The sequence below is a fragment of the Centrocercus urophasianus genome, unplaced genomic scaffold, assembly GCF_019232065.1.
Source record: "Centrocercus urophasianus isolate 14NV4802_14NV808 unplaced genomic scaffold, USGS_Curo_1.0 seq_19, whole genome shotgun sequence".
In the NCBI taxonomy this organism is placed as follows: Eukaryota; Metazoa; Chordata; class Aves; order Galliformes; family Phasianidae; genus Centrocercus; species Centrocercus urophasianus.
In genome coordinates this window covers 14,358,015-14,428,191 of record NW_024884744.1, presented here as the reverse complement: position 1 = coordinate 14,428,191, position 70,177 = coordinate 14,358,015, and the positions used below count along the sequence as shown (strand labels likewise).

At 39.4% G+C, this 70,177-nt stretch overlaps 3 protein-coding genes across 6 annotated transcripts; 1 reads left to right on the top strand and 2 right to left on the bottom strand.

The window, feature by feature from the left end:
• The first annotated feature begins 14,174 nt into the window (after positions 1 to 14,174).
• Positions 14,175 to 50,686, top strand: AGFG1 (ArfGAP with FG repeats 1). Of its 3 annotated transcripts, none has more exons than XM_042821170.1 (13): positions 14,175 to 14,372; positions 22,375 to 22,468; positions 33,077 to 33,192; positions 33,725 to 33,887; positions 34,899 to 35,055; positions 38,871 to 38,990; positions 40,612 to 40,821; positions 42,951 to 43,134; positions 43,804 to 43,883; positions 44,141 to 44,233; positions 47,874 to 48,029; positions 49,420 to 49,511; positions 49,881 to 50,686. In XM_042821170.1, the coding sequence occupies exons 1-13, from the start codon at positions 14,206 to 14,208 to the stop codon at positions 49,938 to 49,940; spliced, it is 1,692 nt and encodes a 563-aa protein (XP_042677104.1). In that variant the 5' UTR covers positions 14,175 to 14,205; the 3' UTR covers positions 49,941 to 50,686. The 3 variants fall into 3 exon arrangements, with proteins under 3 accessions (XP_042677104.1, XP_042677103.1, XP_042677105.1); XM_042821169.1 differs by having other exon boundaries at positions 47,871 to 48,029; XM_042821171.1 differs by lacking the exon at positions 40,612 to 40,821 and having other exon boundaries at positions 47,871 to 48,029.
• Positions 50,687 to 52,381: 1,695 nt separating this feature from the next.
• Positions 52,382 to 62,392, bottom strand: LOC122161611 (thiamine transporter 2-like). Of its 2 annotated transcripts, none has more exons than XM_042821172.1 (5): positions 61,113 to 62,392; positions 57,207 to 58,023; positions 55,409 to 55,601; positions 54,797 to 54,938; positions 52,382 to 54,221 (listed from the first exon to the last, which is right to left on the bottom strand). In XM_042821172.1, exons 1-5 carry the CDS (start codon positions 61,260 to 61,262, stop codon positions 53,940 to 53,942), a joined length of 1,584 nt encoding a protein of 527 aa, XP_042677106.1. In that variant the 5' UTR covers positions 61,263 to 62,392; the 3' UTR covers positions 52,382 to 53,939. The 2 variants fall into 2 exon arrangements, with proteins under 2 accessions (XP_042677106.1, XP_042677107.1); XM_042821173.1 differs by having other exon boundaries at positions 52,382 to 54,046; positions 61,113 to 62,386.
• Positions 62,393 to 63,414: 1,022 nt separating this feature from the next.
• LOC122161612 (thiamine transporter 2-like) lies at positions 63,415 to 69,947 on the bottom strand. Its single transcript, XM_042821174.1, has 6 exons — positions 69,932 to 69,947; positions 69,618 to 69,800; positions 68,513 to 69,329; positions 66,854 to 67,046; positions 65,589 to 65,730; positions 63,415 to 64,367 (listed from the first exon to the last, which is right to left on the bottom strand). Exons 2-6 carry the CDS (start codon positions 69,765 to 69,767, stop codon positions 64,188 to 64,190), a joined length of 1,482 nt encoding a protein of 493 aa, XP_042677108.1. The 5' UTR covers positions 69,768 to 69,800; positions 69,932 to 69,947; the 3' UTR covers positions 63,415 to 64,187.
• Between the last annotated feature and the right edge of the window lie 230 nt (positions 69,948 to 70,177).

Below are 70,177 nucleotides of genomic sequence, written 5' to 3'. Positions count from 1 at the left end.
GTCCTTGACCTGGTGAAAACAGAATGTGATGTCAATGGTATTGACGCTGGTGGTGATCCAATTCAAGAGGAAAGTAAATGGCAGTTAGAGATTTTACTGCTTGGATGCAGCTTTTTTTTGTTTTTTTTTTTTTTCTTGCTGTACACATTGGTTTCTATTATTGGAATGCTCTCTGCAAGGCAGTATTCTTAATTTTAAAATCTGTAAAGAGGAAAATAAGGATTATGAGGACTTGTGCTGAAAGAAATGAGAACATTGCTGGTTGATCTGTTTTTCTTTTATGCTCCAGGACCTTCATTTTTCTCCACTCATTCATTTGTCTGAAGCTGTCATGTGACTGAGGTATTGGATTCATGAAATCTGTGTATGTTTTATCTGTAGCTGTCTTAAAGGCTTTCAATTACTCGAGTTCTGCTTGGGTACCTCTGTAATGTACCTGTAAAATAGGAACTCTGTGTATCAGAGGATGGCACATGGAGAGGCAGCCACACAATCCTTGTGTATCTTGGAATTGTTTCCTCTAAACTTCAGTGAGATTATATTGCAAATTGGGACTGAGCCCTCAAAGGAGAAAGGGAAGACGCTGAATGCAGGACAGTAGTTAAAGGAAGAAGTGTTTCTACCTTACCCCATTGTAAGCACTGGTTTTATTTTGCATTTATGTGAAGGATGTGTTGCAGTGAATGGCCCCAGCCTGAGACTGGCTGCTGAGCAGGTCTGTGGCGCAGTGCAGGTGGTGTTTCCTACTGCACTGGGAGTGAGAATGAGATCTTGCTTTGTTCTACTTTACTGAAACAGATTAATGAGTATTTTCAAGAGAGAAAGCTAAAAACAAACTAAAAACACCCAACTGATTGCTATTAATGCACATCTCATGTTTGTTATGACATGTATAAAACACTTCTGTGGCTAGACAGCAACAAAAATTTTTGGCTGGATGTTGGCATAGTAAACCAAATGGGTGAAAGCTTGAATATAAAAGGAGAGCAGAAACATCCATCAAACATGAAAAATGCATAGAATTATTTTTGTTAAGTTAAAAATTCCATCTAGGTAATCTATTGTCACTTACATAAGCATAGCCAATAAGGTCACTATATTTCAGGGGAATAATAGCTGACTCTGAAATAACTTCTGCTATTTTTAGTTTTCAGATTAGGTATTTCTTTTACCTTTACCTATTTTAAAAGGACAATTGTGATTTTTATTTATTTATTTATTGTACATTCTAATTTCTAAGTTAGATCTACCTACTATTTGAAATAGCTGTATTTTAAGAGAGAGAAAAAGAGCAGTGTGTTGGCAGTTTACTTTAAAAGAAAATTCAACATCTGCTTACTGTGGTCTCACAGTTTGGAATATGGGAATAAATCCTAGGAGAAGTGGATTACTGATTAGTATGCTGGAAGGAAACTGCTTAATGTAAGGGAAATCAATGTACTGTGTAGTATACATACGGAATGGTCTGTGCTCAAAGGGAAAAATACTTTGGGGACATGGAAAAAGGATTTTTTTGTTCTTTTAATAAAGGGGTGAGTGGAAAATAAGGAGTTTTGTAGGTAAAGGTGCCCTATTTTCGAGGTTCTCATGGTCAGAAATGCATTTGTGGTATCTTTGCTTTACTTTCTAGCACCTCAGCATGCATTGCAAACTCAGTGATGTTAAACAATTGGTTAGATTTACAGAATTAAATATCTTCAAAAATAAGCAGGGAAACCTGCAGCTTTTCTTCTGCTAGAGGCTGCGGTATTACCTGGTGGTTTTCTGGTCTGCTTTGTAAGTACTTTGTAAGCTGCTTGCATTGGTTCTGCCCCGGGTATTGAGTACAAGTGCATTTACATGGCCCAGTGATTGTTCCTTCCTCACAGAAGGCAGCATATATCAAGCAGCACATCAGTAACTGACTGATGGAAAAGAATCAGTTCATTCTTGCAACCCACTGAACAACTCATTTTACAGATAGCTGTTGGGATTATATTCATAAACAGCAGTGGAAAAGGGTATGTTCTCTGGCATTCATGGAATTTTGTAATAGGCTGACATGATCTCAACTGTCAGCCAGCCTCCATTCCATCTTCCTGTGTGCTACATTCAATCTGATGCAGATATTTGTTCCTGTAAGTGCATTTGTCCTCCTTTTAACTTGTCCAAACCATACTTGTCATAATCGTAAGTATTAACTGAAAGTAAACCAGAACACAGAAGTTGTTCTGCACTAATTTAAAATAGCCATGTGTGTACAAACAGCTACATCCTGACAAGAGTACAGTTCTGTCTTCTAACCCCTTGCTTTTTCTGTTTTCTTTAATTTCCTTCTTTGTAGTGATGAGTATGAGCAAATATGCTTAGACAGATGTAAGTAGAATTAACAAAACAAAAACAAAAAAACAAAAAAAGCTATTCATTAATCCACTAAATGCATGATCAGTTTTACTATTGAAATTGATCTAGACTTAGTTTTCCCAGAAATATTAAATAAGCACAATGTGTAAGTAATATTATTAGTCTACTCCTCTCCTCTTGTCGCTGGAGGAGTTCAAGAAGCATTTAGTTGTACTGAGGAACATGGTTTGGTGGGAAATATTGGTGATAGGTGGATGGTTGGATGATCTTAGAGGTCTTTTCCAACCTTGGTGATGCTATGATTCCATCACCTAGATCCACTGTTTTTTTCCAGAATATGTTGTAAAATTGCCTTTCTTTTAAGAAAATTAAGGGCAGTCTTACTGTGTTGGTCCCAGCTAAGCAAAAAGGAGAAAAAACATCTTAGGGTGCCTTCGTGAGCTGTTTCTGTTTCTGTCCCCAGTAGGTGTGTGTGCTGCTGTTCCAAGCTGTTCGGTCACGTAACTGAACACTGTGTATCTCCTTGCTTTCAGCTGCAGCTTCCTCTGGTTGCAATTACCTGAAGTTTTCCTATTATTTTCTGGAGACAAAAAAAAAGTCCAGAAATAATTGCTTGCATTTAAATTGTTGCTGTAACTTAAGGGCAGGACATTAAAATACGATCACTTTACAGGTATCTCCCTGTTAATTTGGGGTTTGAAGTTGTCAGTTAAAAATTTACACCAAGCTCTCTTACTTCTTGCAATAAATCACATACTTAGATAAGCTGCTCTGGCATTCTGATGCTATAAAAAGCCATAAAGAAATAAAAACATCAAAAGATGTGTTCTCATTCTTCCTTGGGAGGGAGGATGATGCAGTGCTGAGATGTTAGAGGAGCCCTACTTTTTCCTGTCCTTAACTTTAATAAGTTTTGTGGTAAACATTAAATAGCTCAGAACTGTTTGGTTGCTCATCTAAGGTACACTTGGCTTTGAAGTTTAACGTTAAGAGATGTCTTTATTGTAGAGAAACAAGCGTGCAAGGACACTTTGCTTTTTATCTTTTCGAAATGATCCCACTGATCTAATGGCACCAGTTCAGTGTGTTTACCATTTTGGCTTGCCTAAGAAATGGTTGGTAAGCTAGGAAAATGAAACGGTCACCAGTTGGTCAGCCAGCATGCAGCTGCTATGGTGGACAGGTGCAGACTGGGGACCCAGCAAACCTGTGTGACAGAATCAGAGCACTGAGGGCAGTCGGTGGTTCTTAAATCATGGGGAGGCAGCAGCGCAGCTCAGCGTAGTGCACATAAAAACTGGGGTGCTTTGGGGCCTTTTGGTGCTTTTGAAACATTATAATCCCTTTCTACGTCAATGTAGGAAATGTAAGGTTTCTACCATTCCGTGGCAATTATACTTTTGACTGTGCTTTTTTTTTTTTTAATCACTGAACTAATATTTTCATGCTCAGGTGTGGTGTCTGACTGTACAGGTATGGGATGACTGTGAGGGGCCTCTCAGGTCGTCAAGGTAATCCATCGCCATCATAGCTAAGTTTAATGATCCTTTCTCTAAACAGATGGTGCTCCAGACTGAAAGTAGTTTAGCCTTTTGCTCCCACTGTTTCTTCTGGAAATAACTGCAGAACCTGACTGTTCTGAGATGGAAATTAAAAGTGGAGCCTTTCCTCAGCAAGTGCTCACTTGTTCTCAGACTTTATATACTTTATATAGGCAATAAAAATTAATCACATCAATCTCTTTCTGTAGCCTCCAGCTTAGGTGGAGGGGGAAAAAACCCCACTGGCAACTTTTCCACTTTGTACAGAGAGGAAATGCTTCTGACCAGTGTGGGAGGTCCGTGTGTAAAGGCTCTACCTTCGGCAGTGTTCAAAGCTTTCTGCTCTGTCTTGCTTGCCTGCTTTCAGAGAGCAATGCCACCATTCACATGGTATCAATTAAGCTGTGCCATCACACTGAGGTAGCAGCTTTGTAAAGCAGAGGATATTGCCTGGCCGATCAAATAACTAAGTCTAGCTATGTGAAAATCGTTATGTGTTCTTCAAGGCTGAAGGAAGCGCAGTGGTAGAGAATCACTCTCCTATATTAAATCTAAAACTACAGTGGGGGAAAAAAAAATAATAATAAAAAAGATTACACAAGGGTCTGCTGCGGAGTCGGAGGCAGTGCTGCTTCATTAAGAAAGTGCTCATATGACTGAAGAAGTGTCGCAGAACACATCAAGATTGACTGGGGAAAGTGTGCCCACCACCAGGGGGCGATAACTTGTCTAACAGTCCTGGTTCGGTCTGGGAAAGCAATTACGTTATTTTAATGATAAATTTGAAAAAAGAACGAGGAGGTACGGCTTTATCCCCGAAGTTACTGCGAACAAATATCGATGTTTAGGATTACCAAGTAACAAAGTAATTTTGTAGAAATAATCCCAATGTCAGAGAACATTTGAGGAAACGACTGGAGAAAATGACAATTTCAATTCTAATTGATAATTATTCTAACGATAATTATTCTCTTAAATTTCAATAGTGGAACTGTGAATGTGTTTACAAAATGAATTTTTAGTTCCACCAGAAATAAAACTGTTGCCTGATGCAAAACTGCATCTGAAGGTTGCTCATTCCATTACGCAGACCTCCTGCATCAAGTAACAACTGTGACAATGAGCTCAGTACAACCACTTGGATAATCTGATCATCCTTTCATCACTAGGGGGCTAACGGCCTTAGATTTGAGTGATTTAAGTATAATTTTCCATTCATTATATCAGTGTACAGTTTTGTCTTTATGTTTCCTTTGCAGTGGAAATATTTCTTAAATATTTAATTCCTACACCAAATGTCATGTCATTGCAGCATGTTTTCGGTCAGGCAGGCATATCTGTGCTCCTTACAAAGGCAGAAAGCACTCGGTGTGGTGGAGCAGAGCTGAGGCTGTGGACGGTGCTCCGAAGGTTCGTCAACAGTTGGTTTGTAATGAGGATGAAGAGAATTAAACCCTTTGGCAGGTGGGTTTGGACAGCAGTCGGTGAGGAAAGGCTGGGAGTGCAAAACATGACTTTACTCTGACAAATGATGCGTCAGTTCATATGTTTCTCCTGCTGTAAAAACTGAAACTTCCCAGTAATTACCAAAGAACCATTCTCTGGTAATCATTGTTAAATCTTTTTGGTGTAGGTTTTTGTTTTGGTTTGTTTGTTTGTTTTTGTTTGCTGGCTTGGATGTTTCTTATTTTATTTTTAATAATTTTGTTTTATTTTAAATGGTAACCGAATGAGCAAGCAGGGGGCTGGGCGCTGCAGGCTGGGCTCCCTGCAGGCCAGCAGGCCCTGCTGCACACACACCTGCTCTATCTTCTGCCTGCATCTGTGCTCACCGCAGCGAGGCCGTTATCTGCCTGCACACACCTCCATGCAGGGTGGGAAAATGTAAGCCGTAGGGTGGTTGTGGCATCAGAGCAGTGTTGTAAACTGGTCCAGAATACGTTGAATATGAAAAACGGGAAAGCTGGCTCTTAAGTGGTAAAGTACAGAGGTCTGAAACAACCCTATGCGTGGAGGACTGGGTTGTAAACGGAGACTTGTATATTCATAACGCGGATCTTGGTAGTTCAGGAATGTTAGTGTAAACTTAGGGAGCTCTGGGGAATTATACCAACAGTGTCAGAACTCCTAACAATTACAAGAGGCTTGATTAAAAGTCGTAATATTTAAGAAATACTGTACTGGCAAATAGCTTCTGAAATACTTTTCTTTCCATATCTATGAGGATTTATTAACAGCCAGGTTCCTTTTTCCTGCTTATTTTCTTCATCCACGGTACCATGGGGAACTTGCTTAGTTTCTTTCTTTTGTTTAAAAATCTCTTGTTTGCTGTAAGCAAACAGTAAGCCAGGGGCTGGCTCAGAATGGATGTTATCCCAAAATTCTCAGTCACTGTGCAGCTTCAGAGTATTTATTCATTCTTTTCCATTAAATATCTTGCCCACAAACTGAACTGAAAAACCAGACTGAAGCAAGGTTTTGTTCTGAACACTCTCTCTTTTCCAGTTCCCAAAACAAATTAGGTAGAACGTTATGCTTTTTTAAAAAAATCATTAATTTATTTAAGCAGATAAGCATTAAATTTTAAATTATTTTTGTTATGCCATGAAAAAAAGCTTCCTTTTCATGTCAGGTCATTTAAGTCACATGCTGATGGGCATTTTTTCTTTTCCTTCTTGTCCGGTTTTTCTTATTGGCAAATACCTTCAAAATCTGCTTTCTTAATTTAAACTTGCATACATTGTTTCAAAGAGACGTGCCAGTCATTGCCTCTCAACTGGAGAATATATTCTTGAAATACATGTTATTTAAGCTGCTTGCACATCCAGCTATGACTTGCAGTATTGAATAGAGTCAGTTCAAGGAGAAGAACTGAAGGTGCTTTTGTGCTGTACAGCAGAATGTACAGGAGGCCCAAATGTCAGGGGATTTACTTTTCATGTTAAATCAATCATTCTAAACAGCAATTTGAGGGTTTGCCCTTTTACTTTGAAACTAAATAACATAGAATCTGCTAAAATATGGTTCGTCTTAGCAGTATTGCTCCCATATATGGGTTGAGATTAGGTCTCTTCTGAAAAAACTCTCCCTTAAGAGGCTGCTTGCAGCTACCAAGGATTATCTGTATCTATTCACTCCAACTGCACTAACCTTTACTACATTCTCCAGGGGATTTTTATTTGCTGTGCATCTTGTTGGTGTACTTCTAACTTGTTAATGCTGACAGTTGCAAAGCCTTTTTCTCTTGTCCTCCTTGAATTATAGAACTGCAGTTTGGATGTGATGAATTCTCAGGGATTCATGGAAAAAATCTTGATAGTATCTCGGTTTTAACAATCACAGTAATAAAAAAAAAATTACACCAAATTTTGAAGCACCAGGGTTTCTTTTATCAGTCCACTTTTAAAGCTTTTTTTCATAATCTAGCTGATGGAAGGACTGAATTTTCCCGTGTTTGTGTTATGTGCCTGACATTCTTTTAGTGTCTACTGAATGTCTGACATCTGAAAGCTCCATTTCCCAAGTTTCCCTGTTTCAAGTCCATCATCATTACTTTGCACTGAGATAATATTGTTCTTTTTTGCCTTACTTCAACTCTAAATGGATGCTTATGTGACTTTTAGTCTTTTGCTTATTTACATGGATTGTTTCACTGCAGTGTACAAGGCGCCTTATTCATCAGGCCAAATAAACACATTGCTACATTGGAGTCACGTATTTACCAGCCCTGTGCTTCAGACAAAGAGAATGCATGGGAGGTATTTCGTGCCTTGTCTTGGCATTTTAGACTCAGATCACTTTTTCCTTCATTTTTGACCTTTTTGACTTTCTTTATGTGTTCCAGTTAACTTATCCTTCTGCTTTTTTGTGGCATCACAGGCCTACAGTTCTATGGTAACACAAGACCTGGAGAATTACTAAACATTGCCTCTGTTTTCTGCGTGTCGATCCCAGTTGTTCACACTGCTTCAGCACCAAAGGAGGTCTACTCACAAAAGTAAAACCTGTTCTACGAATCAGTGTTCAATTGATATTTTTTGAAAGAACTAAAATTCTAGCAAAGTCTGCAGCAGAACATGGGAATTTGGTAAAGTATATGCAAGTGAGAGAAAACTGGTTGAAAATATTACTTCTCTCTGTTCTAAGTTTGCATGTCTCCCAGTGAAGATGCTTGTCAAATTTCTTCTAATTCTCTTTACCAAATCTAAGGTACTAATTTAGACTTGGTAAAAATATAAATAAATGCAAAATACAAAATAAAAACAAACGAGACAGCACTAACTGATAGTCGTTTCCACAGATTAGAGTGACTAATCAATAATTCAGATTCATTAGTGGAAAGAACAAAGGCCTCTCCGCTCCCATGGGGGTTTCACAGAAAACAGGCAGAAAATGCTCATCGTCAAGTGGAAAAAGTACTGAGGAACAGAACTTGAAAATACACTGGGCTTTAAATACAAACCTCATTCATAGCTCACAAAACAAGGTATGTCATATAAAGATTAATGTGACAATTCAGTTGTTGCTGTTCAAAGAGCCGGGAGAGCATTCCCTGGCTTACTAGTTTGGATGGCTGAATAATACAGGAATTGTTGGTTTAAACAGAACCTAAACATATCTCTTTCCTCTCCAATTTTGAACCAAGCGTTAATTTGTCTTTCCATCTCCAAGTCGTCTTTCAGCTCTTTCTTTCCCAGTTCCTTTATTTGCTTCATCCCAGCTTTATAGATATCACTTCTCTTCTTCTACCCACAGGCCCTAGGCTGCCTCGTGTATTGCATGTGCTCCCATGGGCAGGCCCAGTAAGTGGTTACTATGATATGGCTTATTATTACTTTTCCACTGTTTACAGGATCACATCTGCATATCATCCTCTTTCAATCTGAAGGGCCCCACCACTCCTCTGGGATGTTTCTCTGAAAGGCCACGTGACACGAATGTTTTCCAGCTGCACCTATGGTGCAGTTTATCAAGCATCACTCAACTACAGGAACTTAGGGAAAAATGGAAAATAAAAACAAGCCAAATCAAAATCAGTAGTAAAAACATTGACTACACCTTAAAAATAAGGAAAATTGACTGTAAGGATGAACTTAAAAACAAAATCCAATCACCTCATGTACGAGATGTTCCTATGACAGATGACTTGCCTTCACTGCAACTGTGTACAGACAGGAGTGTTCTTTCCACTGCCTAGTCTGTGATTACAAACTGGAATATGATCTTGTGCACTTCAGGCACGACGGAAATTCAAGAACTGTGTCAGACAAAGGGGTAAGGTTGAAATATTGATAACCTTTCAACATCTCTGACCAAGACAGGAAGCACAAAGAGAATCAGGACTCCTGAGCTATTCATGTTGCTCATTACATTTAAAAAATAAAGAAGTTCTTGAACTTTGGAATGGGTCACTTTGCTGAAATGGCCCTGGCCTGGATTTCACAATGAAGTGGGACAATCCTGCACTCAAAAATCTCCCACATCATAACAGTTCTTCACTGAATGATCTCTTACATCTTAAGACAAATTCAAAAGGGCTCCTAGCAAGTGCCACTCAGGAGGGCACAGCGTTCAATTAACCACTGTTAACAAATGTTAAATAAAACAACAGCTACTAATTCTTCTGAACAAACCTCTAGACAGCTAAAATTAGTAACAGAATTTTTTTCTTTTTTATCCTGTTGATGGATATACAATTTTTGTGGCTTTATGAGAACAAAACCAAAGTTGAGGATGAAGAAAACACAAGGAAAGCACTTTTATGACAGAAACGAAAATCAGTTAAATTGAAGTAGTGAATAGTGAAGAGGAGATAGGTGTACAAGGTAGCAGTGCTATGTGGGAGTCCACCTGAGAAATCTCAGGCCTTCCCATCACTAAACTTCAGTTAGATTCAACTGAACTGCGTGGAAATAGATTTAACTCAAGCAAAGGTTCAATATATATTCAAATACTCCGTTCAAACAACTTAGAAAAATAATTTAGAAAAATTAATGGCTGTAAGAAGCTCATCTAAACAACCATTTACAGCACAGCGTTCATTCTTAGTAATGATCACCAAGAAAGAAGACAAATGCAAAGAGACTTAAGGCTTTTTTCTATCTTTGATGTCAATCTTTCGCATTAACTTTAGAAAGACATTATATTTTTACAGTCCTCTTTTTCAAACTCATTGGGTTTGTTCAGATTAGGAGAAAAAAATATTTTACTTTGCAACTAGAAGAGTATGTGACTTGCTATTAACTCCTGATACCTGAGCCTACACAGCTTTGATCTGTCTCACTTGGACACTGTAAAGCTTTTTGGTTAATACATACATTAATGCATGAAGCAATAAATTGGGGAAGGAGCAGATTAAACAATAATTCTTTTTGATAACATATATATATATACATATATATATACAGTCTGTATACTTCCCACTTTTTTGCTAGCTCTTGTTTTTGTGCCTCTTGCCCCATGCCTTCAAACTCCTCCAAGTCATGCTGAGAGCCAGCACATCTGCTTTGAATCTCAGACTTCCATTCCTGTGGTGGCTTAGAATAACTCCCCAGCCAATATTCCTCTAAAGGATTTAGGTGTGTCATACTACCAGAACAGAACGCTCCAAAAAACTACAAACAATTGACGTGCATTACAAAAAAGCAACAACCTGATGTGGCTGAACCTTTCTTTTTATTGTGAGGCCTGTTTCCCATGAACAGCTGTTATGTGTAAATAGCTGCTGGGCTATCAATCTTTTACCTTTCCTACTGTGTTAGTGCCATAGCAGTGGATAAAAAATGTTGAAGGGAAATGACATTTCAAAGAAACACAATTATGTAATTCAATCATATTTGTTTGACCATTTCCCACAGGTAAATTTTCTTGATTTAAGTAACTGTCAACAATCTATAGTGATTTGTCTGAATGTTACAGTGACTCTGTTTTGATCTTTTGCTAAAATGTATCTATTCATCAACAAAAAGATGCTGCTAAATAAAACCACACAAACTTATGCTCAGTTGACTGAATTTTTAACAGAGCAAATCAGTGAATATTCCTGTCAGATAAACTTGCTGTGATCTTTCTTAGCATTATTCAGAAAACTCTTTGTGTACAAATCTTGCAGTGGCAGTTTACCACAGATGCAATATACCTAATCCCAGGATTAATTTTGTATACCCATCAGTAGTGAAGCAAGATGGATTTAATAGCCCATTAGTCTTTCAGCATGATAATTTCCACATCACTTAGCCTGCTGGGTTAATTGCTTTAAAATGGATATTATTGACCTCAATCCCAGTGACAAACAGGATGTCTTATTCATCTCCCAGATGTACATTCTTAGACACTTGTTTCTTTTGGTCCTGACAATAAGCGCCCTAGATTATACACTCATAAATTATAATTTATACCCTATTAGCCCATATTTAAGGGATTACTGAAGCAGTGTCTTTCAGAAATCATTAGGCTAACTTTTAAGTTTGGGTGCTGTCTTTTTTTTTTTTTTTTTTTTTTTTTTTTTTCCCCCTTTAATATAAACAGAAACGGTTTGAGTATAAGAAGCCGTTGTTTCACCTTTTGTTAATAAATTAATGTTGACGCTGAATGCTGCAGCAGGTGCAGCAGGGATTAAGGACTTTCAGAAAACAGCTGGTCAGTATATTTCAAACCACAAAAGCAAAAGTACAATCATTAGGAGGAGAGAATGAAGAACAAATTTGAACAGAGAATTAGGAATGAAAATTAAGGTTCTAGGACTAAGAAGCAGAAAAATATGTCAGGTAACAGAAAATCGAATAGTAAAGCTGAACAGTAAATTACTTTTTTATTATTATTTGTGTGTATTATTTCTGCTCTTAGTAATTGAGAGAAAAAATACAATCCTTCTGCTTTGAGGAAAGTAGCCCTAGCTGTGACCAGTCAAACATAGCAAGGGAAGAAAAGCACAAGTTACTTATTGCTTCTGGGGAAATGGAACAGGTGGAAAGCTGATGTAGCTAGTTTCCTGGTCTAACTTCGCTTTATAAGACATACATTAGAGAGACTCAATACTTTTTAAAAAGTGATTTCTAACGAAACTCAATGTTTAAAATGTCATTTAGCTACTAACATAAGGCCATCTTGGTGCTGGTCACAAATAACATCTTAACAGTTTCTTCTTGAAACAAATTAGAGCTTGCTCTTGTCTCTAGTATGATACAAAACTCATAAGACGCTTCTTATTTAACTTTGTGATTGACTTAAATAGTAGTGGCATGTTTCCTGTGAGTTCCATTCTACACGTCAGTGGAAATGAAAGCATCAGTGACAATGGTATCATTTTTATTACCAACTGTTCCTATATGATATTCATGACACAAGCAAGCAGAGCTAGACATTTTCACCTCAGTTACAAAGCACCTCTGACTCTATCAGTGGTTTATGGGCTGGCTCTCACTGAAATGAAACTGAACTTGTATGCAGCAGCTTCCTGCTACCGCAGATCTTTTAGCCAATCACTGCCCTCTTTCCAAAGTACTTTCCAAGAAAAAGACCTTGATTTCTGACCTTTAAACTTTTTATTTTTCTTCTGAATTTAGGTCATTTGCTTTAGGCCACTGAAGCCACTGAAAAAATGTCCAGTGTTTCAAAGCATGCTTCAATGGAGGCAACAAAATGAAAACTTCTGAATAACAAGAATATCAGCATTTCAGAGAGAGGGTTGAAATTAGACAAGTGAGAATTTGGTCCTTCCAAGACTGGATATATTCCATATTTACTTCTAAGAATGCCATTTATACACTTGTGTCTATATAGTGATTTTTTAGTTTGTTTTTCGCTATAAGAGGCTCCTGCCATCTGCATTAGGAATATTTCAGATCAGTGCATTACACCCTGGATATAAGAGCTTTAGACTGGTTGATCAGGTCATGTAAACGAGCAATTCCTGAGGTACCGGAGGAATGCCAAACTACTGATACTGAACACCTGGATTATTATTATTATTATTTTAACTAAAACACAACAAACCAAGCCTAACCAACCAACCAGCCAAACAAAACTATGAGGAAAAGTCAAAGTATGAGGAAAATAGAGCAAATCAGATCTTGCTCAGTGATAACAAATACCGATGTCAGATGTCCAAGATCTGACCATAAATACACAGCACAGGGAACCATTAAAGCTTACAGTATTCTAATCATGCATAGCGTTGCTCGGTGTTTCTGCCAACTGAGTTACAAAACAATAAATTAGATCGATAGTTGTTTTTTTCTTTGAAAGTATTTTGCACTGAAGACATTCCTTCAGATAGATAACAACTTTGTAGCTTAGTGGCAGCTCTGAGCTCTGAGCTTAGGCCAGAGCCAAGGGTTTCTCAAGAGTGGGAGCAGTTACATGTGACTATTAGCTGTTCCTTCCCTTTCACGGGGAAAGCATCCAGTTGGAAAGAGAAATTCGCAAGGGGAAACTGTGTATGCCTGATGCCAGCAACAAAGAAGTCACAGATAGATTACAATGTTCTTCCTACAATTGCCTGGTGAAAATCTCAGGCTGGATGTTGAGAAAAAAATTCTTGTTAGAAGAAGGGGAGAGGCAATGGTCACCATCCCTGCAGGTGTTGAAGGACTGTGGCGATGTGGCACTGAGGGACGTGGTCAGCATGCCCGTAACGGTCGCGCCTTACTACAGAGTGGGCGAGGGGGGAGAGGGCGGTGCAGAGCGCCGGAGCCAAACCCTTCGTTTTATTGAGGTTTTCCTACCGGGGTTCTCCACAGAACCGCCCCCTCCCCTCTCCCGCCACGAAGCCCTGCTGGGTCACGCCGGGTAACGCAGTCCCGCCAGCGGTGCCAATCCACCCCCCCGGTCGGGGTCAGAGGCGGGATGGAGTGCGTCCTCCCAGCCGACAGGGGGCGCTGCGGCCGTCGAGTACGCTCGGCCCCGCCGCTCCGTCGCCGCCATCTCCTTGCCTGATCTCATAAAGGTGTCGCGCAGGTTCCGCCTGGATTCGTCGTCATTCAGCCGCCCCGGGCCCGGCGCCGCCGCCGGCCTCTTCCGCGCCGCTGCCCTCGGCCAGGCGCCGCCCGGCCCCTCCTTTCTCCACCCCCTCTCCCCCCCTCCTTCCTCCTTCTCTCGCGGTGCCGCCAGCCGGCGTGAGTGACCGCCGCGCTCCCGCCCCGGTTCAGCGGCGGGCGCCGGTTGCCCTCCCCGCCCCTTCCTCCTCTTCCTTCCCCCGCCCCCCACCCCTCCCCGCTCCGGGCTCCTCTCCCGCCGGCCGGCCGGGCCCCGGAGCGCCGCCGCCGTTGGGGTGTGAGCGGGGCCCGGCGCCGTGCCGGGCCGTCCCCTCGCCGGCGGGGCCATGGCCGCGAGCGCCAAGCGGAAGCAGGAGGAGAAGCACCTGAAGCTGCTGCGGGAGATGAGCAGCCTCCCGCCCAACCGCAAGTGCTTCGACTGCGACCAGCGCGGCCCCACCTACACCGACATGACGGTGGGCAGCTTCGTGTGCACCTCCTGCTCCGGCATCCTGTGAGTGCGGGGGGCTTTCTGGGCGGTCCCTCGGCCGGCGCCGGCCCGGCCGTCGCGGGCTGACCTCCGGCCCGGCTCGGCCTGGCCGCGGCTCCGGGGCGGCGGTGACGCGGGCCGAGTGCTCGGCGCGACGTCTCTCCCGGGGCGGCCCTTCGTGCGCCGGGCCGCGTCGGACGGCAGCCGGCGCGGGGCTGCCCGGGGGAGGCGGCCGGGAGGCTCTCTGGGAGCCGCTTGCTGAAAGTCCGCCCCGCGGGCAGCGGCTCGGTGGTTCGTGGCGGCTGCGCGTGGCCTTGGCTTTATCCCTGCTGGCGAGGAGGTGTTCTCCTGCGTGCAGGGAGCGTAAGCGTTTTGCTCCGGTATTGGGGGCGGGGGAGCAGCGGCAGAACGAAGCCCTGAGCGCGCCTGAAGATGTAGGGAAGTGCTGGGAGAACGCTTCTGGGACCAGAGGAGACGCGTGGCCCAGCGGCTCGCTTTCGTGACGCGAGAGATGTGGGCAGACGATCCTGTTGTGAACGTGTGTTTTTGGCGTTGAAAAATCGTGCTTCAGTGTTAGGTCACCAGTTTGGCCTTTCGCAGATGCTTGCCGTTAGTTTAAGACGACTCTATGCTGTAGCTTGGAGGATAATCTCCAGCCTTAGCAGGTTTAATAGGATTGATGAGAAAAAGTTGACTTTTCTTTTAATCTTTCATTACTTTGTGTGAACTTTATATGTAATTCTGACGAAGGAATTGGTTCTGATGAAGGAGATGATTGCATTTTTTCCTGTTCCTCATTCCTGCATGGTCCTCCTCCTCCCTTTCCCACCCTTCCTCCTCCTTGGAGTGTGTATGAAATTAAACTGGCGGAGATCAGTCAGTTCTGAATTTCAGTTTGTGTCATCAGGATGTCAGTCACATACACATAAGTTGGAGAAAAAGCCTACTGACTTCAATGTTATTGTTTGCTTAGTTAAGTCTCTTTGCTTGTTTGTGTTTCTGTGGCATTGAGCAGGATCAAAGAATTGGCCTATGTGGTATGTCAGAGGATACCTATTTTTGTTTGTAAGGTTTTGAGTTTGTGAAACATATGTAGGAACCTGAATGAAATCCTGTCCTTGACTAAGAAGGACTGAGTACCCCTTGTAGGTCCTTCAAGCACTCTGTGTTCTAGAACAAAGTTGCTAATTACAATAAGACTCAAAACAAAGCAAACGTGTTAAGTTCTGTGCTGGATTCACATGGAACAAACTGCGTTTTATACCACACAGCTAGTTAGGCTTTTTTCCCCCCTGCTTTGTGTAGACTTTTTGCATATAGAAAATACATTCAGGTTGGGAAGCTGAAGAGAGTCTCTTGCTTTTGACTTACACATGGCACTTAATCAGCCAGCCCTGGCTATTGTTTGCTATGCTAGCAAACTGTTATTTGTGCTGGCATGTGAAACTATTTTAAGCTACTGCACAGAGCTTATTTAATGGTTGCACATGTTCTTACTGGTTAAACTGTCAGCACGACAAAAGTGCTCAATGAGAATATTCTTTATTTTCCAGGCTTCTTAGTTTTAAGAAACGTATCACAAGTGCTGCTGAGATATTTTGTGTGGCTTTGGGAGGATTTGTTCATTCTATCTATTGGTTGTGATGTGTGGTCCACTAATGTCCATAGTCCAATTTACAGTAACATGAAGGATATGCAATGAAACAGCAAGCGAGCAAGGGACAGCTGTCACTTGCTGTTAAATTAGCTATCACTTGGTTGCTACTGTGCTTGAAGAAAGTAAGGCTTTTTCTGAAAGATGCTTATCAATTGGCATTTTATTAGAATATTATTATTCCAAATGTACAGTGTTTCTGTTAAAGAATGATTTTAGTTCTTATAGCTAGTAACATTGATGCTTAAAGAGAGTACAAATGACTGTTAAGAGGACTTTTTCTACTGAAATAAAATTGTGTTCCTTTCATATTGACGTGGAAACACTTTCATGAATTGCGTATGCAGATCATACATCCTTTCTGTTAACACCTTACAACGAGGCAGTGGGATATTTTTCTTGGTAATGAGACAGCATGGAGATAGAGAAGTCCTGCCTCACCACTAGAAACTGGTTTTTTTTGTTTGTTTGTTCTTAAACATTTCTGTTGGAACAGACCTTCAGACAACTTGTTTATTTCCAAATGTTTTTCAATGGAGAGTTCCACAGTGCAGAGGAATGACTTGGGAAGAAACCACGTAATGGCAAATGAGCGTAAAAGTCTTGCTGCTTCTGTAGTTCTTAATGGCTGCTTGCGTTCTGCCTCATAGTACTTGCTTTACTGTAAGGCTGTAATGTTATTATTACTTGGTCTTGCCTATATGCTATGTGAATGACTTTCATTGCTTCCTGTTTTAATTAACTTTTTTTTCCAGTCTGTTACAGGAAGTATTCTTGGAGTAAGTAGACTGTTTTTTTTCAAGGGCAAAATGCCCAGTGCAAGATTAAAAGACTGATAGTTAACGAGTCTCCTTCAGAAAGGTTACTCAGTTAATTCTAATGTGTGGTTGCTAACATCAGTATCAACTTCAACAGGTGTGTTGTTCTAGATACAGTTCTAAACTTCAGAAGTCTGATATCTGAATAGGGTTTTTTGGAAGTTTTCTGAGGTGTTTATTCAGTCTGTTCAAACCCAAAGCCTTCGTGTGGGATTTGTCATTAATTTCTAGTGGTTTATACTAATGCTTCTGTGTACAGAAAGATATCAACGCTATTTGTTACCAGACCTAGTTTTAAGAAAGCCATGACTGTAAAGTGCTTCCAAGAGAGTCTGATTAGCTTGTTCGAGTGCTGCTGAACATGGCAAAGAACTAATGAGTTTAAGAAGGTCTGCTTCTGACTTAAATGTTGAAGGTGAATCACAGCAAGTTAGTTGCTCATAATATAGTGGGGGTCTTTTTCCATAATATGCAGGACTTAAGTTTTCCCAGCAGATTGAGTTTACCAGAGTAAAGTCCGAGCTGTACGAAATGGAGGATGCAGGAGAAAGTTCATGCGCAGTAATTTGGGTAGTGGCTTGGGATAGTGTTGAAATACCTCTGCTTGTCCCCTTGTTTAATCGCTCTTTCTATGGAAGGAAAGCTGCATAGAATCATGGAAGCTGTGCCCAATCCTGCTTTTTGGTGTTGGAAAAGAATGCAAGATGTGTAGAAATATACACATCACATCACTGTGTTTGGTAGTGATGTCTAGTGTTTTTGGACGCCATAGTGTATTCTGCTGATAGTGACATCCTCTCTTTGTCTTGATCATGTGCTGTTTTGACTTGTTTCTCAGCTGTCTCTTGTCTGTCTTTGCTTTCAAGCAGCTCTCCTGCTCAGCTTTCTCCTAGTTATCAAAAATTAAGGTGTTTGTAAATTCTTGAATAAAAGATTACCTGTTTGACTATGAGTCCACTTCCAGTTCTGTACTCTTGATGTACCCTTGCCTGGTGGATAGCTTTTCTAAAAATCTGCTGATGATCATCTGGACTCCTCTTCTACCCTTCCCCTCCCTGGCACCACTCTTTCTCCCCCCTCCAACCTCCTGGGGAACTTTCTTATTCAGATGCTGGAACTCCTGGCTTGCAGGAAGGAGCGAGTAAGAATATTTAGAACATATTGTTACTGTGGGGAATGAAAAAGCTGTTTTATCCAATTTCTTACAGTTATTGGATGATGTGGCCTTCTGTTGGCTGGTTATAATATCCCTATTTGAAATGTTAAAACTTTCTGGCTGAGGGACTTCTGTATCAGCCAGATTGGAGTGTTTAATGGCTGATACCAGTAACAGACTAAACAATAAATCTTTGTGTAATGGCTGTGGCTTGCTGTCCCTTTCTCCAGAAGAATTCTGCAGAAATTAAAATGTCTAAATGAGCAGTGCTAGAGTGAAGGTGATTCTGACTGTTGGCGTAGCTTCCCAGTTCCTTTTTTTCCTTATCATCATTGGAAAATGGCTCTGTGCTATGTATCTATACATTCATTCTTTTTTCTATGTGCTGGCTGGAAAGCTAGATAAATGTCTGTGCCATGGTAAATACTGTGCAGCTCAGGAAGGATTTTTTTTTAGTCCAAGAAAAAGGCTAAATTAACCTTGATTGTGTATGTAAGTCTTTTGCTGTTAAAAATAAAGTGAACTTGTGAGATGGTGGAAGGTCTCCAGGGAAGTCTTCAAGTACCCAGAATGGTCAATACTGCTTATATTCACTTATTGCTAATAACAATAGTGTAGAAATAACAGTGAGTATGGTGACACTAGGCTTCCAAAACTCATTTTCAGGCACATAGGAATGTAGGGTACTGTGCAAGGGCCTCGCATTTGCTTTGCCTCAGTAACTTCCCTCTTCTTTGGGGATCAGATTTTGCTGGCTTAGACCTGAGATCATGTTAGAATCTGACGTAGGGTGACATTAATGGTGTTGAATAACCATCTGCCCACCATTCCTCCCATGGAAGTGCCCCTCTATCCCAACCAACAAAGCCCACTTCTAAGCATTTATAAATAGAAACTTGTGTTCCAGCCCTGTCTGGTATTCTCTGAAATGTTGCTGTCATTTGTTGGAGAAGAGCACAGAAACGGCTGCTCTCCCAGCAATCACAAGTTCAACCTAAACTTGCTCTAAATTGTATTAGTATCAAACCTTTGGTGCTCATTGATGGTGTCTTAAATGTTGAATGTTTAAATCCCCAGACTTTGTGGTCTTGTGCTGCTGGCCTTAAAGCTTCCCTTGTTAGAGCACAAGTTCTACCAGTACTTGCTGGAGAACAACCTTGCTCTGTTTGCCGTAGTATCCAGCTGATGAACTATCACTGACAGCATGGACCAAGTCAGTGCAGGACAGTCTCAGAACTGGAGGTTCTGGTTGCAGTGCTGTTCTGCAGGAATAATCATTTCTGAGTATGAAGCTTGTATTCATGAGCAGGATGGAAGTGTGGGATGCTGTAGCTGTGGCATGCTGGCTGCATGCAGCCTGGCAGAATGGTCATCTGACTCAGTCATCCTTCCCGAGTGCCTCTGAGGAGATGGCTGCGATCTGGATTAAGCGCTGTAGTGTCATCCTGAGGAGCTTTGCAGCACAGAAAGGAGTAACTGGTACTGCTGCACCTGTATGGGTTACAAATATATGTTTGGGGTCAATTTGAGTTTAGGCATTATTATTCTGACTAAAGGATTATAATTCATTTGTCTCCTTAAATAGGAATTAAATAGGAATACTGTGATGCATTAGAACTGTGCAAAGTGCTCACCTAATATATAAAAGAAACAAAGCAAGTATTAGGTAAATTCTTGTTTTCTATGCTTGGATAAAAAATGCCTTTAATTCCTCTTAAGGGATAACTGTACTTGGCTGTCTACCATTAAGCTTCTCCTGGAGGTATCTGAATTGCTTGTGAATCACCTGTAATTCCTGTAAGCAAGGAAGGGTAATATAGCTTAGGACTTGCGAGCCAGAGCTTTAGTACTTAGTTTTCTGTTTTGACTTCTCCTTTCTAAATCCAGTTACTGGACTGTTCCAGGGAGATTCTAGTTGGTTCATGGATATAGCATGTTTGAAAGTAACTCTTACTAGTAGTAGTAAATCATATTAAAAATGTTTTTAAGATGTTTTGATTGTAAAAATCTAAGTGATTTTATCAAGAAACTGTGCACGTGTTTTGGGTTGTATTTCCATGCTGTGCAATACAGCCCCTTGAACTCTTTGGTCTAGGCTGATTTCTTTTGTGCTTCCAATATGCGAGAAGGTTTTCTTAGGCTTTCTCCCACCCCGGCCATCTTAAATGAACTTAAGAGTTACTCATATGTATGATAATGCAGCTTGATCAATAACTTTGTATTTCTGACCATTAAGGTTCAGAATGTCACGTTTTATTAGATCAGTGATTCAGTGGTGTGCTCTTCCATCATGCAAGACATCAGATGCTTCTGTGCTAGGCTCTGACCTGTAGGGATGGGGCGTATTTCCCTCCTTAACAGAAGGATATAGAAGAGATGAGTTGTCTTCTTGTACATTGCAGCCATAACTTGTAAATCCGGGCATCTGGAGCTTTATAACACAAACTTTAAAACAGGAGAGCAGTCTGCACTGGAGAGAGGTGGTGAGGTGTGTAGGAAGCCTCTAGTCAGGCTGAACACCATCTAGTACACAGTGCTTTAAATGTGCTTAGTGTGGTGCTTAACAGAACTGATGGCGCACTTATGCTCTCCTAAAAGCTGTGAGAGCCCTAATAAATCAGTGTAGAGCAGGTACATGTGTTTTCCTACTTAAATATCTCGTGCCTTCTTGCTGTGATACTGAACTGTGGAGTCTAATTTTAGATGTTCAGGTTTGAAAAAAATTTGCTTTAGGCAAATAACGTTCTGTGAAACTAATTTTCACAGGCCAGTAGGTTCATGTGTGACTTCTGTTTTTCCAGTACTTGTAAGTTCATGTATGTCTTGGCAAGGTACAATGAACTGTTTTGTTTACCCAAGTGTTTTGAACAGTGAGCGTCTTAAATCTACAGTTTTTGAAGTAATGGTTAAGCTATACATCGTGCTTAGCCTTCCTAGCAGTATCCAACTTTTCATGTGGAAATCAACTCTATTCTTTTTTTTTTTAAACACAAGAATCAGCATTGACATTTTATAGTGGATGTAGACAGCAAGGTGAATTTGCATGAAAACTTTACAGTAGGTTTTTTTGTTAGGCTTTTCAGTACTGAAAAAAAATTACTTTTTAAACTTATCTACAAAGATTAACTTTTTATTAATCAAGTGGGCAAACTAGGTCTAAACAGTGACATCATAATTAACATTCCTGGAGTAATCAGAGTTTAAACAAAACTGCTGCTCAGCTTAAATTAGTTGTCAGTGGTTTGTATTCCTAAAGGCAATCTGAACCAAACTGCCAATTAATGAATATTAAATTAAAATTTAATATTAATTAAATTAATAAATAAATAACAAATATAAGCAACAAAGCTGTGTCAGTTGATTTGTTAGCCATTTGCTGGCTAACTGTATCTACCTGTTTTACATTCCTGTAGAGCATTCCTCATCTTCTCTGGAGACAGCCTTCTTGCATGCATAGAGAGTGCAATATTTTGTGGTTATCTCGTAATTAACTTAGTGTACGTTCTTTTTAAGACAGTATCAAAAAAAAAAAATCTAGACGTGATTAAGGTAACACGGCTGTACTACCTGTTGGTGCCCCCACTGCTTGGTATATGTGGGCTGTAATGTTCTTCCTTTCATTGAACAAAACACAGTTTGATTTTAATTGCGAGTATTTGTGGGCAAAAAGCAGTACTTAGCATGTACTTAAGGAAAAAGCTTGAAGGGAAAGCATTTTCTTATACTTGCTGTGTTACTCAGCAGGATTTTTCTATGCTTGCATGTTTTGACTGAACTGGTTTTGACAGTATCAAGCTTTGGCAACAAAATTGACTTTTGGTTTCTTTTAGTCCTGCTTTGAGCCGTGTATGGATGTGAGAATGTGCCCATCTTTGTCTGAGGCAGAGCTGCTGCAGCTTTGAGCTATTCCACTATTTTGAGAGCACAATGGGAAACTTGACTTTCTTCTGTTGGTGTTACTTGTGGTGTTCAGAAGGAAGATGACAGACCTGTGGACAGAGGGGCAAAAAATAATCTAGAAAAAGGTTCTGGGAGGTTAGAGCAAGAGGAAAAAAAATCTGAGCTGGGAAATGTAGCAGGCAGAAATCTACTCCAGTTAGAGCGGGGTCAAGTGAAGGAGGATTGGGAGGGCAAGAAAATGGTGATGGAGGGACCCAAGATTAAGAGATGTAAAGGAAAAGATGAACAAGTTTGTGGAAACAGATAAAGGTTTCACAAGAGGTATAATTGTCCTCATAAGTTTGCATGTGCAACTTTGATCTCTAAAATTCAGTTATTTGACTTTGCACTCTGAATGCAGTTTTGAGATGAGTTGGCTTCAGTTTGTAATGTTAAAAGTGATTGTGTGATGACGAATTTCCTGAATACTGACAAAATGCTTCTTCATTCTTTTTTTAGACGGGGCTTGAATCCACCCCACAGAGTGAAGTCAATTTCAATGACAACTTTCACACAACAGGAAATAGAATTTCTGCAGAAACATGGAAATGAAGTAAGTATTAATTACAGAATACCAAGTGATAAGCATTTCTAATATTCAACTTTGAAATAGTAGTTAAACAAAACCTGAGGTTTTTTTAAGTAACAAGTACTCAGGAGTCTTGAAGCTAAGCTCATTTGAAGTGATACTCCTAAGGAGCTAGTTTCACTTCAGTAGCTGATGATCAGAATGTTGTGCTATTACCTAGCCTGACCAGCCTAGGTTCACATGGTCAGATCTTAAGAGACAGGTTTTCCTCCTTTTCCTTGAGGTTAGGCACTATGCATTTATTTAAACTCTGCATGCCCAGACCTTTAGGCTGACTGCAGCAGCATCTCCTGAAAGAATCAACCATGGCAAACATGAATTAATTACTCATAGATGTATTTCTGTGGGGTAGGTGCTAGGAAGCCTTACAATAGTTTCAATAGCCTTTTTCTTCAATAAAAATATAGTGGTATTTTGAAGGTCCTTGAAGGGAGGAAGGAAAAGGAGACATTATTTCCTCTAAGGATTAGATGATCTTGTATGTTTAGAGGGACTTGTGTCAGCTTTGAAGAAATGAAGTTCTAGTGTGCTGTCTTTATTTTACTTTTTTTAATAAATGAAAATGAAATCTGGTATAGATTGGATTGCATCTTATGGGGCCCTCTGTAGAATGTAAACCCTGGATTCCATTGTTGCTGTCCTCAATTTGTGGATGAGGTTTGCATTTCAATACTGTGCTGTAGCATTAAGAAGTTGGAGGCGACTTCTACTCCAAATATGGAAAGATTCTGTTTCACTTTGATAGGATCCGTATTCTGTTTCAGAAGAGTTATTGATTGTAGTCAGTGGAATATTGTACTAACGTGTTCTTGTAAAGCTCATCATTAGTTAAAATGCTGACACTCAACTTTTGTAAACTTAGCCTCGTTCATAACTGTCAGCTTTAAGAATGAAAATACAAGTAGCAATTTCTTTTCCTGTCCTAAGAAATAAGTGTTACTTGTTGAAATGACTTAGTTGTTAGTTGTTCAGTGGGTGATTGCTCTAGACAAAGCTGGAATGGGGTCTAAACTGCCTGACAGTACAACGTTTTCTCAATATCTTTGAGTAGCTTTTTGAAATTGCTGTGGTTTGTTAAAGCTGTTTAACAATGTAAATATTACAGCATGTTGTTGACTTTTTGCATAAGGAGAGCAATAAAGAACCTTTTGTGGGTCTAGGTAAAGTATATATGAGTCTCTTTCCATAAGATTCGATTGTAAAGCAATGTTAGAGTTTACATTTTCCAAGTATAAAGGAAAACATGTGAGCATATATGTATGTGTATGCACAGGTCTAAAGTATGCATCCATGTATGTATTTGTATGTGTGTATATAGTTGAGGACTGCTCCAAAAGTAATGCTGCCTGTCTTATTGTATTGGCCCACGATATCAGAGGTGGATGTTGGTGGTATGGCAGCAGAGGCTGAATCTTCCTGCCAATATTTCATTACATTTTGTTGCCATGTGGCAGATGGCAGCAGAGGGATGTCCGACAGAATGGTGTTGGACAATAGAAGTGTGTATGAAACAAAGGTGCAGAACTGAACTGCTCCGTGAGGAGGAAATGGTACCCACTGGCATTCATCAGCACTTGCTGAATGAGACCCAACAGTGGATGTGAGCACAGTGAGGTGGTGGGTGGTGTGTTTCAGCAGCGATGACAGCAGCAGTGGGGTACCTTTGCTAGTGCAGACTTCTATGAGTGTGATGTGTGGTCTCTTGTTTCTTACTGGTGAAAGTGCGTGGCTCCTGGTGGTGACTGTGCTGAAAAACAGTGTTTTGTAGCTGAGCATTTGCTCTATCAAACAGATATTGTGTAGTTTGTATCTGTTATAGGTTCCATGGAAATAAATAGGAGGCATTACTTTCAGAGCAGCTTATAACACACCTGTATTTGTTTTTATTTCAGTTTTTTTTCAAATCTGCTATGGCTAGAGAATGTGATGACTTTTTTCACTGATTTGAAACCAGAAGTTGTCCTAACACGGTTGATCAGCATAGTTCCTCCTTCTCATTATGGAACTGACTACCCTGCAATTATGATTTATTTTATTCATAATTTACTGTCAACGTAAATACACTTGAGATATCTGCAGTGACATACTGTTTCAAGAAGCGCATGTCTTTGTAGTATTCATTTCTGTCATTAACAAAACATTGTAATGATTTAACTGAGCTACCTCAGTAACTAAGATGTGCCTCTGTCGTCAAGATTGCTTGCTGAAGTGTTACTGCTTTAAGCACCATTAGAAGTTTAAAGCCTAATTAAGCATGCTTTCAGTTCCTCATGCTGTATGTTGCAGCAGTAGTTAAGTAGTAACTTTCTTGTATTAGTATTGACCTTAGGTAGTATTAGGTAGATGAAATTCATCTCACTTGACAAAAAACCCTCTTTTTGGTCTAGTTTGTTCATATACATAGACATCTGTGCTGATGCTAAGGAATTAAACTTTTTGATCTGAACTTCTTCAGACATGAAACTGTCCAGAGTTTTAGAGATCAGTAAGAAACAAAGTACAGTCACTAAATGTTTTGGATGTTGGCAGTGCTGAGCTTTTTAGTTCTGCAACTGGAAGAAAAATAAAGTTTTTATTCCAAGTTAGTGTTTTTAATGTCTGTCTTTCTATGGTGTGTAAAATACTTTTATATAGCCAGGGCCTCTGTAGTAAACTTTTCTATTTCTGGATTAATAGATCATGGTGTAGCACAGGGAATTTGTTCTCTGTTGAAAGAAAAATAGCAAGAATCACATTAAACAAACCTTCACTGAGATAAAGTCATTATTAAGGTGGTGAGTTGTTTTTGGAGGAAGTAGTTTTCCACTGTCCTTCAGGGAGTTGTTTATAAAGTCAGTGAGTCAATGTATTGTGTGAGGTTGATGTTCCCTTAAAAACAAAGGGTAAAGTTTTCTTAGTTCCTGAAATAGTAACTTTCCCCAGTTGTCACAAATTGCTGTCTTCTGTGACACACGTGGTTAAAGCTGTGCTTACTAGAAAGCTTCTCTAAAGAGACTGCATTTAGAAGAGACTATTCAGAGCAGCTTCTCTTAAAACATGAGATACTACTTCCTTCCCTGTAGATTCATTGAGAATCTTCCTAGTGAAGTTAACTTTTGGCTGAGTTTTTACTACTTTGGGTTCAAAGCCAAACCTTGCTGTACTTGGAGAGATGTGTATTTTGGTGGTGCTTATTCATCTGTAGGTAGACACCCAGACTCTGGTTTTACTAACGTTGTAGCGCACTCACTTGTATGGCAAGAATGGAGGTGTCTTCAAGCTGATATTCCTCGTGTGCCTTTTGAAGTCGTTTTGAAGGACGAAGACAATTCTGTTTGTCTGCGTAGGATTTTTTCTCCTTTTCATGAAGAGCAGTATAGAAGGTATTTTAATACCTCATGGTGGGTTTGCTAAGGAGTGTGTGGTGTGGAGACTCACTTTGTTACAAAGCATTCAAGGAGAGCTGATGCTTATTAGACCTCTGATTCAGTAAAGCAGTGTTAGTGGGAAGTGAACTTGCTGCTTGTGGTATACAGCCGTGGTACTCATCTCATTAACGTTGCAGTTGTGAATATCTGTACAGCAGCTTCCTACCACATGTGAAAAATAGTAATAGGAGGCAAAGTGTTACAGTGATATAATGATATCACTATATGTGATAGTTAATTTTTCTGTTTTTGACGTCTGCCAGATACTTTAATTTTTCTCAATAGCTTATTCTAACCTAGTAATGCTGGCAAATGACTTCGTTCTTCTATTTGGAAAAACTGTTTTGCTCTGGGATAGATGCTCACCTGAGTTACTGAGCAGAATGCTGTGCAGGTGTGCTCAGCTGCCTGAAATTAGTTTAACAGTGCTTAAGTATGCTTTCCTGTGACTCTTACTTAATGGTACCTGCTGCCCAGGTTTAGATTCTGGTAGAGCTAATTTACTTCATGGTAGCTGATATGATGCAAGTGTTTGTTTCCTGTTTCCTGCTCTGTAGATTCCAGGAGGATCTGGAACTCCAGAACTGGTAGCAGTATGGGCCTGGTTCAAAGCTAGTCTTCGGGCTGAACAAAATGCTGTCCTAGAATTTTCTTGACTGTGGAAAGTAGCTGAGAAACTAGGAGTGGAAAGAATAGTAATAAGCTGGCCCTGATGAGTCCTGACAGCATGAGCTGTGCAGTCAGGTGTCCTTGTGGTGTATCCCTGGTTCTGTTAATACGATATAGAGATGGATGAGCTGATTGCATGGGGAACAATGTCTTTGTTAGCAGGATTTGCTAGCATGGACTGTGCTGATGAAAGCAGCTGTAGCTTTTGGACCCAAACTGTCTTTGAAATCTGTGTACTGACAGTATAAAATTCCTTTAACCTACAGAGATTAATGAATAATATTGACATTAGAAATGCTGAATTACTAAACAAAGCTATAACTTGCTTACATAAGGGAACTGTTTCCAAATCTTTCTTCCTGTGGTGAGTGTTATGTTTCGGAACATAGTTCTGGTGTATAGTAATCTGCAGTTATTTGCACTGTCAGCATTACATTGGGTGCACAATGCGATATTTTGTTGGGGGGAGGGAGAGATCTAATTTTGTGTTCACCAGACTGCTGAAAGGTAATATCTCATTAGAGCTTTTTAAACAAGTCTGACACAGGTAGTCTTCCCATGCAGTGGGTTGTCTGGGTCTAAACAAGAAGTGCTTTGTTGCTGTAGGTCTAATAGTGTGTGTTTTCTACTTAAAGTATAGCTTCTCCCAGCAGAAGTATGTCTCTTACTATAATTTATCCTTGCCATGTTGCCTTTTACTGCATAGCAGGGCCTAACTGAATCTGTACGATTCCTAACTAGCATAGCTAGGCTAACAGGAATTTAAGTGTGGTGGCTCAATGTGTTGTGTAAGCAGAAGGCCTTTGTTTCTCCCATATCTGCCTTCCCACACACACAGGAGATCTATATCAGTGAAATAGTTATGACATGGTGAAATGTTTGGTGGTTGAAATACATAGCACTAAAACAGAAGTAGCTGAACTCTGAAATTCTCAGGCTTTCTGCAGAATCGAGTGGATACAGCTGTTTTCTCTGTGAGCAGTTTTTAGTACGTCTTTCCCTCCCCACCACATGAATCTGTAGTTATCCTCCCATCACCACCAAATGCAACTATCCAAACCTAGAAGCAGATAAATTGGTATGCTTTGAGCCCTGTCTGGAACTCCTAAAAGTAAGAAATAAAGTAGGAGGCTGGGTTTTAAACCAGAAGCCTTTCTGGTCAGCTTGGTTTTGCGAAATACCAGATACACAGTGAGTAGTGTCAGTTCTTTAGTCAGCTGTGCAGAAGCTGAAAACAAAGGCAGACCCTCAAACTGTAGGACTATAAAAGGTGTATAGGAAAGAAGGTGGGTAAATGCATTTATTCTAGGAAAGAGTTTATCCCTGAAATAGAAAAGTTGTTGAGTATAGACACAAAGAAACAAAACCAATGGATTGTAGAGTTCTTGGAGTTGGAAGGGACCATACTGTATATGCATTTGGCCCAGTTTTTCCTTTTTGTGATAAGTTATGTCAGCTTGCAGTTTCTGCCTTTCTACCTCCAGGGTTTTTATCTAGGTCAGGGTGAGTAGGTTGAAGCTGGTTGTGATTCTCTTTTCCTTATTGCTGCATGCTGTACTTGCTGATCTAATTCTGCACTTTCCAGTATCTAGTTGCCAAATGTCTAATGACATCCCTTACAGGTCTGGAGCTTGTTGGCAGAGAACAGATGCTGTTCTTCCCAAACCAGTTGTAAATGTCCTCACAAACTTTAAAATCCCACTAGGATAGCTATTCTGAGTCTTTGTTTCTTCTAATTATTGTCACTTAACAAGGTTTGCTCAACTTTGCTTTATCTTGCTATTTTGCAGCTCTTATGATATTCACTGTGAAGCAGTAGAGGCAAGAAAAACTTCAAGTATTCCATCTGTCAACCTTTCAACAAACTGGACTTTCACATGCTGCATGCACTTACTCATTGTGACTTCAGCATGTCTTTTTTTCTTGCTGCATTGGTGACCCAGTGGGACATGAACTAATTATACTTTTCAGGGACAGTGGACAATGATTATGGATTGTTGGATATGTTCCACTGTTTCTAGGGGATCCCATGTAACTTGAATGTTTACTCTTGGCTCTCACTTGCCAGACTCTTCTCATCTAAGAAGAGCATATTGTCTAATAGAGCTTTGGTTATCAAAAGGAGGAGTATAGCACAGCTTTTAGTGGATGTACAGAGCTTTTGAGCAGAAGCTTTAATTTGTGCTGCTGTTCTGAAAAGAACAATATTACTGTTAAATGGCTGAACCAGGGCTAGCTCAAGAAAATGAATAAGTAGAAGGATTTCAGGAAGCCTTAGCATTTCAGATCTGGTACCTCAATAGAGAAGTTGTGCAACTTTGTGATGGATTTGGTTACTTCATATACTACAGTTTGAGAAAGAAAAGAGGAGGTAATTCTGTGAGAATAGAGCTTAAGATGTATCTTGAAACTTGGGCAGTAGCATTTTCCTATTTAGTCCTTCAATGCTGATTCAGGTATGAGGTAGTTGGGTGTTTATTTAAAAAATACATGATCTTCAAGGAATTAGTTTGATATCCCAAAGCATATAAATAATTTGTTTTTTTAATATTCTCTCTTTTTTTCTTATAGTAAGTTAATATTCAAAATCTTTAACAGAACATCTAAACCCGTAAAGCATGTTTTTGAGAAGCTTTCTGTGCCCTCTGCCATCTTTTTGCACCTATTCTTTTTTTCTTTTTTCCATGTGCTGGAGGTAATGCCTGAGCACAAGTCAGCACCTGCTGTGAGTGACTGTGTGCTAATTTGTCCAGATGTCCTGAGGCAACTCAGGCCAGACGGAACACAGAACTGGAGCTGATACTGGAGTGTTCTCAAGTGAAGTTGCTGATCTGATTTTCTGCTTTTTTTTTTAATGATTAATCTTGTAGTATCTCAAGTGCTGTCAAATTCATGTAGAGATTTAAAAAACTGGTAAGTGGGGAGTGGTAGGATACCCTAGATGTAAGTGCTGAATACCCCACCACAGCTAAACTTCAAATAATGTAACATTTAATTTTAAGAAGCACACTTCCTTGAGCTTTCCTATAAGACTAATACTTAAATAGCAGTAAAATAATAAACAGTATAATCTGGTCAATAAAACTGCATTGCACCGGCTATTGTATTAGTAACTTCTTAGCTTAATATGATAGAAAGGTGACTATTTCAAATTACAGCATTAATAAGTTCTGTCTCTGACTACAATTAATGTTTCCTTGTAAGATGAAATCAAACTTGGAAATTATAACAATACTGTGCAGCTTTCCGCTTTTTTTTTTTTTTTTTTTGGTAGATAGCTGACCATGGTCTCTTACAGCTTGCTTGAAGCATAATCAATGTGTTATTGTGGATCCCTGTCAAGTCAGATGATAGTAACAAAAGTATAGCTAGAAAGAGCATACAGGTCACTAGCAAGCAAGCAAAGACAACAGGCCTTTTATTGTGCTCGCTCCCAATGGCTGCTGATGTTCAAAGCGTTGGGTGGTACTTCATACAGAAATAGACATAACTGTGTCTTTTATTAGTTTCTCATGTGATACTAAAGCTTTATAAAAAAAAAAAAAAGGCTTTCTAAAAAGACTCATTTGTATTTAAGATTTCCAGCCCATTTTATTTACTCTCTACAAATCCTTTATATAAAGAAACTAAGGTGTGTGAAAGTTCAACGGTAGTAGAAATATTAGTGAAAACTGTTGAATAAATGAGCATTGCTTGCTGAAGCATGTGAGACTAAATGTGGGTTTTTCTGCTTGGGTGCTATGTGTTGTGGTATTCCCCTCTAACACAAGTATTAGAAATACTCTTCTCCTTGCTTCTGGTGACAGAGAGCCAATAAAGGGTGCCTGCCAGGTTTAATTAGTTGTTAGAATGACTTAAGGCATATTCAGTTACTGCTTTTGTGTTAGTGCTTAGAAATTAGTTGCTCCAGGAAATGTTTTTGGAAGCTTGAAGGTTCAACGTGCAAGAAGCAACTCCCTCAAGAAGCTCACATCAAGTATTTTAAACCAGCTGTGTATTTGGACAGTGCAGTCCTCCTTGTATAGTCCTACAGTTATTTGTATACATATAACTGTTGCCTCCTCTGGCTGTGTAGCTGGTAATGACCCAAAGTTGTAAAGGATCTCTCTTTCTCCTAGAAATAGCCAGTATTGCTCAGGGGGTAGTTGAGGCAGTATTCTTCCACCCTCTGAATGCTTAGGCACTTCAGGGTGGAGATGAGGCAGAAGAGGAACTTAAAAAATGAAAGCAAACAACAACAACAAAAAACCCCGTGGTTTGAATTTGAGGTGATCTCACAGTGAGTTTCCTTGCTACTAGTGACATGGCAATTATGATAAGTTTCTTGGATCTGATTTTGGTGTAGTAGAAGAAATGGGAAGAATTCAGCAGCCTGAAATGGGTAGGGAGCAACGCCTCTTTTGCTCATTATCTTATTTTAGGCTGGATGCACGCTGCTGATCAGTGTACAGCCCTTTGTATGAGTTGCAGGATAAAGCAGGGGTTTGTCCAAAATTAGGTACAGCTCTTTCCATCTGTGCTTCTGGATGTTCCTTGAAATGTTGAAGCTGGGACTGGGGAAGGGACTAGGGGACACAGCAACTGTGCGAGTTCCAGTACACCAATTCCTGCTGTATCTTTCCAGGAACAGGATTTTTCTGCTCCTAGCAGTCAGCTGGCTGCTAGTTGGTACAGTTTTACAAATGTAAACGTGAAAATGCTACTGCTGGCCCACATCAGAGCATCATCTACAGATTTCTGAAGCTAGACCTGTAAATGTTTTCCGTTTGTGTACTTTGTCAGTGGAATTAATGCTTAGATGGACTGAAGGATTGTTGCTGTGTAAAATAGTGCTTCATGCTCCTAGCTGTTATTTTAGGGCAGGCTTTTGAGTTTAACCAAGTCTGTGGTTTGTAACCTATTCATATGAAGAAGTATTACACAGTTACCTTTGGTTTCATTTCATCTATTACCAGACGGTAAATGATGACTGTTTCTTTGCAAACTCTGAACAGTATATTAAACTTAATTCTTTGAAATATAGTTGTTAAATGAGTACTGTATAACTGATGAACTTATTTTGAAATAAAGGCTACTAATGTTATTTTTAGATGAGTATTTGAATCATTAACTTAGCTGTCCTTTGATTCTTAAATGTTTCTCATTGCTTGCCCTTATCCAGTAAACAATGGAGTATTAGATTTAATCAAGCTGAATGAAATTGAGACGTCAAATGTGAAATATGTACTTATGCTGTCTGTCTAGTCCAGATAAATCTTTGAAATGACTGATCAAATTTGATGACCAGTGTTTCCAAAGATAAGTTGCTCCAATTTGAGTGAAGTGGCTACAAAAAGTTGCACCCTCTCACCCTCACCTTCCCCCTACTCCCCGCCCCCAGCCAACCAGAGTTAGTGCCTGTATTGGGAAAGTGATGTAGTGAAAGTAGCACAGCTGATACCTTTTTTGACAGCTTTCAAGGCAGTCGGTCTGTGCAGCTCCTATACTTGTTAGAGTACATGCTTCCTCTGAAGGTCATTGGAGATGATGCTGAAGGCCTGATACTACTGCAGGGATGGAAGAGAGCAGTTGTAGGAGGCTTAGAGGGATGGCCAGAATGGTTTCAGAAATGGTGTGGGAAGAAAGGTGTGCATCGTAAGTCTTTTGACTCTGCTTCTCTGGAAGAAATCTCATCTAAAATGGCAGTGTCTGTTTCTAGGGGTTAGCTAATGTCTGGTATGCTGTTCAGATGTATGTTCAGGTTACCTATGGAGTATTTTAAGTGCTGATTTTTAACAGTACAAAAACTTCTGTGTCTTTTGGTTTCAAGAACAGTCACCTTTCCTTTTTGTCAGGAATTCAAGCGGAAACGTATTTTGCAGTTGGTTTGACTCTTTCTAACTCACAACTGCAATTAAAAAATGAGATCAAAGAAAAAGTAGTCTTTTCCCTCTTCTCTAATAGATGGCCTCTTAAAAAATATTTAATACCAAAATGATATCTAAAGTTTAGAGAAAGGTAAGACTGTTTAAAAATAAAATGAAATAAATAAAAATCTTATATCCAGACAGTATCTTAAATAGTAAAATCGGAATATTTTAAAGCTTCTGTCTGGGACTTCATGATATAACATAAACTGCTTCTACAGATTCCAAACTGTGAAGTACAAGTAATGCTGTGTAGAGAAAGAAGTGAAACAGAAGGGCTAAAGTTCATTGTAAGAAGCATTCAGATGGAGGGACAATTTTATGAAAACATATTGCAAATACTTTGCGAAAGCAATGTTTTCCAGTGAAATTGGATGTTGGGATTCTCTTGCCCTGCAGAGACAGATGGTCTTTCGATTTCGAGTATTTAGACCAGAACGTGCTGCACCAGAAGCTTGATCTGGAACAAGAACTGTGCAGCCACACGCTTTCTAATGCTTTGACTGCATTAGCAATCGTAAACTTCAATAGGTTTTGAACTAAGATATTTTCTGTTATTAACCAGTCATCTTTATTTTTAATCTTCTAAGGTGTGCAAACAGATATGGCTAGGCCTATTTGATGATAGATCATCAGCAATTCCAGACTTCAGGGATCCACAGAAAGTTAAGGAGTTTCTACAGGAAAAATATGAGAAGAAAAGATGGTAAGATAGCTTTGCAATTTACAGTGTTTGCTTGTGACAAGAAGTAAATATTGACTGTTATTCTTGAGTATGCTTTCCCTTTTGTATGTTCTTTAGACTAGATTGCACAACTCTAAGGGTAAAATGCTTTATTGAACTTTTGTTCATAGATCCTAAGGAAAGCACAAGAGGGAAAAAAAGTATTTAAAGAACTTTCTCAGTGTGTAGTTCATATTGATGACATTATCTTAAACCATTTCTATTTCAACAGCCCTGTAAGGTAGGAGTCATGCAGGCATTTCTTAAGAGATAGAAGGTGTGGGTGGTTTGTATTCCAAACAAAAGTTTAAAAATGAATGACTTGGCATTCTAGTCCATAAAAAAAATTCTGACATTTAGCTCGGGCATTTTGCGAACTACTGATGGTTTGTTGTTTGGTTAGTGGTTAGAACAGCAAAGCTGAGATCTACCAGTTTTCACGCCTGAGTCTGGTGGATGTTTGACAGAACTTTTCATGCTAAACTTGTAAAAACAATTGTTCCTTTGGATGTAGGTATGTTCCTCCAGAGCAAGCAAAGGTTGTGGCATCAGTCCATGCATCCATATCGGGGTCTTCTGCTAGTAGTACAAGCAGCACGCCTGAGGTGAAGCCCCTCAAATCTCTCTTGGGAGAAGCTGCACCTGCACTGCACTTAAACAAGGGCACACCTAGCCAGGTGAGTAACAAAAGGACAGAACTGTTCAGTAGTATATCTCTTTCTTGTTCAGTGGCATAGGAGTTTTTGCAGTAGTAGCTTTTATATTATAACCATTTAAGCTTATTTTATGTGGTTTCTTGAAGCATATAGTTGTTTACAGATCGGGTTCTAAATTTAAAGTTGTTTCTATAGGAATAAAAATGATTTTTTTCATGATTATTTTCAAAACGCAGATTTTTTTTTGAGTGACTGGCAAGTCTAATTACAGTTGTCTTTTGCTTAAATATGTCAATATGCTGAATCTAGTGCATTGTATTTCAAGTATTTTTTTTGCTTTAAGAAACAAAATGGCTGACATACATTCATTCATTTAATGGTTAAGAGCATATATGTGAGAAACATGCATGTTCATTATTACTTTCTCTGTATTCTGTGGCTGTCTTACCAAGTGTTGTTTAGAAAGCCTCTGTATGCTGTTGTATAAAGCCAAACAACACTATGTACATACTTAAAAGAAAAGATGTCTTTTGAAAAAATGTTTTTACCTTCAGGGTGCAGACAGTTCTTCAGCAGACCTTTTACAGACTCACAGTGGAAATTTGGAGCTTGGAGTCTTCCTATGATGTTCCTCAGTATTTTCCTCGCGCTGAATTCTGAAAACTTCTTCAGAATGCAGTGAATAACTATTTTCTAACTTGTAAAATAAAGTTCTATTGCTCACATTTGAACAGTGTTTACAGTTGGAAATGCATAATTTTGACACTGCAGCTTTTAAGCTGCTAATTTCTCCTTGTATGATACTTTAATCCAAAAGTCTGCTGCAGAGTTCACTTAAAAGCTGCCATAGTATTGTAAAGTAACATCTTCCTCCTACTGCAAGAGAAAGGTTTGTGCTGTATGCAGCACCTTGAACTTCAAGAATAAATGACTTAAATAAGCTTAGTCTGTCCTCTTTCTTCTGAGCATTTTGTAAAAGCCAATTTGGTAAAACATCAGTTTGGTTTTAGCTAATTTGGATGTTGTTTGTAGTCTCCTGTTGTAGGCCGGTCTCAAGGACAGCAGCAACAAGAAAAGAAACAATTTGACCTTCTCAGTGACCTTGGCTCAGATATCTTTGCTGCTCCTGCTCCTCAGTCAACTGCAACAGCAAATTTTGCTAATTTTGCACACTTTAACAGTCATACAGGTAAGTGTTCTGAGCAACATATCCCTTTTTTGCATGTATAAAATGTAGTTTTAATTTTTGATTACTCTGTATTCTACTTTTTCACAAGCTATATCTAATTTCTGTGCTTTGAGAGTGTTTTATTGATTACATTTAGATCTTTCTATATGGAAATAGAAGACACAAATACTGGTAATCCTGTTATTTTTTCTGGAGTGGGAGTTGCTGTAGCTATTTTCTATGATATGTATGATTAGAACGTTTTCTGCCTACTGACAGAACTTTAAATTCTTTGGAGGAGAAAGGATGAGTAACAGAATGTAGAAAGAAGCTGATATTAGACCTTTAATTTTCTTTTTGAAAAGTATTAGGGCAGTCATGGAAAGAAAGCAAATCAAAAGACTAAGAGAGATCAAATGCATTGGCAATATCTGTCAATTTGTTACAGGAAAAACAAAGGCACTCAGTTTAAAAATGATTTCCCCCCCATCTTCCCCATCTTGTGTTTCTTTTTGAAAACTGAATAAAACCTGTATGTGTAGTATTCTCTACTTTCAGGGAGAGTAAACAAGTCTTGAGCACGTCTTCACTGGGTGAAGTAGGCTCTTATTCTTTAAGAATGTCTTCAGTAAAATATATTGAGCCCTCAGGGTGTATTTTCAGCCAAATATCTCGAGTCATAGCAGTCTATCCTAAATAAAAAGCTGATTCTGCAGTCACTGAAGTATGTTGTTGTGAACTTGCTTTGTAATTGTGGGAAAGTACCTTTACTTGCCTGGCCTGAATGAGCTTTTCATCTAGTTTTTCTGAGAGAAAGTAATGCTGCTAAGCCAACAAGAAAAAGAGAGAATTCTCAGAAACCTAAAACTGCTAACAACTGAAAGGAAGAGTGAGTAGGGGGGCTTCAGTCATGCACCTGAAGAATTGAGCAAAGCATCCAAGACTTGCTCAAAATTAACTTTCAAAAAATGATACGTAATTAGTTGAATTCAGTAATAAAGAGCAGGAAATTCTGTTGCAGTGTGTTTTGTGAAATCCTTACCATAAGATTTCATGTGAATCACTGTTTTGAAGGTGTATTTAAGTGGGGAAAACTTATGCTGACTGGTCAATATTGTACATTTCTACTGTTGACACTTAACTCCTCTCAAATTTGCACTGAATTAATCTGTATTGATGTATACCTTGAACAGGACTTCCACATTCTAGAAGCCACATGTGTTAGGTATATTTCAGTACAGTGTTCCAAATCTAGGTAAAACTGCTGTATCTCTTCTAGTCCATTTTTGAATGGGTGAAAGAGCAGTATAAATGCTCTAGAATAAATATAGCATTAAGATTGGGTTAATTTCTTGTCAAAGTGTGTGCTGAAAAATCAAAATTCTGAGTAATGTCCAGGTGTCATGACTAATTTTCTGTTTCAGTTATTACATTGTGATCTTTCCCATGACTCCTACAGAAAGTTTTAAAATCCCAAACAGATTCAAGTAAATAATTTTCGGAACACAAAATCTGAGTAATAATGTAATTTACTGGTTTTGCAATTGAAGCATAACTAAGTGTAGCAGCTGACAGGAAAATGGTAAAGAACTGTGCTGTGATTTGTGAAGCCTAATGTGAAGCTTAAAGGTAGTACAGAAAGTGTCACTTCTGGTATGGCCCTCTTTTTCCCAAATTATTCTAATGTATGTGGCTCAGGATATGGTTTCTGACAGAGAGGAAACGTGCTGACTTTATGTGAATTTCCTGTATTTAAGTCCCATAGTTTCTGCAAAACGATGAGTTTTTGAAAAGGTGATGGTAGCCATCTCTTTATAATAACTGTTCTTTGTAGCTTCATACCGGTAAGAGTGTCAAAAAAGGATTCAACATTTTGGCCTACAAACTAATAGATTAGAGTGTTGTCTGCACAAGTGATTTTAAGTAGGTTTGGCACAGGATAACTGTCGCTAACAACAGAGGAGACTTTATTTAGAAAAAAGAACGACACAGTTACTGCTTTCTTGAGAACTGTTTTTCAATTTTGTAATTGTTTCCTTTACACTAGGATTTTTTTGAGTACTTCCTGCCTTTTATTCCATACTGGGTAGTGCAAACATCACGAAGAATCTGAACTGTGGGTGTAGCTTGTATTTTCATGTCAAATTGGAGATAGGTGTAGCCAGCAAGTTTTTTGTACTGTTTTATTGATTTATAATCACATTGGCAGTTGTGAGTCTGTGCTGACTTACAGTCTGCTCATGTTCCTGAACAGTATTGTTCTGGGTGGAGAGCTTTTGGGTGGAGTGCTTAGGATGGATGGTCAGTTTGAAAACTTAAAAACATGATTTACAAATTATTCCGGTACAGGAAATTCCAAGTCTTACCCAGTCTTTACCTTTGTGCCACTTCAGCACAGATTTAAACATTACCACATGAAATAGAGCAAGATCAACATCAGAATGTTCTGCAGGAGTCGTTAAAACTCTACTGGACCTGCTTGCAAGTTGCACTCTGTCAGTTGATCCAGTACAGTTCAGTGGTCTGTAATATAATACGTTGTAGTTCTTCAGTCTACACTCATGAGGTATTGAAGATATTTATCCATGTGGCAGGTTAAAATGAGAAATGTCCTAATTGTAGGAGTGATGCTTGCGTATTGAATCCTATTTGGTCAATTGAACGTCTGTCTGAGTAGTCATACAATTGATGCATCAATATTTAAAACATCACTTTCATTTTTGAGCACGTTGCAGTTCTTAATTTATCCCTCTTGAAGCTACTCATTTTAAGAAGAAAGAGTAGAATTCAGAGATTTCTGTTTTGTATGTGTAAGACTTTACATGGAGTTCAGGAATTAGGCTCCTAGTTCCTTTTGAGTATACTGATGTTTGAATGTTCAGCTATTTGAAATTAAACGGATATTTTTTCCTTTTATTTCCTTTTATAGTATTCTACAAAAAGGGAGGGGCAGACAGATTCTATTTGAAATTTCTTTGGATGTTATTTTGTTGTTGCAGTCCATGAATGCTATCTTACTGATGCATAGACACCATTGTTCACTACCTGCCAACCGTTGCCCAGCCAGTCCCTTAGCAGTGGCTGCCTCTCTGGCTAACTGCCCTCAGTTCTGTATGTTTTTCACATGATGCCAGATGATATGGAATATCCTTTTAGTCAGTTTAGGCCAGATGTCCTAGTTCTATCTCCTCTCAGCTCTCTCCAGGCCCCCAGTGGTGAGGAAGTACAAGAAGGTGGAAAACTGAAATGTCCTTGGTTCTGTGCAGCACTGCTCAGTAACAACTAAAACATCAGTGTTATCAATTTTGTTTTTTTCCTAAAGCCAAAACACTGCATCACACAAGCATTATGAAGAAAAACAACTATTCCCAGCTGAAGCCAGGACATAGGGTCTCAGGAAAGAAGCACATTGTATTGTAGGAATTCAAATTGGCAGTATGTTTCAAGAATGCTTTTTTATTTGCAAAGAAGTGTTCAGTTAGTCCACACATTCTGTTTTGAAAGCTAACATTTGGGTTTGAGAGGTAAACATCTTTACTTTCCGTTGTTTCTCCCTGATCAATCAAAATTGCAAACATTCTGAGTTGATCAGCTCATGCAGTTTAGTAGTAGCATCAGTGAGGAGGAGGCATAGGTCTATGAAAATAATTCATGAAAGCTTGTTCTAAAACTTTCTATTTGTAGATTGTAATGTATAACTTTTCTGGTGTGAAATCAGTTAGGAGATGGGACACGACTCTTGGTGGCTGTCATGACCATAAATTCAGTTAATACATCTGTTTTTCGTGTTTGTTTCCCATATCCATTAACATGTTTTGTTCCTTTGCAATTTACAGCGCAGAACTCTGCAAATGCAGGTTTTGCAAACTTTGATGCATTTGGACAGTCTAGTGGCTCGAGTAATTTTGGAGGTTTCCCCACAGCAAGTCAGTCTTCTTTTCAGCCCCAAAATACAGGTAGAACTCCTAGCACTTTTGATCAATACTTAATTGAAATAATCCCTTACCTTTTTGTTTGAAGATACTTATGCTGAGTTTTTCTTGCACCTGCCACCTTGAATGCAGTCAGAATGCATCTGAAGCTCTGGGGAAACTCAAAATTAATTCTTTCTGTTTGCTGTTGATTTTCTTTTTTTTTTTTCCAACACTGCTAAGAAGTCTGATCTTTATGGCACTATATGTTTGTTAGCTCTACACCTGAAATGACTGAGTAAAGAGTACTATTTTTGATCATGAACTGATTGTTTATCTTGCAAATGAAGAGCTTCAGACCGAAGAGCACATTGCAGAAATAAGTATGCCTACGTCAATGTGTAACTTGCACACATTTTAGTGTGTTTGGCTTCAGGTGTAGAGCCAGTTGCTAAGATTTATTTTTTACTTTTCTTTAGTTTGATCATGCTTTAAAACTTTTGCTTGAGCTTACACTTGCTGTTTGTCTAGATCTTTGGCTGACTGACTTTCTTTTCTTTTTTTTTCTTTTGAGTGTGGTGTCGTTTTAAACTTTTTTTCAAATTTTCTTTCTCCCTCCTTATGTTAACTTTAACCCACACACAATTTCTGGCTGTCCAGCGTTCAGAACGCTTTCATCTAGCTGCAGTTTTGGTGAATTTACTTCAGCTTTTCCTCTCCAGGCTGTGCACAGTAAGTTCCACACAGTGGAGAACTCGGCTTGCTTCATTTTATGCCATTGTAGTTTAGTATCATCATTTCTACTGTTGCATATGTTTTAACCTAACTGATTAAACTATTAGAAAGCTTTGTTGTTGTGGTATGAGTGAAATCCTCAAGCAATTGTTAAAAAAAATGTGATACTCTTAATGGAACATTTCTTTTAAGTATATGACCTGCCTGTATTGATAAAATAGTCTGGAAAGTGAAGAGATAGAAGCTCACGGTTTCATATTGAAACACATTCAACTGTGTGGACCTAAACCAGATTTTTTTCAAATTGATTTGTGTATCTCTTGGTATCTCTGTGGGAACTAGATTTAAAGGAAACTGGTTTATATACTCTCTGCCCCAAACTCTTTCTTGATTGAATGTAGTCTGAAAATATGAGAATAAAAAAACCACAATTCTCTTTAAACATTGGCATTGAATCATTCTTCTCTTGGCTTCTAGGCTACTGGGTTTTTGCCTAGAATGGTGGCTGGCATCTAAAATGATCAAATACATCATACCATTAAGTAAAATCCAGTTATAGTTATCCATTAGACACACATGACAGAAAATGAAGCTTCTCTGTTTTGAATATTAAGGATTCATACGAATATGTATTTCATTAGTGAGATATTGTTGCTGAAATTACTTTAACAGCTAATGAGCAGCACATAGTTGTGACTTAAAATTTTCTGTCCCTGAGCTACAGACTAAAAAAAACCATAGAAGTTGGTGTTTTTCTGTTATTCTGTTTTTGTTTTTTTTTTTACCTAGTGTAAACTTAAAGGAGAGGAATGAAGGGTCTCACCTGTGGGATGGGGTAGTGGGAACATGTTGCATCAGATAACCGCAGAGAATTTAGGAACACTTCAAAGCTGAAGAAAGCATCGATCATGTTTAACTTATTTTGTTACAGGTGGAAGTGCTGGATCAGTGAATGCTAACTTTGCTCACTTTGATAACTTCCCTAAATCCTCCAGTGCTGATTTTGGAGCCTTCAATGCTTCTCAGAGCAATGCAACAGTAACTGGAGCCAGTAAAGCTGCAGTGAATAAACCAGGTCTCCAGTCAGCAGACAAATATGCAGCTTTGGCTAATCTAGATAATATCTTCAGCGCAGGGCAAGGTAATAAGTTTTGTTCTTTGACATGCTTATACTGAAACTTTATACTTCCCATAAGGATGGTGTGTCTGTCAAATTAATAACTTTAAGCTATCAGTTTTTCTTCAGTGCATCCTTAATATGTATGGTATAAGAACAAGACTTTAAGGCATTGCTCCAGGATATCTTCTAAAGACTGCTGCTTGAGAACCTACTTGTTATCAAGTTGAATAACTCTAAGTTTAAATATTTAAATGATGGATCATGCAATGATACATACATACATACACACACACACGTGTGTGTATATATGTGTTTATATTCAAGGCACATTATACTGGAAAAAAAATCCTTCATATAAACATATAAAAATGTTATGTGCTAAAATCTGTGGTGAAGAGACTCAAATGAAGAAATGCAGTTTTTGCACAGGAGTGCCAGGGTAGCTTTCCTGTCTCTTTGATTTTGCTCTAATTTTTTACGAACTCATTCTTAAAAATAACTTGTGGGGTTTCCTTGTGTACTAAAGAAATGCTGTCTTAAAAGCAGATTTCCAAATGCTAGTGAAATTCAAGCTCAGTTTTATTCTGATACTGCTGAAGCACTGAAGTTGCACACATCCACAGTATCTGTGGATTTTTTTTCCATCAATGTATAGACACATCAAAGTTTCTGCTTGGTTTTAATTGAAGTTCATTGTCAGTTAACACAGCTCTGGCAAAGCTAGAGTTTAAATCATTTTTAAGCAAGGATGCAAAATTCAGCTTCATTATGTATTCAGTACCAGTCTACAGTAAGACTACATTCAGTCAAGTTGTCCTGTCTCCTTGGCTTAGCAACCTTTTTGAATGACCACAGATAAAGCATATAAAGAATAAAAGTATAAAGGTTGCAAAGAAATGTTCTCTTTTAATATCAGAACTCCACTGGACATGAAGATAAGTAAATTTAAGCTCGGCCCTTCACTAAGAGATGCTAAGGTGTCACATCCTACTTATCTTCTGAAATCTTCTCTTAAGAGTTCATTGATTCTCTTGATCTGCAGAAAGATGATACTTTATTGTTATTTCTGGTTTTGTGCCATTTGTTTTCCTTTATTGTCGTTCTTCAAGCCTGGTGGCATCTTGTGGAATACTTATGTGATGCCGTAGAATAGTCATTTGAGTCCATTGTTTCTGTAGAAGTTAGCTGAGAAACTGCAGCTTTATCACTGCTTGTAAATGTGTATCTAGGAAGTGAAAACTTAAGCTTGCTTAGTTTTAAGGAGAAAAAACTTTAGGTCCCTCCTAAAGTAACACCTCCTGTTTGTTTTTGTGGAAACAAAAACAGGTGCAAGCAGCTCAATAACACTTTGACCAGAGCAAATTCTCAGCTACCAAATGCTTTTTTTTCAACTTAGTCACCACCATGAACTATGTGTTTTAGTCGGTGATGAACAGGAGCCTGTATGCTGTGCTTGTTGGTATGGGGGGAGGGGCGAAAATCTGTGCCAGCAGGGGTGACCCACTGTTAAGTGCACCACCTACTGTTACTGTGCTCACATCCACTGTTTTGTCTCCATAAATGTTCAGTAAGTGTCCATGAATGTCAGCAGGTGCCATTTTTCCACATGGAGGAATTCAATGACACACCTTTGCTTCATATGCATGTCTGTGTCAGATGCTATTTTGTCACACTGCCCCTCTGCTGCTATCTGTTGCACAGCAACAAAATGCAATGGCATATTGGTGGGAAGGTTCAAACCCTATTGCCATACCACCAACATCTGCCTCTGACTTTGTGGGGCAACATAATAAAGCAGGAGACATTAGTTTTGGAGCAGCCCTTGTAGTTATTCTGTAATTCTTTTTTGCAAATAGTATATGAAAACATTTATTGGTCTATGATGTGGAGTTTTGTTCTGAAATGCTACTTGAAGGTGGTTTTTTTTTTTTTGCTGAGTTTATCTAGTTGAAGAAGACAGTAGTATTGAGCCCTTATTTTTTAGGGAAACTGAAGACTGCAGAGCTGCAGAATATCTGTAGAAGCATAACACTATGCCCTAGTTCATATATAATTTTTTAAGTTTGAAGTTTATACATCAGTGCTTAACATTAGTAGGCTGGAATGTAAAATCATCATCTTCATTTTAAATCTGTTTTTTCTCTTTCTAGGTGGTAGTGAGCAAGGAAGTGGCTTTAGTACAGTAGTGTCTGCATCAGCAGGTCCTGTTTTGTCAGCCCCAAATCAGTCAAGTGCGTCGTCAGACAAGTATGCAGCTTTAGCAGAATTAGACAGTGTGTTCAGCTCCACCGCAACCTCCAGTAATGCGTATACTTCCACCAGTAACGTCAGCAGGTACTTCTTATTTGATGTAATTGACTTTTTATTGGCTTCAGCAAAATGCAGAAAAGCAGCTCAGAATTGTTTCTTAAACAACTGGTTTTATTTTTATAGGTGAAGAAATGTTTGTGTTTAGAGTCAATGTTGAAAATTCTTCCTTTATTTTAGATAATAACAGTACTGTACGGTAGAGTATTACACCTCTGAGGTGGTAACACATTTATGTACAGAGTATTTGCATACCAAAAACCATAGCATCATCCCTGGCAAAAATTGCTCTTATTTTTCATACAAATAGAACTAATCACTTCTTTTTGGATCGCTGAAGTAATAAATACCAAATGCCTTTTACAGTTATTCTTGATATTAGAAGCACCCCTTACAGCTTTTGTTTTGTAACCTTATCCTGATAGCCTCTATTCAATATTCATTCTCTTGCTGTTGGTGGAGAAGACTTTTTTTTATTGCTCAGCAGTAGTTACAGTCTCTGACTCATGCACTAGTTATAGTCTCTGACTCAGGGCCTCAATTCCTGGCATTTGTATTGCAGTTCTGTATTGCAGTTAGCAAACTGTGTGTAAGCATTCCTTTTCTATTTTTTTACATTCGTTGTCGGCATGTAAAGTTGCATTTAATGGTTAAACAAGCAGTTCTGACTTTTCTGAATGTATGAATTATTTTCAGCAATGCTTTTGGAACAGTACCCGTGGCTGCTACTTCACAGACACAGCCTGCATCTTCAAGTGTGCCTGCTCCATTTGGAGGTATATAACAACTCTGCATGGTAGACTAGTACCTCACTTTCAGTTATTAATTCCATACTGTGACACTTTTGATTTTGAAGTTATTAAAGGACAACGAAGAAGTACTGTGATCTTTGCATGTGATGCATTTCAAATTGTTTTATTATCAATTACTGATTTCATGCGATTTTATTGATTAAAAATATTATAAGACTCACATTAGTGAGTCAGACTATTTCTTAAAAGACTTTATTGAATACTGTTTTTTAATCTTTCAGCAACACCTTCCACAAATCCATTCGTAGCTGCCCCTGTTGCCCCAGTGGCACCTTCAACAAATCCATTCCAGACCAATAGCCGAGGAGCAACAGGTTAGGAAAAAAATCACAGAACTCAAGATTTGAAATTTTTGCAATACCTCTTTTGAATCTTTTTTTTGTAATTGTGAATTTTTCTTAAAGATTTTTCTATTCTACTTGTTTTCAAGTCTAATGTGTTTGATGTCGAGTTGCTTTCTTTTGTTTTGCTGTTTTGTTAGATAGGTTTTTTTGGGAGGGAGGGTGGGGGAAGGGAAGAGCTGAGGGTATTAGCTTCTAGTTTCTGGCCCAGTTCTGCAACTTTGGACTCTAACCACAAAATGTCAAAGTGATCTTCATAAGATATTTAATACTACTTGTACTATATTGTAGTTTGTGTATTACCAGTTGAGTACTATCCATGACTAGTATCTTAGCTTTGAAGTTGCTTCGCAACATCTTGCCCTAAAATCTGGGATCTTGAAAACCCTGCTGCCAAGCTGGTATGCTTGATTTTCTGCACACTCTCCACTTTTCTTTATTTCCAAGCCCTGGAAGGTCTCAAATCCAAGGTCTCCAGAGTTAAAACCAGATGAAGGAAGAAATCTATGGTATTAGGAAGAAGTTCTTTAATGTGAGGGTGCTGAGAGACACTGATGTGGGTTGCACAGGAAGATGGTGGATGCCCCCTCCCTGGGGGCATTCAGTGCCAGGTTGGATAGGGCTTTGAGCAGCCTGGGTCGCTGCCTATACCAGGGGGTTTGGAGCAAGATGGTCTTAAAGGTCCCCTCCAGCCCAAACCATTCTATGAAGCTTTTGGCTGTTAGTTTTTCACACGTTCGTTTATTCTATACTCATTAATCTACACCTGTTACACCTACAGGACGTTAAATGGATAAAGTGGAGGTAAAAGAGGTGGCATATCTAAGAATGTGCCTAGATTTTGACAAATACACTACAGCAGAGAAACTGAAGCTTTGAAATAACTTCATTTTTTTTCCCCATTAACTATGTTCTGATCCAGTATCTTTCTGAATTTAATATTTTGCTGCTATTACTCATTGTTTTTGGGGTAGATTTAAAAACAAGGCACTGATATTCTGGAATACATTTCACAAAAGTCTTAAACTCGTCAGCTTTGTAACAAAATGGAAAGTCTCACTCTGCTTTAACTGAAATTTACATAAGGCATGCAGAGCCTGTATGCTGATATTCAACTGTATTTAGAATAAAACTTAATTTTGAGAAGCAGAGAAAACCATTTAAATGTGGGAGAATCAGAAATTGATTGAAATGAACACACAGATGGAAGTAGGTGAATTGATAGCCTTTTTTTCCCCTTTTGTGACAATAAATGTACAGTACTCAAAATTTACATTAATTTTCTGGAGGAGGACTCTGTAGGATCGTAATTCCATAGATAAGAAACTTACTCATTTTTAAAATAACAAAAAAAATCAGTAACAAAAATCTTCCATTAATCTACAGAGCATCAGTCATGGATTTAAGTGGATGTCATACTGTGCTAATTTTCCACTCTAAAGGCACTGTTGAACTTCAGTGCTTTTCTGTACTAATTGGACTTGCATAGACTTAAGTCTGCTGATGTGTATATATTTTAACATTGAATTGTGCTTTATCAAAGTTCTAAGTAGGCTGAATTACATTGCTCAGGCTGACTTAAAGCTGAATTGATTGTGTTCATGTCCTCTGCTAAAATGTTTTTAAGTCACTTTTGAGATACAATTCAGTTTAACTTGCTCAGCTATTTAATGAACGAAATCTTTGCTCTCTTGGATCTTATTTAAGAGCTTTGCAGCCTTTAGATGCAGCACTCTCTCAGTAGGAAGGAGATAACTTGGACTTTCCACCCAATGGCACATTATGAAAGACAACTAGATTAATCTGCTTTACATCGTCTTTTAAATATGGCAACTCTATCATTCTGCCTTCTAAACAGCCTTCCTTGACTTGCAGAGGTTCCAGCACCTTTTCAGCAGTAGTGATGTAGAATGTACTAAATAAGAACTGGTGACTATAAGTAATGATAATATCATACCCCTTTCAATATAAGATGTAAACTTGTGGCTTGTCCTTTTAAGTTGAATGTTTTCTGCATGAACTATTTATTGCAAGGGCTATCTGATCTGTAGCATTTATTTCTCATGACTTAATCTAACACAGGTCATGCTACGGTTGAATTGTTTGCTGTGTGTATGTATGTATATAAATATATATTAGTAGTCATCTAAGAATTACTGTTCAGTAGTGTGTATAAATGATTTGACATTGTCTGGTCTCTTTGTGGCTTCCATAAGGCCTCTCGGGAGCAATGCACTCTCACATATTTCCTCACGCTCATTTTGGTAGGTGGCCACATTTGGTATGAAGTTTCTTGTGGCTAGTTGTTCTTGCTTGTAAAACCTTATTGGCAGCTATCTGGTTCTCTGCGCGTAGAATTTCATTAGCCTTACATGTTTTATAATGGAGTGGGTGTGGGTATTTGGCAACTCAACAAAAGGAGAGAAGAGCACGGAAATCTATAAAGCAACTAAAACAAAACCATTATTGATATCCTCCACAGTCACACTACAATGACCATTTGAGTGACTCCTGTCGCTTGTTTTAACAGTAGTTTGATACCTTTTGTAGTATCCCAAGTTGCTGCTCAATTCGTTGTGATTTTGTTTGTTCTATCAGCTTTTCCTGATGAATAGTTTCTTTGATTTTTGCTTTATGACAATGTCAGTACATTAGTTCTGTGTGCACTTTTCCTGTAGTTTGTGTATATAATGTCTTGCCCTTGAATACTTTTGGGGTGAATTTTTGAACCAGTAATTACGCTAAATTGATCAAATATCCTGATTTTTTTTTTTTACATAGATCTTATACAAGCCCCCAAATTTAATATTTATCAGTTTGAAAGAGTAGTCTTGTCTATTGTTGAATTAGAAGAAAATACTTGATGACTCTATTTGTACCAAAAGGTTATCTCCCAAAAGACTGAATAATGGTTTTGTTACTATATTTTTGCACTTGATGTGCTCCTGTTTTTGTTGAAGGCATGTAGAATTGTATATGTGCTGTTATGTTCTTTACTTGAGATGTTTCAGCAGAGAATCAGATGAAAAGATTTGTTTTTTTTGTTTGTTTCAAGTCTTACTTCAACAGTGAGAGTGTTTGCACTAGGAACTTTGTGTGCAAAGTAATGTGCATGGTGAGAATTTCCCTTAAAGTGACACTAAAGATGGGATGGAGATATGGGATGCATGTATCCCTTGAGTATTTGTTTTTGTTTCTTTTTTTTACTTACTGTAACGCGGCTTGAAGTAGGAAGATATTGCTGTGCTTTCCTTGGTAGAGAAAAAAGAAGGGCTTGTGCTGCCTGGAAGTGCTTGCTTCTAATGCGTGCTGACTTTTTCCAGTAAAACCTCAGGGCTAAGTGTTTAGTGTAGAAAGTATGGAAAACAATCTGTTTTTCAGAAAGCCTATCTGTACTGGATCTAGCAAATGTTAAATGATTTCATTTAATTTTGAAGTGCAAAAGTAAATTTGTGGTGATCCAAGGTAACAAATCAGTGGATGCAGGGTTTAAACAGAACTTTTTTATGACCATGGAGTCATTTGGAGGCTCTTAACATGGCATTACAGTAACGTCTTACGGGAAAAGTGATTTCTTACAAATAACTCCATGTTATTTTTTGCCTGCCAGCAGCAACATTTGGTACTGCATCCATGAGCATGCCTGCAGGATTTGGAACTCCTGCCTCCTACAGTCTTCCTACTAGTTTTAGTGGCAACTTCCAGCAGCCTACATTCCCAACCCAAGCAGCTTTCCCCCAACAGACTGCTTTTGCTCAGCAGCCAAATGGTACGTCTATACACTCTCGATCACTTTCTTCCATGTTTCTGTTTTAAAGAAGTTACCTTTAATCTAAGTCAATGATAATGAGTGCATATTTATTTCTACATAAACGTTGTAGTTAAATTAGCAAGGGGTTCCCTCACACAGCACTGTGGCTCTGTAGTTAGCATTCAGGCTTGACTGTGTGCAGTGATGTAACTGAAACTTTACCATAATTGATATAAAACTAAAATATTCAGAGATGTAACAGTTCTAAATGCAAGGATTGTTTGATCTTTATTTAAGTGTGCCTGCAACATGTTGTAATATTTTCTGTAACTTGAAGAGCACAGGCAAGACAAAATCAGAGTGCTTTTTCCCAAAATCTAAATGATAAAGCAACTTTGGAAAAAGCTTGTATGTAAAAATCAGGAATTCAGTAGTTCTGTACAGTTGAAACTGAGCAAAAAACTCAGCTATAATTTTTATGCTTTTGCAAGTTTTCTCTTGTTAAAAAACTTAGCTTTTTGATGCTGATGTGTATTGTTTAAGCTTTTAAAAACCAGCTCTCTGGTGCTCTCTGCACAGTGCTCCTGAGCATTAGCATCTAAGGATGCAGTAACTAATACTGATAGTATGAGTACTTCATAAATATCATCTCAGAGTGCACTGTTAATGGCAGTGTAAATAGAAAAGCAGTAATTCACTGAAGCGAACTTATGGAGAAAACATAAGCAGATGTAATTTAGGCTTCTTGTCCACCTGAGTGAAAACCGCTGCAGGCAAGCATACGATTTACATTGCTGTTACTACACTAAGTTTTGTAGGAGGGCAGTTAATATGGATCACTTCATCTAATTTGTGTTATCTGTGTGACAGCACACTGAGGCAGATTAAGGATGCTCACGTGATAATACAGCTGAAGTGTGTAGAAGTAGCCCTCAGCTAAGGGTGCTGAGATCTTAATAGCTGTGTTCTGAAGTGGTAAACAGAAGCAAGCTGTGAGCCAAACTTGTTCAAGTTTTCATACTAAGTTTTGTTGCTTTTCAGCTGCAGTGCCCAAAGCTCTTATTGAATTTGAAAATTCTAGTCTTTGAATTTCTACATTCATGTTACTTGGCTAGAGAAGAAATTAGGAAGAGAGAGACTGTTGCATGTTTAAATTGGGAACTGATCTTGCTAATAGATGGTTTTTTAAGAGCTGAAATGAAATTGTGTATGTGAGGAGACTAAATAGATTGAGCTACTAAGTGAAAACTTACTATTTAAAATTTCTTAAAACTACTCTACTTAGGTAAGATAAAATCCTGCTGACTGGTGCAGTCCAAGCTTTCCCTTTGTTTTTTGCTGTAAGCTTTCAAACTGAAACTTAATTGAGGATTGATAACTGGTAGTAATATTTTGTTATCTTTTAAAGGTGCAGGTTTTGCTGCGTTTGGACAGGCAAAGCCTGTAGTAACTCCTTTTGGACAAGTTGCAGCTGTTGGAGTATCTAGTAACCCTTTTATGGTAAGTTGTTGCATATTAATAACTTGTGCATGTCTGAAAAGGCACAATATGTAATAATTATAGGTGCATGATTTTTTTGCTTCAAATAAGGGAAGGCAACATGAATCTCTTAAATGCAATTCTATATAACAATGCTGTGGCATTTATAAGGCTGCTCAAATCAAAATAGAAGTATCTATACACTATAGTCCTACAATAATGTATATTTAGATAAAACACACACCAAAAAGAAAAGAAAACAATAAACCAAAACCCTGCAACACAAACCAGAAATATTTCTTGATAATTTGTTCTCTGTTTCATATATCTTTGTATTTATGATTTGTGATTTAGAAAAATGTCTTATTTTATTCTTTCTGTTTCCCTCAGGCTGGTGCCCCAACAGGACAATTTCCAGCAGGAAACTCATCAACCAATCCTTTCTTATAGCCTTATAGACACTTTACCCAAAAGAACTCTTATGTGGTCACATAACATCTCTGCGCCTCTTGCACTGTTGTCTTGTTTCACTGATATTAGCTTTAAACACAAAAGAAGTCTTTAAGAAGTTAAAAAGAAAGCCTGCATTGTGTACCTTTGGGGGGGGGGAAAAGAACACAAGAAACCCAACAGGGAGTCATTCCCCTCCCCTCACACACACACAAACAAAGAAAATCAACCCCCTCCCTCCCACCTCCCCGGGTAATAATGTGCAAAACAGAGGGCTGTGGTAACATCCTTGGACCTGTGAACTGGCAGGAAAAAAGTAGCGGTATCATGTATATTAAAATTGGCTAATAAGTTATTGCAGATACCACATTCATTATGCTGCAGTACTGTACATATTTTTCTTAGAAAATAGCTATTTGTGCATATCAGTATTTGTAACTTTAACACATTGTTATGTGAAAAATGTTACTGGGAAATAGATCAGCCACTTTAAGGTGCTGTTGTATCTCTTGGAATGAATGAGCTACATCATTTTAACCATTGGTATTGGAAGTCATCAAATTAAATTGAAGGTTTGTTCATTTCTCAAAATGTTTTCCTTTCCTAAGAGCTCTTCTATTTATACATGCCTAAATCTCTAATGTTAGAGGGATACCTGTCTGCATAATAAAGCTGATCATGTTTTGCTACAGTTTGCAGGTGGAAAAAAAAAAAAATAAATATTAGAAAAAAGAAGTGTAGCTTTATTTCTGTGCAGTGACACTTATTTGGGTTAGAATGTTTGTATTGTGAATCTCATACACAAATGATCTATCAGAAATGATATGCTCGGAAGTAATTTAAGTTCAATTTTCATATCCTACAGTCTTGAATATGTCCTCATGATTTAGCCTGCTGTTCAAGTGAAGTGGCTTATCTATCAGGAATGAGTTTACATGAACTCTTATATAACTCTGATAATAGCTATATAATGAAGGACACTGAGAGCACTGAGATGAGTAGTGACTTGAAAAATGGTTAGTTGCTGAAAGACATAACTGCTGACAGCTGGTGGAGTCTTTGAACATGACTTAGTTGTGACCGCAGCAGTACGTATGACCTTGGTACCACAGATTGAGTCGTTCTCTTTTTATTAAAACTTGTGTGTATTAGTAGGACTTCCTGTGGAACACTGAGTTAACTGATTGGATTTCTTAATTTTCTGGGATGTTTTCTGCCGTCTTAGAATAGCATTTGTAGAGGAAGAAATGTCTAATCTCTGGTAGAGAAGTTGCAAGAAGAATGCCAGTGCATCAAAGTAATCAGTGGTGGAATTTGAACACTGATAACTGGGCTTATGTTCAAATGTAACACTGAAATTAAACAATTACTGTGCACTTGCTGTGAGTACCCAGACCTCAAGCTTAAAGGAGGGTTTCTGGCCAGCTTAAGAATAAAGTTCTAACTTTCAGAATAACAGGAATAAATGAGATCAAATTATTAGAGATTTTTTGAGAAAAGTAGTGTGTGAGTTGATTGAAATAAATGGGAGAATTCCTCAAGGTAAGAAACTTTTTGTAGTCATCCGCTTGAGTAGGGATGTGCTTGTCCCTTGGGGAACGGGCAGACATGATCACTGCCTGTGGAAATGCTCTTCATATGCCAGTGCTTCTGACTAGTGCTGCCTATGTGTGGGGAATGGTAATTTCCATGTTATTTTATTTTATTTTATTTTTTTAAGTTTTAGAGATCCCAAAGGACAATGGATATAAGAAGTTTATAGGTAGTATTCTTTGCTTAAAGGTCTCTTCTGGCCTGTTGATGTGTTTGATATTAAAAGACTTGGAGTCTTCCTTTTTCTTCTGACAAGGGCTGATGGATGGAGTATGGTGCATGGATTAATTCTCTTTGGGTGAATTCATTAAACAAGTTCCCAACAGTTGAGGGTTTTCATGGTGCTAGCAATGCTTCACTGCTGTTTAGCATAATAACTAGACTTCTCTATTGTTGACGTCTGTATTGGAATAATAACACATGCAGTAAAGAGTGGGCATCTGCAAGGACTTAGAAGGATTTGTGGAATGCTTAGAGTTACTTACTGATGAGAAATGAACCGAATCAATCAAACAATCTTGTACTTCCTTCATCCAAATTGATTCATCTAAGTGGATGTAACTAAGCTTTGAACAAGTGCTTGTCTCTGAAAGGAGAACTTCCTGGGTCATAAAGGGAAGCTCGAGCTGTTTTTAAAAAGTGTGTTTTTAGAGGAATGAATTGTTATGGTTTCCTTGTGAGCTGAATAGGGGGAAATATCAATTACTTCTTGCTCTTAACTAATCTGTACTTGTGGTAGTTTGTGGCAGTGGAACATAATGAAAACTGCTGCTATCTGATAGAAATTACTCCAAAGTGCCCCTTTACTGAATGTAGTTGAAAGAAGTCACTGATAAGCTGTCTTTATATCTAAACTTTTAAGTGTTTTTATTTAAGTAAGACTGCCTTGTATAGGAATTGAAGTATCTGCCAATGGCTTGCTTAAAAATACAAAGTTAGCTTAGGAGATTTTTTGCTTCCAAAGATAAGTATGTCTGAAAACCTCCATTAGCTGTACATAATGAAGGTGTATGCTGACTGTTTAAGCTAAGACCTCTTTATCAAGACAGACCTTTAAAAGGGAAAGCCAGGGTATGAGTACGAGACATCTTCAACAGATTCACAGTCCTGCTGTCACTGCATCTGGAACATTTCCTGAACAAAATGGCATTTTTCTTGATGTCACACAACTTCAGATATAGAAGGAATTCACTATCTGTGTGGAACCTGAAGTGAATGTGTTTGGTCATATGTGAGAATGTACTAATCCACTGTTGAACATGCAGTTGTAGCATCTTTGTGGGCTGAAGTGGAGTGAGGGAAGGTTAATTATTGTTTGTATTAACTTGCTTTAAAAATTCATGTCAGAACTTCCAGTTGAAAAAGTGCAAGTGTCCAGAAAGTTTGTGGCAACCTGTCTTACAGATCTGTGTGCTGCTGTAGGACAGTTGCTTCTTTAGGCTCCCCAGGAATGTTTGAATGCCTTGTAAATGAGAGTAAACTGCATTTAATTAAAATACTCAGTAAAAGTAAAAGTTCTCTGGTGATGTTCTATAAGCTCTGCCACTGAGAGATTCAGGCATCTGTATGCAATGTTCTCCTATTGTGTTCATAAAATCACAGGATGGCTTAGGTTGGAAGGAGCCTTAAAGATCATGGAGGTCCAACCCTGTACTGTGTGCTGGCTGCCCTCCAGCTCAGGCTGCCCAGAGCCCCATCCAGCCCGGCCTTGAGCACTTCCAGGACTGGGGCATCCATCTCTTCTCTGACAGTGCCTCGCTGTCTTCTGAGTAAATAATTTATTCCTAATGTGTAATCTAAATCTCTGCTCTCTCAATAGTTGAAAGCTGTTCCCATTGTCCTATCGCTATCAGAACATGTAAAAAGTCAGTCCCCTTCCAGCTTTGAAGTTCCATTTAACTACTGAAAAAGTACAATGAGATCTCCCTGGAGCCTTCTCTTCTCCAAGCCCAAGCTTTATTTGTAGGACAGGTGCTCCAGCCCTCTGGTCATCTCCACGGTCGTCCTCTGGGCCTGTTCTAGCAGCTCCACATCTTGTGCTGGGGCCCTGGGTCTCTCTGCAGTACACCAGGTGGGCCTCACGAGGGCAGAGCAGGGGGAGAAAATCCAGCAAACAAAAATACAAGTTTTTACATCAGGGCTGCATCACTGAATTTGAGTTGAAACGGAAGATTGAGGACTTTGGTATTAGAACTTACTGGTGAAGGAAACCAGGAAAATGCGTCTTCCTGTTTAAGAAGCTCTTTATGTTGGAGGCTCATAAGTCTGGTTGGTTGTGTGACAGGCACAGGTTTAGTTGAGCTTTAAGTTTCCCCTAGTTAATTGTTTAGATGATGCAGTCTTCTGAAGTGTTGCTTGCAGCCATTCTTTTTATCTTCCTGCAGCATTCCTTAATGACCAGTGGGCTCACCAGCCGTGCTGGTATTTGTGCATTTCATGGAGATAATGGTGTATATGCTTCTGATCAGGAAAATTCCAGCTATGAACGTGAAGTAGCTGCTGTAAATGAGAAACTGGGAAATGGGGAGAAAAATGAAGAAAATCAAGAACAGTTTTTTTTGTTGTTGTTGTATAATAACTGAAGGGGAGACCCTGTGCTGCCTTCTTCCCCTTCCTGCCACCCATGCTCTTGAATGATCTCATCTTGAAATGATGATAGTCCACCTGCTTGACCTCATTCAGTAGAGTCTGCTGTTACAAAGGAAGGAGGAAGAGAATACTATGTTAGTTACTTCTCATCCCCCCCTCAATAATGGAGAAGGGCCACTGCCCTGCACTTTCTGGTTCTTTTCTGAAAAGATGAATGCTAGGGACTTGGACCTCGTGCATGTGTGTGTAAACTCTTGAGTTTGTAGAGCAGAAAGAATCTGAATTTTCAGAACTTAAGTAATATGAAAGTGCATTCAACTAAAAATTATCCTAGTAATAAAGCTCCATGAAGTATTTTCCAGGTTAGTTCCTGCTTCTGCTTAGGGTGTTTTCATAATGATCTTGTCAATAGTAAGCCTGGAAACTGAATAATAGGTGGTATTCTATTTTTTCTGCTCTAGGAAGATGTTCTTAAAGTTATGATAGAAATGCAACACTAAAGGGAGTAGAGGACAGGGAGGCAGTAGCATCTACTACCAGTTCACTGTCTCTGAAGTGAGTAACTGCTCTAAGCTAACCCATCACCTAATATCTTCCAAGAGTCCAAACTTCTATTAGAACCCTCTTTTTGAGGAGTGCAGGAAAATGAGAGAAGTGTGAGTGATTTGGCTTACCTGGGTGCTGATACCCAGTCCCAGACCGTTTGGATCCACTACAACAATGGTTAAAATTGTCTGGATCACCAGTGCAATGAAGTTGTTGAAGCCAAACATCAAAGCATAACGCTCCATGCTAAGATTAACAGCAATCTGGAACCTGAAAATGAGTGTACAGTTTAATTGAGCTATGGTGAGCCTTGTATGCTTGCAGATTATGGGAGGAAATTTAGGAGTTGTTTCACATGTACAACGGAGTCATCAAGTTTTTAACGTTCATTTTGGCAGAAGTTTTTCTTTCTCCCTCTATTTGTCATACTATTGTGCATCCTAATTACCTATTTTGAGTGAATATTTTTGCTGAGTGAGGACCTGCTTGTTTAAAGACAACTTGCACGTAAATCAGTGGACAGCTAAATGCAGCAGAAGGAACTTATTTGGAATAAGCTGTTGTAATGATTGAGTCGTACTTCTAAGCGTGATTTCATGTGAGCTGGAAACAATGTTCTCCTATCGTTACCTATTCAAAAATCCTATTTCAGTGGAAACTTATTTACTTTATTAATGTGAAAATATGACATTTTTACTGATTTAAATCAACTTGACTGAACAGTTGTGCATTATACTTACGTTGCTATTGTTATAAGGAGCATGTAGCATGCCTTAAATGCAAGGTAACCAGCATAACATGCCCAGATGTTGTCAATAAAGAACATGAGAAACAGAGAACCAGCATCCATTGCAGAGAAAATTCCCAAAGCCAGTTCTCCAGAAAGATCCCAGTTCACTTTGATGTATCCAACTGCCATGGATGTTGCTGAACCTAAACATAAAGAATAATAAATCTTACTGTCTTTCTAGAGTTATGGCGTAACTGTGCAAATGGACCATGCTCAGATCTCTTGAGACTTTTCTTAGGGCCACAATGGGCTTTGATAATGGAGTATCTGTTTTCTACAAGTGTTGTCTAAGTCTTCTGAGTTGTCGGGTTTTTTTCCTAGCTTGTAGAGCTGTCTCAAGCTGAAGTACTCTGAGGAAGTGCCTCATGATGAGGGCTGGAGGCAGCGGTGTATGGTGTATTGTTCCATTTTTGACAACTGAGAGTAAGGACAGCCTCACCAGGCACTTTCTGTTAAAATCTGTATAGTGGATTTCATTTCATGAAGATCTTTACATGAATTGGGAAATCTGTTGCATTCCTTCATACTTTGAGGCGTAGCTTCATTTTCTATTGAAAAAGTCTCATTAGTTGTCAACTTTTATTGATAATCCTGTATATCAAAACCCCTTATTTTGAGTGCAATAGGATACTTAAGCTCCAAGTCTGATCTAGGCATGTTATACAGCTGTGAGACTTAACAGTCCACAGGGTACTACTGGCTGCCCAGATGTCTTCAAGCAGGACAGCACACTCATCGACTTATTTGCTGACAGTATGCATTCCTTAGCATAATTAAAAAGTCATAGTAGGTCTCCTCCTTTTGGTTCATAACTACAATAACCAGAGGTTCCTGTTAGTGTTAAATGATTTCTGTACTTTGATTTACTATCAAGTCCTACAGGATGCAAAGGCATCCTTTGGGAATGCTGCTCAAACCAGTAGTCTTGCAGGTTTGGAGTAGCTTCAGCAAAATTCAGTATGAATATACTGACAGCTCCATGTAGAAGAAACCTGAGATAAGACTGTTGGTATGGAGATGTAATGGTGTAGATGTGAGCTTGGAAATGAGGCTCCAATTGTACTGCTCAGCAATTTAAATGAAGTTGCACTTTGAAGTAGCCACAGAACACAAGGCGCACAGGTAAAGAGGAATGTGGTCTGGATGAATCAAGTAGTAGCAGGAGAATCACAATAGCTGAGGCTGAAGAACTCTGGACGTTGCCTTGTCCTACACAGAGCAGGGTCAATTTGAGCAAGCTGCTCAGGAGGCATCAAGGTTTTGAACATGGGTAGAGGCTCCTCTAGTGCTTTGGGCAAATTGCTTCAGTGTTCAGTCAATTCTAGAATTCTTACTTATTTATTCTTTATTATATTTACTTATTCTTATTTAGGCTTTGGGCTCAGTGGGAAAGAGTCTGGCTCAACTCTTTTTAGTTCCCTCTTCAGCTATTTATGTGAATTAATAAAATCCTGTGTCTTACTGCTAAACAATTACAGCTCTCACCCTCTCTGGGTGTCACAGCTGGAGATGAACTCATTGATCAGAATATGGATGCAGTCACAAAATGTTTGTCTAGGATCACTCATCTTGAAATGTTTAGTCTGCTGTTGAAACAGACTTCCTAGAGCAGTTTCTGTTAATATACTTCAATTTTTACACTATGTTCTTTGACCTTGATCCTCACAGGAAATAGGCGCCAAAGACATTACCGAAGGATGCCATCAGGACTGGACAGATTAGAAGTAGTTGCTAGTGTTTTTACTTACCTAAAAATGTTGCCACTGCTTCAACAGCTCCATTGTACACTGCAGAGCTGTGAGATGGGGCTCGGAAGTCCCAGAGCACTTGGATGTAGTTCACAACTTGGTTAAAGCCTGCCGTAGCCAAAGCCCACCACAGGGACCAGTAAAGCAGCTTCCTAGAGCTGTAGCAATCCTTCAGGTCCTTGCCCAGCTGCACCAGTACTCTCAGCACGTGGTGCTGGGGCTCGGGCTGCTGAGCCTGCTGCGCTGGAGTCGCTCCCGTGTCAGCAGCTGCGCAGTCCTTGTCCGCTTGGCAGCTCAATGACGTGTTGGAACTGAGCCCAGCCACAGCTTTGTCTGGTTGTGGGAGGGTTTCTGAGGGGCCTTTCCTATGGAAGAACATGCTCTTTTGAGGCATTGGGAGGAGAAAGGAGCACACAAAGGCCAAGGACGCAGAGGCCAGAGTAATGGCATTGAGGTGGAAGTAGGATACGTCTGCTAAGGAAACCAGGAGCTGTCCCAGCACAGCAGCAAGGGTGGCTGCAACGAGAGTGATACTCCTGCAATAGCTCGTCACTCTCTGATAGCGATCAGCGCTGACGACGCTGTAGATGTAGGCGTAGTAGGCAACCTCGGTGGCTGTCACCATCCCGTAGGAGAATTCCATCACCTGCATGGCCACCAGCCCCTGTGCAAAGAGGAGCAGGAGCCACGTGACAATGAAGCTGATGCCCTGGAGGAGGAGGATGGGCTTGTAGCGCACGTAGTCAGTAATCAGGAAGACGGGGACAAGGAGCGCGAGGTAGGAGTATGTCCAAACTGGGAAAACCTGGTTGGTAACCTAGAAGAACCATACTTGTGTCAGAGCAAAATCTATCTTGCATCAAATTCAATTCCCTGAAGTAGCTGAAAATTAATACCCATTCAGTTTTATGTTTTGCTTGAATCATATACCTCTGATCGCTTCTCCTCACCTCTGAATTTAACAAACAAACAAACAAACAAAAAAACCCATTCCTTTTGAACTAGGAACTGGAGTTGTATGTAGTATACATGTAGCTGTTACTGGGTTGTATTCATGTGTTATTTTTTGTTTAAAAAGTAAATAAGTTTTTGATGAAGCTGTTTGACTAAGTTTTGGTTGGTGTTCTATGCATTGATGGCCTGAAAATAAATTGTCATCGCAGTGGTGGCTGTGCCCTGCTGAGCAGCCTGGGCCCTCAGCAGCACCCCAACAGCAGTGTGCTGTGAACCCTGTCTGGGCTGAAACCAGGACATGGGGCACTGCAGTGCCAGCTCAAATGATGGCAAGTAAGTTCATGCATTTTGGTACATAGGATAAACACCGTTCTGTGAACAGCAAAAAATATGCAGCCATACTTTACATTTTAGTGAAGGAATTTCACAGGAAGTTTCAAGATTGTAGGAAAAAAAAAAAACGACACATCAGTTTCTTTCTATTTGCAACTCCTTTTTCAGTCAATATAAATGTTGTTTGTGAATTCTCAAATGGAATCTATAGAGATACAATCAAAAATTTGGTCATGTCTTTTTACCAGGCCTTTATAAGCCGTCTTACCAGAGAGAGATACCCCTCGTTTCAGAGTCATGCCTTATTTGTGTCATCTCTTATTGGTAGTGCATACATTTGTGAATAACTGTGTTCAAGGATGAAGCACAGGAACAGTCAAATTTCATCCAAAGAAAAATCTCTGCTGAAGACTTGGAGAATTTACTAAGAGATGCAGCCAGTGCCACTGAACCAAACTGATGCTTTAGTTTCACAAAGAGGTCAAAAATTCCAGTAATTTTATGGGTTTTTTTGGTCGTCTTTTTTTTAAGTATTGTAATTTAAAAAAAAGAAGTAGAAAATTTATCTTAATTTTGTTACTTTACATACATTAATAACATTATATATTGCATGAGGACTGTCATGTAATCAATGCCTGCTATGTTATGATGTTGACCTATGATGTCAGAGGTGGATGTTGGAGGTATGGCAGCAGAGGTTGAACCTTCCCAACAATGGTGGCAGAGGGGCAGTCTGAAAGAATGGCATCTGATGTGGAAGTGTGTGACATAGAGCAGAGAGTTGCCACTGAATGCCTCCATGTAGAACCCACGGTACCCAGTGACATTCATGGACGCTCGCTGAATGTGTATGGAGGCCTGGCAGTGGGTGGTGCATTACAGCAGTGGTGACAACAGCAGTGGGTCATCTCCACTGGTGCAGATTTTTTAAAAGCACAGCATGTAGGCTCTTGCTCCTTGCTGACAAAAAGAAGTACAGTGAACGGTAGTGACTGTATTGAAAAACAGTGTTTTGTAAATGAGAATTTGCTCTATCAAACAGCGCTATTGTGCTGTCTGTATCTGTTGTAGTTTCCATGGAAATAAATAAGGGGCTTTGCTTTTGGAGCTACTAATGTATATGAAGCCTAAGACAATTTCTCTTCATTCAGTGCAGCCCAGGCAAGCCAAAAGGTTGGACATCCATGGAATAACTGAAAGAGCTAAGTCTGTACTGTCAGTTCTGAGTAGATTGTTGATGAGATCAGAAATAACGAATCCTATCAGGATCTCTCTTACATGAAATACACAGATAATTTCCCTTTATGGTTTAGAAGGAAGAAATAATAATAATACCTCCCCAAAAGAACAAACAAATAAGTTACTCTTCCCTCCACAAAAGAAGAATGCCATAAATACATTTTTCAGAGGAAATCTGGTCTTTGTGCTATGCTAACACTCTGCCTTAGCATTTGCAAGGGCAAGTCAGGAATGACTGTTCTTCATACTTGCAGTATGTGGGTGTATGAAGCTTGTGTTTTCTAATTATATCATTAAATTCATGACTCACTTGTTAACTGTGTCCTCTTCTGTTACAAAGTGTGCTCTAGAAGCATGCTTTAAAGAACAACAAAAAAAAAAATAGAAAAAAATAATTAAAAATACCTTAAGATGTGAATCTGCCTTGCATAGACAAATATGCAGTCTTGTAATGCGTGTAGATCACTCTGAAGGTGTTGCTTTGTATTTATTACCATGGAAACTACAACAGATACAGGCAGCACAATAACACTATTTGATAGGGCAAGTTCTCAGCTACAAAATGCTGTTTTTCCACACAGTCACCACCATTTGCTGTACTTTTTTTTTGTCAGCAAAGAGCACTCAGCCTGCATGCTGCGCTTGTAAAAATCTGCACCAGTGGAATGACCTACTGCTGCAGTTGGCACTGCTTGAAATGCACCGCCTCGCTGTGCTCGCGTGCCCTGCTGGGCTTCCATACACGTTCAGCAAGTGTCTGTGAATGTCAGTGGGTGTAATTCATTCCACATGGAGATTCATTGACACCCCTTTGCTTCATATATGCTTCCATGTCAGACACTGTTCTTTCAGATTGCCCCTCTGCTGCCACCTGTCACGTAGCAACAGAATGTAAAGGGACATTGGTGGGAAGCTTCAACCTCTGTACTCCCACCATCTGCTTCTGATGTGGTGGGCCAACCTAATAATAAAAATAGGAGGCATTACTTTCGGAGCCGACCTTGTAGGTGATAATCTGACAGCTTATCAGTGGAAGCCTTTCTGTTTTCTCTCCAAAACTACTTCACTGTTAATCTAACTAGTGCCACAATAGGAATAAATAAATCTGTGTTGCTCCTCCTGGGTTTCTCTTGGGAGAGGAGATCTGGTTGACCTGATTTTGCTGAAAGAATCCATTTATTCAAACAACATCCAAATGTGGTTTTAAATACCAGGAGGCTTGAAAAGAGGAGAACCCTTATCCTTCTCCAGCTCAACCTTAAACATGAATTTTTATATAAAATATGTGTTTTGCTGAATGCTTTTTCTTCCTTTACAGCAATAACCAAAGGCTTACTGCTTTAGGCACTTCAGTTATTACATTAGAGAACAGTTACGTACCTGCTCAACTGTTAGGTTTTTGTCTGGTCCAGTTAGGTAAGGTGTGAGAAAAGACTCCGAAGGTCTCATTGTGGAGAAAAACCCATTCACACAGATGATGAGCGTGGGATAAATCCAACTGCTGCATATGGCTCCTTTCCAGCAGTCCATAATCTGTGTAAGAACGTAGTGAGAAAGCAAACGCACCAGAAGTTTGTCAAGAAACTGCTCACAATTGGTAAAACCTCATCTGAAAGTTTACTTTTTAACCAAGCCGACTCTTCCCCACACTTCCTCCTAATCACAAACACAGTTGTAAATTAACAGCTTGGATCAAGGTGCACTTGTGGTGGGACTTCAGCCTCTGTTATGTCAAGTGTTGTTCAGTGGTGTACTTAGAATTGAGGAGATGCATCTCAGTGGAAGAATCAAGTTCCATTTCAGTCTCATTTCTGAGTAAAGGCTGAGCAAAATGTTAGATTCTCAGCATGCTCAGGGAGGCTGTCTGTCTGAGAGTCAATTGGAACAACTGAGGTGAAAGTGTTTTGTAGGCAATGAAAGCCCCCAGGCAGCTTACAGCACGCTATGAGCTCTGTCTTAACGTTGGAAATACTTTGTCTGAATAGTATACAAAGGCAGCATTGCTGCAACCTCAGAGGAAGGTTACAAAAACCAACCCTAAATTCAGATCTTGATTTCCAATAACAGGTGAGTGTGTGGAGAAAACACTGCTGGGTGGTCCATCACCTGGCTGGCTGAGAGGTGGCTGCTGGCCAGGATTTCTCTGCTAGCCCACACCGTGCTTGCCTAATACCTCCTGGCTTTGAATGAAAAGATGCAATTTTCGTGCTGTTTGGTTTTCCAGAATGGGCCTCACCAGCTTGACTGTATCTTAATGGAAGACTTGTCCCCCAACCCGGTGGTGCTTCAAGGGCAGTTGGTGCTGCTCTTAGCTGGGGCTGTCACTTGGGACAGTGATGGTTATGCAGAATCCTTTGGCATGCTTAGAGATGAGCCCTTCATGTTCAGCTCAGCTGCAAGGGGAGGTGGATTTGTTCCAAGTTTCACTTTCCTGCAGATCTAAAAAGCCCTGCTGGTGCCTGCCAAACCTCAATTGTGGCTTCTTCAAAGCGTGTGTGTTGTACATGAACACACAGCAGGACGCGTGCATCTCAATCGCTTGGATGAAACCAGTGCTGATTGCTGGGTCAACACTGTCTTGCTGCTGAAAACTCAGGATAACATGAGGCTTTACCTTTCTGTTGCTGATTATGATTCTATTGTCTTGTCATTCCTAATGCTCCTAAGAGCTTCCCTATCCCCCTTCCCCTCCCAAATACTCCTCCAAACTCCTAACCCCAGAATCTATCTTCTGGAAATTCTAGAGGACAGGAGTGTAAGCGTATAAAAGGAATGTAAGCGTATATTCTTGTCTGCTTTTGGAAGACAGTGCTCTCTATAACTAAAAGCTACATATACTATCTGCTTGGTTCCTTTACTCCTTAGTGGCAGTGCATGGAAGACGGCGAGCTGTGACCAACTCAAAACAGAGGAACTTCTAATGTTACTTCTATCGGTTGTTTTTTTTCTAGCTCCTTTTCTGAAGTTTACTACTGCTAATACATTTTTACATAACAGCAGAGTTTGGCTTGTTGCCAATGCCTTTTCCTTTTACCAGATGCTACCTGTAGGGAGATATTTAACTTTTTGTACCAAAGACAGCTTGAGGAAATTCCGAGTTCCTTTTTTCCACATGCGTAGTTCTGTAGTAACAAGGTACTGTTTAGCAGAGAGTAAGTACATCTCCTTTTATACTGCATTGGTTAAACTGTTCTACTTAAAGCCTCTTTGCAACTGGGGATATCTACACAATGCACAACACTAAACAAATTGACTAGAAAAAAAGCTGCCTTCATTTGGTGAAGTCCCACTGATTTTCGTGAGACTTGAAGCAAACTTCTTTCCTGCCCGCTCTCACTCCTGTAGTCGGATATTTAGGATAGTTTGCTGGTTGCAGAGGATGACCAGTTTATGAAAAGCGAAAATGTTTGTACATGTGGTATCTTGTCTCTCCACAGGAAAAATATTCTGCAAATGCTAAGTGTTTTCTATTTTTATTAGTTAGATGTAGGTACTGCAAGCTTGAAGCAAACTGCAGTACAGAAATAACTTAAACATGTGGATATATTTTTGTATCAAACTAAGTATTTACTGTGCAAACTCACTTATAATCTCTCTTTTCCGCCTCCACACTGCATCCTCCCCTATGAGGACAGGCTGAGAGACCTGGGTCTGTTCAGCCTTGAGAAAAAAGACTCAGAGGGGATCTTATTAATGTTTATAAATATCTTAAGTGTGGAAGTCAAAGGGACACGGCCAACCTTCAGTGGTCTGTGGAGATTTGAATCCAAATTTTTTTTACCCTTCCATGCTGAGATCGCTGTGAATTCAGTGCACCGCTTAGGTTGCTGCTTTCAGACAAGGATAATACAGTAACTGTGGCATTGCAGAGTTTTGAAGGTTGTGCAAACTGCCTTTGAGCTTTTGTGTGCACAACGCCTGCTTCTGTGGTGGGCTTTTGAATTAGAAGGGAGTCATCTACCACTGAATGCCTGTCTTTGGGTAGGAGAGAGTATAATGATGCAATATCTTCCTCCTCAGCTCAGAGTAAGGTACATGCAAAGGGCAGAAGTAGAGAATAGGCTCATGTGCACTCACGAGCAAGTGCGCATGGAAGCAGCTTGGCAACACTGGTTGCAAGAATTAGACAAGGAAGCAGAGCGAACTCCGATCTTTCCAACTGTGCACAGCATAACGCCAAGGTGGTTACTGTGCTTTTTTTTTTTATGTCTAAACTACTGCTATCAAGCTATTTATAGGAAAGTAAATAAGATTCTAAAGTAACTTATCTTTTATTCTTGGTACAGTGCCATTATGTTGATCTTAGCTGGCATACGTTGCAAGGAAGTGCTGCAATGATTCAGCGTAGCTTTTCGGGGCTGCGTTGTAAGTTCCTCTTGCACAGTGGTTCCCTGTATGCTGCAGCAGGAGCTCTTCTCTCACGAGGGCTGGCCACGTGAGCGGTCTGCCCAACTCTTACAGCCGTGTCGCACAGCCAGTTACAGTCTGCTCTTTTGATTCATGTTCAGTGGGGTTCTGAGGCACTTCCCAAAATCTCACTGTTTTCCTGTTGCGCTTTCTTGAGACAAGCATGCAAATGCTTCTGATCAAGAAAATCCCAGCTATGACTGAAAAGTAGCTGCCATAAATTAAAAACTAGAGGGAAAAAGAAAAAAAAAAAGAAAGCAGAAAAATTGATGAAAAACACATGGTTGAGAAGCACTGCTTCTCCTGAAAACAGACACAGTTTTGTTCACCTGTGTTCTGGCATAGTTTCAATGTTTGAACTTTTTGCTTTGTCATTAAGCGAAATCTTAGCTTTTCCAGAAAGCAGTACTATGAAGAATGGAGAACTGCCACGTTGTTCCCAATCCTTATGCTTCCTATTAAACATCAGAGGGAGGAAGGGATAGGAACAGGATTTTTTTTTATATTATTGTGAAATGTAGAGACAGCATGTTCATTACTCACACTGTAATGAATCATGCAAGTGAAGAGTCCAAGTTTGTCCTTTTCCTGCTCTTACTCGCACATTTCACTGGGATCACTGCACTGGGTTCAGTAAATGTAATACAAATTTGAATCAGTATTTCCAATAACAGCAGCCTATTTATGAAGTCTGTTTATGAAGTCTGTGGGTGTTCCTGTCCTTAATCTTCAAGACCTAATCTTTAATCTTTCGTCTAATCTTTCATTTATCCAAGTATCTGTCATCTCCATGGAGAACATTTGGATAGTTTTAATTTTCTTCATATCCAAGGGAGGGAAGTTGCCTCAGCTTCCCGGATGCCAACTGAGATAATGCAGAAGTTGGTAAATTTCAACTGACTGTCACGAATGGAATTGGTCTGATTGAAGTTATGGACACTGATGTGGGAGAGGGTATCCCATGCCAAATTGAATGACCAAGCTGCGGGTAGTGAGACATTATTCATCTTGAGATATCGATCAGGTTTACTCTTGAGCTGCAATTAGAAGGCAAGTGTCCTTGAACTGAAGTAATTTCAATAATTCATGCTGTCTCATGGTCTTGAGGTCCCCTGACAGTGTGGGATTATGTTGATTCAACATCTGAGAACCAGCCTAATTTTTTGGGCAGAGGATGTTATTCAACGCCCTATGAATTAGCAAAAACTAGGTATCAGGGCCTACTTATTGAAGGTGTGGAGTCATCGCCTTCAAAAAGTTGTTTCTCATCATTAGACATCTCAAAAGCCGCACTAAAAGGCAAATAGGAAGGCTAACACCAGATACGCTGCCTCGATTTCTATAGAAGAAAGGGAATGACATTATCCTTTGCATTATAATTTCTTTTTGTAAACTTCTGAAGATGAATTGGCTGAATAATGAAAGGGAAGCAAGTTAACAAGCACATACCTGAGTCACGATGTCCAGTCCCAGGCCTCTTGAGTCCACAGCAACTACTGTAAGGATGGTCTGAATCACCAGTGCAATGAAGTTATTCAGCCCAAACATCAAAGCATAACGCTCCATGCTCAGGTTGACTGCGATCTGGAACCTATGGTGAGATGGGCAGGTGCTGAGGTTTCACCCAGCATGCAGCTCAGCACCAAGCAGCTGTGTGCTCTTTCCTCCTCCCCCGGTAGGATGGGGGAGAGAATCAGGGGGGAAAAATTAGAACTCACAGGTTGAGACAGAGACTTTCGTTAAGGCAAGAAAGAGAAATAATGGCCGTGGTAACAGTTATATCTTCTAACCAGTTTTTCTGATGTAAATCTTGTTTTGGCAATAGTCTTTCATAGCAATATTTACCTCCCAAGTTTCTATCTGAACAAATATCCCTGCAGAATGCTTTGAACTGATTTTTCGCAGCTTTCTGATGCAAGTTTTTATTTTTTCTGTAGAATACGTTAAAGAAGTTCAGGTGTGATCCATTACAATGTACTAAAAATCCACCAAAATATAAGTGGAAAGTTTAATTGACTTTGTTAAAGATGAGTGTTGTTTTGTCATGTCCTGTACTTTTATCTCTATTTTTTTTGGTTGACTGCATCATTATGGGTTTTGACACAAAAGTGCATTTGCTATTTGTTAAAGAAGTAGTATGGTAATTTTATGCTAAAAACAACCTATCAATACAATAAATGGTGTAATAAAATGTTTTATGTATATTATATTTTCAGTTTCTGACAACAAAATAACTTGATCTCATCAGATGTCTTGTTTGAGTTTAAATGCCCCATACTCTTTTATTTCATGTTTACACTGTAATATCATTGAGGATTATATATATCAGCAAAGTCTGATATATATAAGGGGATTTTAGAAGATGGTTTTCTAAGATGGTTGTGCTGTCCCTGTGGTTCACTTTGCATCTCCTGTGCCAGCATATGTGCAAGGGGAAAGTAACTTATGCTTTGCTGTTATGGCCTTTAGTAGTAAATATACCTTATACTATGTTTAACTTCTGCATAGTCAATTGTTGAGTGCTCTTTTAATAACTTTTCTTTATGTTTGTTTAGAAGGATACTTAGAACATAAGCAGACACTTAAGTGTCCTTGTCTTTACCTGAACACTCACATCTCGTACTAGATGAGAGTAACAAGAGGGATGCCCAAAGTAAACTTAAAGTACTGTAAGTATTATGTATGTCATGGTAGCTATGAGGGTTAATACTTACGTTGCTATTGTTATAAGGAGCATATAGCTCGCCTTGAAAATTAGGTAGCTGGCATAGCACACCCAGATATTGGTGGTAAAGTGCATGAGAAATAAAGAAACAGCATCCATTATGGAGAAGATTCCTAATGCCAGTTCTCCAAATAGGTCCCAGTTCATTTTCATATATGCTACCATGAAAGATGCTACAGAGCCTAGAAAATAAAAAGTAATAAGAAAGAAGCAAACATCACATCTGTTACATTGCCTGTATCACTAAGGCTTGCCACCCTCACCTACAAAAAGGCAGCATTGAATAATGAAGTAGACTAGTTCTGAAATTGGGCAGATGACTGGTTGTTTTTAGACAATAGTTTGAAGTATCTGCCATTCTTTTCTTTGTGTTTTATTCCACTTCTTGGATAAGCTGTCCTGTGTAAGGATTCATTATTTGCATGTAGGCAGCATGCGCTTCTAGGAAGAGATTTAGGAATGCTGTTTGGAGCTTGAGGAACAATTCTCCTAGTTTCTATGAGCTTATGCTATAGACAAGCTAGCAAGCTTTTTCCTCGTAGGTCAATGGTTTAGGTCTGTGCAGCCCAATAAGGAGCTAAGATACCCAAAAAAGGAGGACTTTTGTAAAATATCAAGTGAATATACTCAGGAAAAAAAAAAAAAAAAAAAGAGAATGGGGAGGTGCTATTTGATCTTAGTGGGTTTCCTACAAAAACACATCTATTTTGAAGGTAAACCATCCAGATGACCATCTTATGGGATCTCATACAATTTAAAAACCTCTGCGATGAGAAAAGTAGGCATTGCCATGAGAAGTTTTCCTCACTGAATAGGCACCATAGGAGTTAAGTGTTTTTAGTGCATCATTCAGTTGGTCTACGTTAGCTGCCTACCTCCATATTAGAGTAACTTTTAAACTTAGAAGTATTTGGCTCTCCTTAATGACAGTAAGGGTAGTGAAAGGCCAGTTAACAATGAAGATATATCTAAATTTTCTGTTGCATCACAGCCCAATTACTTCTACTGCAGCACAATATGAATGTGAAATGCTGCCAAGTCGAAGTGGTATCCTCTTACGTTGCCTTTGGATAACATTACTTTGCTTGTGCAGTGTGGACATCTGCTCCCACTGCAAGAGTAATTGTTAACATCAGTACCATTGCAAACTGAGTAATCACTTTTTCCTGTAAATCTCCATATCTTGAAATGACTGAAATTCTTTGCTTCTTGCTGTGCAAGAACATTTCACTAGAGACAGCTCTTAATGAGAGGTGTATGCTCTTTGTGTGTAAAATATTTATGGAAAACTCATCTTTATGCTATTGCTATGGGAACAGTAGTGATACTTGGTTGGCAGGGAGGCTGTGGAGAGAATAGAAAACAAAACTCAAAACCCCGTCAAAAGAGGCAAGTGTGCCTTCAAATGAATGTAAGATGCATGGGATTTATGCTCTCTGCATACTAGTAAGATAAAGTTTGTTGCCCCAGTCATATAGAACAACAGCTTAGCTCACATTTGCGCTGTTTGTACATCAAAGAAAAACTTTTTGAATGCACAACTTGTATACTGCTTTCCTGCAGCATCTGCAATGAAAAAGAACTAAAAAAATGTTCTAAAGTAAAACTTTAGATGCCACCTTTGATTGATTCTTAGAATGTAACTTACTCAGAAATGTTGCCACTGCTTCAACAGCTCCATTGTACACTGCAGAGCTGTGAGATGGGGCTCGGAAGTCCCAGAGCACTTGGATGTAGTTCACAACTTGGTTAAAGCCTGCCGTAGCCAAAGCCCACCACAGGGACCAGTAAAGCAGCTTCCTAGAGCTGTAGCAATCCTTCAGGTCCTTGCCCAGCTGCACCAGTACTCTCAGCACGTGGTGCTGGGGCTCGGGCTGCTGAGCCTGCTGCGCTGGAGTCGCTCCCGTGTCAGCAGCTGCGCAGTCCTTGTCCGCTTGGCAGCTCAATGACGTGTTGGAACTGAGCCCAGCCACAGCTTTGTCTGGTTGTGGGAGGGTTTCTGAGGGGCCTTTCCTATGGAAGAACATGCTCTTTTGAGGCATTGGGAGGAGAAAGGAGCACACAAAGGCCAAGGACGCAGAGGCCAGAGTAATGGCATTGAGGTGGAAGTAGGATACGTCTGCTAAGGAAACCAGGAGCTGTCCCAGCACAGCAGCAAGGGTGGCTGCAACGAGAGTGATACTCCTGCAATAGCTCGTCACTCTCTGATAGCGATCAGCGCTGACGACGCTGTAGATGTAGGCGTAGTAGGCAACCTCGGTGGCTGTCACCATCCCGTAGGAGAATTCCATCACCTGCATGGCCACCAGCCCCTGTGCAAAGAGGAGCAGGAGCCACGTGACAATGAAGCTGATGCCCTGGAGGAGGAGGATGGGCTTGTAGCGCACGTAGTCAGTAATCAGGAAGACGGGGACAAGGAGCGCGAGGTAGGAGTATGTCCAAACTGGGAAAACCTGGTTGGTAACCTGGAAGTGAAGAAGATATCTTATTCTTCTTGGTGAAAATAAGTTCATCTATTTAAATTGATTTATAGAAGGGATGAAAAAGATGTCATATATAGAAACTGTGTTCTGAAGCATCAAAGGTCTATTAAACAGAGTACTGAATCTTAAGTTTTACAAACCCTGTTTATGTGTATTTCAGATCTTTTTCATTTACGCCACCTGCAAACTGTAACCTGCAAAGACTGTTTAAAATTTTGTGTAAAGTTCAACATTTCATTTTGTGAACACAAAAAGCAGAGAAAATCATACCTCATCTATTGTCAAGTTTTTATCTGGTCCAGTTAGGTAAGGGGCTAGAAAAGGTTCTGATGGCTTCATCATGTAGAAGAATCCATAGAGGCAGAGGATCAGGGTGGGAAAAGTCCAGGTGTTGCTTTTCTTATTCTTACAGCAGCCCATGGCAAAGCTGGGGAGGAGATTTCTTAGCTGACACTGCCCAAAACACAAAGATGTTTTGTCATTCAATATATTTTCTGGTTTCTTGTGCTAAGTAGTGTTCTTTAAATGTTGGCATCTGGAAAACATCTTTCTTAGATCAAAAGTGAAAAGCTTTCTCTACATACCTCTGCTGTTTCTCTGTTGACAGTGTATAAAGATTTGGAAGATCTGTAAATGAGAGACAAATTACACTATCATTCATTCTGTACTGAGCAAGCTAACCACAGAAAAAGCTTTCCTAGATGAAGATAGCTGAGTACTGCGATTCTCTGACATCATGGCTGATCTCAACCAAGCACCTTACTGAATAATAAGCTTATTTTGTAATCACTGGTTTTCTCCGTGCCCCCCCCCCCCCCAGAGATGTTTGG

What these genes read in the sequence shown, in the direction of transcription:
- AGFG1 (XM_042821169.1), top strand. Translation starts at nt 14,206, where the DNA reads ATGGCCGCGAGCGCCAAGCGGAAGCAGGAGGAGAAGCACCTGAAGCTG. An exon ending in TGCAGAAACATGGAAATGAA is followed by an intron (nt 22,469 to 33,076) that starts GTAAGTATTAAT and finishes TAATCTTCTAAG; the next exon opens with GTGTGCAAACAGATATGGCT. An exon ending in ACAAGGGCACACCTAGCCAG is followed by an intron (nt 33,888 to 34,898) that starts GTGAGTAACAAA and finishes TGTTGTTTGTAG; the next exon opens with TCTCCTGTTGTAGGCCGGTC.
- LOC122161611 (XM_042821172.1), bottom strand. Translation starts at nt 61,262, where the DNA reads ATGGACTGCTGGAAAGGAGCCATATGCAGCAGTTGGATTTATCCCACG. An exon ending in AAAACCTAACAGTTGAGCAG is followed by an intron (nt 58,024 to 61,112) that starts GTACGTAACTGT and finishes TGGTTCTTCTAG; the next exon opens with GTTACCAACCAGGTTTTCCC. An exon ending in GACTGGGTATCAGCACCCAG is followed by an intron (nt 54,222 to 54,796) that starts GTAAGCCAAATC and finishes TTGTAACAGCAG; the next exon opens with ACTCTACTGAATGAGGTCAA.
- LOC122161612 (XM_042821174.1), bottom strand. Translation starts at nt 69,767, where the DNA reads ATGGGCTGCTGTAAGAATAAGAAAAGCAACACCTGGACTTTTCCCACC. An exon ending in AGCAGTGGCAACATTTCTGA is followed by an intron (nt 67,047 to 68,512) that starts GTAAGTTACATT and finishes TTTATTTTCTAG; the next exon opens with GCTCTGTAGCATCTTTCATG. An exon ending in CTCCTTATAACAATAGCAAC is followed by an intron (nt 65,731 to 66,853) that starts GTAAGTATTAAC and finishes ATCTCACCATAG; the next exon opens with GTTCCAGATCGCAGTCAACC.